Genomic DNA, 72,089 nt, shown 5'->3' on the forward strand with positions numbered 1-72,089 from the left:
CAAACGCGTTGTCAAACTCTTCCGCTTTCGGTCTACGAGGGTACGTGGACACACTCTCCCCCTCTCGTTGTTATGCATCTCCTAGATAGATCTTGCGTGAGCGTAGGAATTTTTTTGAAATTGCATGCTATGTTTCCCAACATCAACCCCTTCTCTTTCCTTTTCCCCAATCCCAATCGGATCCACCACGTCACCGTTGGTTGAATTTTGAATCTTGAAGGGCAAGGGAAGAAGCCTAGAAAGCTTTGAAGATACTCCCTCCGTTCCTAAATATTTGTCATTCTACAGATTTCAACAAGTGACTACATATGGAGCAAAATGAGTGAATCTACACTCTAAAATATGTCTATATACATCCGTATGTGGTAGTCCATTTGAAATCTCTAAAAATTCAAATATTTAGGAATGGAGGGAGTAGTTATGTAGCCATAATGCAACATATATTGCATGTTTCCTTTTGACTGATGCAAAAAATGCTGGTTGCAGAATGTGCCATTGATAAATGTCTGAATGTTGATTCATTTCTCGGTGAAGTTGGTGCATATTATTAGGTTTATTTTGTTAGTGAACTTCAAAATATGTCGTAATACAAACTTCAGAATATGCACCTCAAGTTCTTATATTACACATCTCTGATTATTCTTATGTTTACTTATTTTTAGTAATCCACCACTTCTGGTATCCTGTCAGTGAGTCTTCTTTTGGCTTGCAAACTATCTATATTGTAACTTTGCTCCAGTTTGCCAATGTATAGCTGAGTATGAGCCATCTACTATGGGGTAACTAGCTTTGAAGGGTGAAGTAATGATACTGACATTTATATTACTGAAAGTACAGTACATGCTTTGTGTTATTTTGCATGCTCTCTCTGTGTTCTGGTCTTGGCAGGGGATGCTTGGTGATGACCCCTTAGATGCTCTGAGTAATAATTGATAATAAATGGACAATGTCAAGTTGAAGCATGATATTTGTATGTCATATTTACTCAACTAAAAAAATTATGTGTTTTTCTCATTCTTTTTACATAAGTGAGAACATATGTCTGCAATTCTGCATACATCATCACGCTATTTCTTCTAATTTATATGAAGATTAAGTGTTGGCTTTTTACCTGAAATTTATATGAATACTTAACTGAGAATTACTTCATTGTGTGTCATGCCCATCTTATTCCATCCACATGATCAATCAGAAAGTTCCCGTGATCAATGGGCCACAAATATAGTCCTCAATCCAAGGAGAGTCCCAAAACTAATAACTTGTGCCTCCAATAACCGAAGGTACTTTTTTTTGTCTAATCTTCAAATCTTTGCTAATATAATAATATTGGTGTCACTGTGGTCTTCTCTGCTGTAGTGACTACTACAATGTAACAGAAGCAAAAGCTTGGAAGGTGCAATAAGAAGGAATCACTTACCATTTAACTCTAAAGCTAGCCTCACTTCCATACATTCGACCATGAACTGTGCGTGCAGTGCAGTGGCTAGAGAATTTCAAAACTCAGACAGTTGCTGCTACCTCTACTCTGCTCTGCCATGGTAACTAATGGCCATGCAACAGCTGTGTGGTTTAACGTTTACAGAATCTCTATTGCAAGCACGCATATGAACCGATGTTCTTCAGCCCATCTGTTGCTCAATGATCAATTATGTGTGGTTGGTTAATTTACTAGGTAAACTACATAGATCGGTAGCATGCACACCCGAACGCTCAAGTTAATTACATGTTCCGCCAGCCATTCCCTGCCAGCCTATGGTTAGGCTTCCCAATAATTGTCGAGTGATACAGCCGCATGGACACTTCTGCTTCGGTACACCCCGCATGGATTGGGCAATATGTATTTTGGTTTGGGTTCAAAGGGGAAATCATTGAGCATTTGTATCAACTATCTCTGACCTCAAGTTCACATGAGTCGTGCTTCTTTACCTTCAAACGACATATGACACTCAGCAGATTAATTGGTGCCATCTCCAGATTCCTCTCATCATGTCGCTTCATTTATCTTAACAACTTTCACTAGGAGATGCATGCACGAAACATGGTATTTTTTTAGTTGGCATCAAACATAGTTAAGAACTTAGGATTGCTATCGTTGTAAAAAAGAAAAGTTATACTCTGAATCCTAGATCTCATGCTTGATTTTTTTTGCATAATTATTTTAGGCCTGATGAGTATCAATTACCATGAGAACTTCAAAATTTCATGGGAAGAATGATGACGGCTAGCAAGGTTGGGTTCTCCAAGGAATGCCCATAAGAACTGGCTATGGGGACGATGTCTCAAGGCATGGACATGGCGATCATGCTTACCCAGTTGGGCAGTCCGGAGTGGAGTTGTAACTTGGTCTTCGAAAGGTGCTTGCTACATTGCTTGATTGATTGAAGATTGCCTCTCTATGATGAAACTATGATTTTACTTAATCACATTGTTTCAGAGGACATTGAGTCTGTGGGGGACACAATATTTTTCTGCAAACGCCCTTACAAGTAATGCTTTTTGAAATATTACTATGTAGAAGAAATGCAGTTATTTTCTTACTATATAGAAGTAGAAATAGAAATATTATTATGTAGTTTCATGTTGAAGAAATACAATGATTTTACTGTGTAGAAGTAGAAATATTATTAGCACCTTGAGGATTCGTGACTGCAAGTAGTTGTATGTTTCATTTGCACCTTTTCATGGGGAAGAAAAACAAACAAGAGACCCTCCTTGGCAGGCTTCCGGTGGAAGTGTGGAGATGCTCTGCTTCAGAACCTTATTATAACATGAATTATTCAATGTTAAGCATTGTTTTAAATCAATTTATTGAGCTAGGACATAAAAAGGAATTGATTTTTTTCACCCGTTGCAACGCATGGGCACTTTTGCTAGTAAAAGATTTAAAGATAACAATGTGGTGCGCGTGTGACCGGGACCACAAAAGGTCCTGCCTGCCCTAGCTGCATCCACCCGGTTTACCCTCATCAGAGAAGTAACGTATGGAGTATAGTATATAAAAGCAAGGTAGCTAGTCACCAGTTACTGAATGCCCTCCACTCATTACGGACAAGCAAAACCGAGGCTTTGGTTACCGAGTGTGACACCGGCAGCGGAGATGGACAACGCCGCCTTGGGCTCCGGCGCCGGCGTGGGGATTAGGGTCCTCGTTGTGGATGAAGACCCCATCCACCTCGAGACCATGACCCAAACACTGAGGCGGTGCGGCTACCAAGGTACCTCGTCCGCTTTGTCATCGCTGCAGTTTCTTTTTTCTGGTTTTGCAATATCTATACCGGCGACCTCACATTGTTGGTGCGTGCAGTGACTACAAAAGCCTCGCCGGCCGAAGCACTGCGAGAGGTACAGGAGAACCCGGACGGGATTGACCTCGTCTTGACGGTGGCGCACATCCGGGGGGACGGAATCGATGGCTTCACCCTCCTCCAGCAGGCCAGGGATCATTACCCTGTCATATGTAAGTCCTCCACATGTAACATACAGAATAGATCGATCAATCCATGGACAGAGGGAGTTTAGAGTTTGAATGGATACAGGCTGTAGTTTTTCTTCTTTTGTTTTTGGCCAGCAGTAACGGCGGCAGTTACCAGCTTGGTTGGCGAACCTCCGGGTTAGAATTGACCTCTGCCGAGCTGAGCAGTGAGTACCCAGCTGGCCGCTTCCGGTAGCAACTTCTACACCACTGCCGAGGAGACTCCTCGATCACCCAGCAGGGTTTTCCTGAGTGCCTCTTCCTGCTTGCCTTCCATGCAAGCAGGATGAGTGCTGTGGTAATTTGCACTTTTCTCTTTCACAGCAGAAGAGTGCTGTGCTCAGTTGCCCCCAGCACCTACGTGCACGCTCTCGCAGAGTTAAGCCTCACTGCACACGGACACGGCTAAACTACTACTCCCTCCGTTCCTAAATATTTGTCTTTTTAGAGTTTTCAAATGGACTACCACATACAGATGTATATAGACATATTTTAGAGTGTAGATTCACTCATTTTGCTCCCTATATAGTCACTGCGTCATCATCAAGTCGATAGTTATCATCTTTCTTCCTGCATCTTTCTCTTTCGGGACGTACTAGTTTAGCCGTGTCCCTGTGCAGTAAGGTGACTCTGCGAGTGTGCACGTAGGTGATGGGGGCAACGGACCACAGCACTCTTCTGCTGTGAAAGAGAAAAGTGCAAATTACCACAGCACTCATCCTGCTTGCATGGAAGGCAAGCTGGAAAAGGCACTCAGAAAACCCTGTATTGCTCCGTGCGTCTAGGATTATTGGATGATGATATGACGTGATTGCCCTTGTAATTTTGGCATTGCCTCGATCCTATTGGGCGCGAAAATCCTAATCCTACGGAAGCTTTGCCTAGGGACTAACCTCCCACAATTTCAGAGAGGTCCCCTCCCTCTACTTGACACAGCCTGTAAAATAAATTCTGCAGAAGTCATCCGTAGATTTAGGATTGCTCCCAGCAGTTACTACTTTATTTTAGTGTGGGAGAAGTTACTAATGTACTTAATGTGCAATGCTAGACGTACGTAAATATATTTTGAGTGTTTAACTGGCAGACATATGTGGAAGATTAGGATTGGGCCTAAGGGGAGGAAGCCATGAAAGTTCTGCACGTACATACGGAGTTTAGAGTCTAGAACCAACGAGGCATGTACTCAGTGTTAGTGGTGTTCTTGAAGGTGCCGTGATACGTACGAGTCGGCTCCAACGTAGTCCCAGCAGTAACAGCTGTAGTCATTTTGTTTTTTTGCCAGCAGTAACGGCTGCACTGCAGTTACCTTACCAGGTTCTCGTTGGCGAGCATCCCGGTTTTTTGTTGCGTACCTCTTCCTGTTGCCATCCATGCAAGCAGGATGAGTGTTGTGGTAATTTTCACCTTTCCATCTTTGATGGCAGATGAGTGCTGTTGTCCCATGCTCCCATCACATACGTGCACGCTCGCGAGTCAAGCCTTGCTGCACACGACTAAACTAGATGTCCCAAAAGACAAAGATGCAGGAAAGATGATAGCTATGACTTGATGATGACGTGTTTGCCCTTGATGATGATCATATTGCGTAGGGACTAACCTCCCCTGAATTTCAGAGAGGTCCCTTCCCTCTCTAATGATGTATAATTGATACTTGACACAGCCTGTAAAATAATTCTGCAGCAGTCATCTGTAGATGTAGGATTGCTCCCAGCAATTACTACTTTTTTTAGCGAGGGAGAAATTACTATTGTACTTAATGAGCAATGCTAGATGTACATAATATATTTTGCATGTTTAACAGGCAGAAATATGTGGAAGATTAGGATTGGGCTGGGCTTAAGGGAGGAAGCCCCCCCCCCCCCCCCCCCTCCCCCGCGAAATTCAGGGGAGAGAAAATTAGTGAGAAGGATTACGTAAAACATTTTGTAAGTTTACCTAGGTGTGGGATTACTGGTACTTAATATACGGGTACAATGAAAGCGCTGGCCACACATATATTCATCAATCTAGCATGTTTGTACATACGTACTAATAGACTTGCATTTGTTGTACAGTGTTCTCTGGCGACGCGACCGCAGAGACGGTGAGGAGGGGGTTCATTGAAGGTGCATGTGACTTCCTGACCAAGCCCCTGCATGATGATGTTATGCGCAACATTTGTCATCATGTCAACCCGCGGAGGCTCAACACCGCCCCTACCGCTGTCCCCATGAACACCGGTTCTCACAGCAACCACATTGTCCATCGGGATGACAAATCAGGGAAAAGACCAATAGAACTGGACGACTCCAATGAGGGGGGCTATGAGGGCAGGATCACCAATGGGATCAAGTTCCACTGGAGTGCACATAAGCATGCACTATTCCACAGAGCCACCAACCGACTCAATGAAACAAAAGGTATGTGACTTTAATTAAAATGTATTGTTCAAATACCTCCATGTTGGCATATATATGGTAATCGTGTCATACATAATTTATTTCTACTTGTTCTACCCGCATACACATTTACTACATGCGAGCATGCATATTGATGTTAGCGAGTTCACCCTGGATGACGAATATATGAAAAGTCCAAGTTATGACTCTCAACCTACCACTCGGTTTAGGATTCAACCCTCAACTCCAATGCCCCGCCTACCAAATTGTGATGGAGTACCTGCTCTCTCTCTCTCTCTCTCTCTCTCTCTCTCTCTCTCTCTCTCTCTCTCTCTCTCTCTCTCTCTCATTGTCCTTCTGCTCCTCTTCTGCGTAGTCCTCCGCCTGTTCTCTGCTTTGCTGATATCCTCCTCCTCTCCTTCCTCCTTGGATCTGGACAATATACATGCCCATTGCTTGTTCCCTTGTTGGATCTGCAGTTTCATTCAATGGTGGAACCGAACGTTCATTCTTCCCCAGTTTTATCCACCCACTCCGGCTGCCCACGCAAACCAAAGAGAGAGTCAATGGTGAACCCAGTCAGGTTGCCGACAACATAGGCGGCGGGTCCTGGTGATCGTGGCGGTGATGTCCTTGTTATTTGTGATATATGCAGGGCAAGCAAGCACATGATGACCCTGCTGATAATATAGGGCGGCAATGTCCCCTGCATCAAACTGGTCGTGTTCTTGTTGGTGAACACATGTGTTCTTCCCCTTGGTGGGGAAGAACATGAGCATCTGTGGCATCGTGCATCTTCACCTCGGATTCGTGTAGATCTTCATGCACCTACTAGTGATCACGGGAGCAGGGAGGCTGATGGGGCTCGAGGATAAGCTATTGTTGGGTGTGTTCCACATGTAAATAGTTGCAAAACGCTAAGTCAGTGCACAACCCAATCAAAACAAGTGACCACCGAACAGGGAGATGATTCGTCAAACAATTGGCAAGCAAAGGGTGTGCATGAACCGGTTTTGGAGTTGAGTGTTGAATCCTAAATTGAGTGTTGCAATGTGGAGTTTCCTCATATATAAGATGATGCATACCATGGACGGAGGCAATTGATCTACACATTAGGTGAATATCTAGTAGTTGATATTCAAAATATATTATGAAATGAGTATTTATTTTGGTCTCATTTAGTTGAGACATATACTTGATATAGCACAAATAGGTCACATGTCTTTCTCTGCGAGTGCACTCTTTGTGGAAGCAATGCGAGATGAAAATTGTTGTGGAGGACATGGAGGAACCAATGACATACAGTGCACGAGATGCATATCACCACTTTGAGGCATTAGGTTTGAATATATGTTCGAGCTTGGTTGGATAAGCACAATTAGATTACTACTAGTTTGTAATGTGTGGTATCTTAGACTTGTATGTTTTTTGTTAGTCGATGTCTTGTTTATTTATATGAATTGCTTGACCCCTTTCGAAAACCTTCCAAAGTGTATAGGTGATGGGGTCATATACCCAAGGCCTAGAAGGCATCTTCATCATTCATAGCACATTGAGGGAACCACCCTATATGATGGATCTGGTGTTTTTCCTTATTCAACATTTGTCTCTAACTCACTCTATCATGTAACCACAGTATAGTCAAAATGATACTGTGACAATATGAACACTAACGTTTTGCTATGATTGTAATATTTAATTTTAGTAGAACAAAGTTCGATGCATGCCTTTAAAATAATATATACCTATTGCCCTTGCATGTTTTATCTTATTCTTTGCCCACTTCAGAATGTTGTGATGTTTTTATTATAATTAGCATGGATGTCAGTCAAGGCGCATGTTTACGAATAATTATGAATGTTAGGATGAAATAAGCAAATCACATGTATTGGTGCTATTGATCATTCCAAATTTCTAAGCTCGGCTCTCTTGGCATATTTTGCTTTCGACAATGCAGACTATACTCTGAGAAATATGAGAGAACTTATTACGGAGGACAATAGTGAAAATGCAACTACAGATCAAGACAGCATCCATCTGCAGGTACGTTTCAAGTTGATGTTCCTTCAATCTGAAACCTAGCTTCATCTATATGATCATGAAATTATGAGAAATTATACCACCACCCCCACTACCATACATATACTTTATTAATGTTTTCACTATATTTGAAATTTCAGAAAAACAAAGGTGACTGCTCAACTGATTGGCTTTCAACCATGCCCACAATCCCAACACACTATAACAATTCTTTGAATGACTATCCGAAATCTCAATATAGTGAGGGAACTTTCGAGTTCAATATAGGATCTGAGGGAGCTATAAATCTTAACCAAACAAGTCAGCTAAGTAATATTGCAACACCAGTTGGTTATGGTTTTCATGGAAATGACGGCAGCACGACTAGTCTTTGTGGAGGTGCTCTTAGGGAACCAGCATCTAATACTAATAATGGTCACGGTTATACTAATGGAAATGGTGCTCATGTTGGAGTTCTAACAAATGGAAGCATGGTTAGTGCATCACAACCGTCCAATCTTGCACGGACAGCACAGCAGCCAATGCCCACTTTGAATTTATTTCCAAGCAATACGATGCTTGCCATGGATAATCAAAACCATATAAGGCAACAGGAGGTTCTACCACAGTTATATCCACTCATCTATGATTGTAGCATTGGAGGGATAAGGATGTTGACTCCACCTCTAGATGATGGTGAAGACCTCCTCAGAAGCTACCTTGGTGAGAGCGAGGACATGCAAAACACCGCAACCACGGACATGGCCCATGGAATGAAGAATGCTGTAACCATGGCCATTACACTAGGAATAACGAATTCTGCAACTGTGGAGATGACCCAAGAAATTTCAGGAGATGGTGCTGCTGGTCAGACCGGTGCAATGCAGCTTCAAGGCCTCGGCAGTGAGTTTTTCAGCAAGGATAGTACTACTGTTGAAACAGCCGGCATATCAGGTGCAGGTGGACTAGGAACAGATGAGATGATGCACGGGATAAATATGGATGAATTTAACAAATTTCTGAGTGAGAAGGTATGTACTATTCTCAGTATTAGCATGCCTGCATTTTTCTATTTCATTGTCTTTCTAAAATTTGCGAGAACTTAAATTTTTGTCGCGGTAGTACTAAAATAAATATGCGAGCACTATTATTCCATTACGACATTTGAGAACTAAATTTTGTAAAATAATGATAAAAAAACTTTTAGCGTGTGGCTGCATACATTTTATCTGTTGTACGTACTTTGCATTGAATAATATTCAGTTGCAGCTCATGTCTTTGTGAAGATCATCATTTCTGATTAGTTTAGATATTACTTCACGGCTTACGGGAATATGAGTATTTAACGTATACTGTAAAAGTTTCGCTGTGCTCACCATCAGACATGTTTTCGTGCTCACCGTCAGTCATGTTAAAGGCAAAGCATCTTAGGGTACCTTATCATATGGTTCACATCACGATGTTCGAAACAAGTAAAATATTGTGTGACCGCGTATTCACTATATGTTCTCCTCACTTGGGATTATGTATCTACTCATAGAACACGTGTCCATGCTACAAGGAAGAAAACACTGAGACTAGAAATGTATCATGGTTCGATCTGTGCTCTCCCAAGCAATAAGCATTCTTTTGCAAAAACTGGCTGAAGCTACCTATTATATTACAGCCTTCCAATATAAAATGCAGGAAAATATTTGATAAAGGGATAGAATAATTAAGGTTCTTGCCAAAGTTGAACATTTATTCGCCTAGACTAATACTTTGGGTTATGTACTGTCATTACCTTTTCCTTGTGCCTGTCTTCTCTAACATTGCCTCTTTCTCATAATGATGCTAGCACTAGTGTGCTACTGTAGAACACACCAGAATTAATGGCACATGCACAAATGGGGTTTTACATAGGACCTTAGAATGGTCCTCGAGTGCCAACTCAGAATGTTCTTATCTTTATTGCACTTTGATAAGTTTTTGAAAATAATTGTAGGTCTGAAGGCATGGAGGAGCTCACAGGAGCAAAGTGAAATTAGAGGAAGGCACACATAGAACCAAGAAGAAGAAAAAAAATCTCAATTTTGCTCCTGTATAAATGCTGATCAGCTTCAGTACCTGTATAATCTGATTCTTTTGCCTTGGATGTGATTTTTTTATTGTGAACTGAGCTAAACCGATAATGTTGGACAGAACAAAATTGTGTTCTTCGTTATGCGATCCATTGTTATTATTCTTATTTATTTACTTGTCATGTAATTTATCCCACAGCTTTACTCCTAATTTTAGCAACCTCCACAGTGGCGGTACAACCGGCCGTGCTAGTTCTGCGGGAACAGAACATGTCGACCTGGAGCTAGACCATGTTACACTGCTGGTCGCCTTGGGTATGGCACTGGCATGAACTACCCTGATCCGTCACCGGAGACCTGAGGTGGCTTCCCCTGCTCGCCCCCATGGTGAACACACAACTGTATGATCTACGAGACATTTGATAACCACCTCATCAATGAAATGTCCCCCGACCATGGATACCTCCCTCCATCGTCTTCCACCTAAAATCACCCGTCTACCTATTAGCTACTGTTGTAAACATTTCCATCGCATTTTTTTGCATGCATTTAGAAATACTATTGTCGAGATAGACTGGCATGGCGAGTGGCCCTACAATATCGAGCCTCCAGACGACGAATGACCAAGTCATAGGGATCGTTTTCGGAGTTGTGGCTGGCATGTGGGATTTCTATACAAGCTGCTGCGAGCTAGATCATCGTCGCACTATGCCCTCGGCGTCATGGGAACAATTAGGCCAGTTAACCCATGGAGAAAAGCCTTGCCGACTAGCGTCCTTGGGGCCACCTGATTACCACAAGCCCCGGCGTGTATCTCCTGCAACAGCTGGCGACCTTCGCCCTTCGATACTCACCGCTGGAAGATTCTTGTAAGTCTTCCCTTGTGGAGCTCACCTGGATGATTTTGTAAACTTTTGACCTACAAAGTATGCATCGTGCTTCATTTCAGTCTTACGGGAGTGACCTATTGATGAGGTATGTGAGCAGCAGTTGATTCCATGCTGGTATGACTGCGAGACCTTCCTCCGAGCTGTGTTCTTCTACAATTTCATGTGTGTTTGCCACGGCCTTCGTACCATCATAGGTTGAGGTGTTTGTTGGGACCTCCTGGATTTTCGTTGATGGTTTGTGAAGTATCTCCAGGAAGTTGTCGTCTAGGATAGGTTTGCGAGCCGCGCCCATTTGGTCTAGAGTCTCTTCCGCCAAATTATGCTCTCGAGTTTTTCTTCCAGTTGGTGAGCCACTAAGTAGTAGGCCGTCATTTTTGCATTCTCTTGTGCCAAATGCTTTCATAACCTACTGGACGACGAGGTTGGAGTCGCTGTGGCAGATAAGCCGTTGAATTCCCATGAAAGTCGCGATATGGAACCCTTGTAGAAGGTCTTCATATTTGGCAACATTTTTTAAGTCGGCAAAGTGTATTTACAGGATGTAGCTCATTATATCTCCGTGAGGGTAGATTATGACTACTCCAGCTCCCGGTCCATTTACGATCATGAAGCCTTAAAAGTACAATAACCAGTACTCGAGGTCAACGTTTTTTGGTATCTGTTGAGCTTCTATCCACTGGACGGTGAAGACGGTGATTGCGTGAGATTTTTGATAGCCTAGCGGGTTTGTATGTGATCCCGAAAGATAGGAGCTCAATTGCCCATTTGGACACGGGCCGCTAGGCGTCTTTGTTGTTGATGATGTCCGATAACAAGGCGTGTGATGAGTGTTATTTTTATGCTCATCACACTATTCTTTAACCGGTTTATCTTAAAAAATATTAGATATTCCCTCCCATATTACCACTCATGACCAATGAATGCAAGAGGCTGCGAAATCTACTCTTTAGGTTGTTTCCATGGGTAAACAAGCCATACATGGATAAAACTCATCATTTATAAGGAAAGAAGAATAATGGAGAAAGGAGGAATTAAATGGGAGGCACAATAGTACAAACAGAGCAGAAGACGACGTCTGGTACGAGCGCACGTACCAGCGCTTGTAGAAGGTGCCAGCGGCGCCGTGGCATCCAACCCCACCACTTTTATAAGGGTCCAGCACCAGAATCGCGAAGGAGCATCAGCGAAACCCTTTATGTCTGCACGAGAAGCTATTCTCCAACCCTAGCCGCCGACATTTCTCATGTCAGCTCCATAGCCACACCATCGCCATCACCATTACTATCACTGCAGCAACCCACCTCCAAGATTGCCCTAATTTTAATCGTGCCTCCGACCAGGCAACCATTGTAAGACATATTATCAATAAAGCATTCATCTTTATGTCTTGTCCAATAATTTCTTCTTTCGATCCAATCGCCATGTATGAGTAATTCGGTAAGGTAATGGGTTGAGGCATAGCCTCGCAACTCGATGTATTTGTATGAGGGGCCAACAGAATGACTTTGAATGAACTTCATATATGTGTGAAATAACATTGCATCATAGTTGTCTCTTGTCTCTTTCCTGGTCATCGACCCTGTAGGTACCCATGATCACATAATGTAATCTTTTTTTCAAAGGAAGTGTCGGTGCTGAAATGGCAGATCTCGGGTAGGGGGTCCCGAGCTGGCAATCTTTGCTTGATGGTGAACAAAAAGTAAAGGGACATAGTTTTACCAAGGTTTGGACACTCTAAAAAGTAAAACCCTATTTAAATTGTATTGATTATGGATGGGGTACAAAGTACAGATGATCTACCTCAGGATGGTATGAATGAGTTCTAACCTCTAAGCCTTGAATGTGTATCTACCTCTCTCTCTCTCTCTCTCTCTCTCTCTCTCTCTCTCTCTCTCTCTCTCTCTCTCTCTCTCTCTCTCTCTCTCTCTGTGTGTGTGTGTGTGTGTGTGTGTCCTCTACACACTAAACCCCTTGGCTTATATTGGCACTGGGGGTATCTAGGGTTTACACATGGTCGGTTACAATCTAGGGATAAACATGTTGATCATTCAAATATGCCTTGAAATGTATGCCAAGGCTTTAGAGGTTTCCGTCTTGAGTATGCCGAGGGCCAAGGCTCATGAGGCCCATTCTTTAGTCGTGGACACGTTCTCGGCTTGGCCCATGGTCGGCGAGCTGACGTGATGTGCACCCCTAATCCAGGACACCGTCGGTAGCGCCTGAACTGGTCTTCAAGCCGAGGACTTGGTCTATCATCGGAACAACTTCAGTCTTGTGGTCTTCGGCTTCGTAGGCGAGTTTTATCTTCCACGCTGGCTTCCAGATACGAGGTCCTCCTTTTATGCTCGGTCGTCGGTCTTAAGTGTTCGGACATGGATCAGAGCAGCGAAATGCTTCGATAATCTAGGTGCCCTTTTGTAGGACCCTTTGCTTCAGGATATATCCTAGCTTGGCCCGAGGATGGCCAGTCGAAGTTGATTCCTTGCAAGTAAAGTTTTATTCTATGAGGACTCTCGACGACCTTTAGTAATTTTCACGGTCCTACAACTTATCATAACCACGAAAATGAATCATGATGGGCCCGGTGATCCACCTTTAATGGTAGTTTAATTTCTTTTCCTCAATCTGTGCTCCAGACAAGGCATAAAACCTGGGGAACACGTGATCTACCATTGGGGACTCAAGCATCCCATCGCAACCCGCCTCATCATGATAAGTATAAGGAAACAGGGGAGGTAACTTGTTCTCCACCCTGTCGGTTTTCTTCCTTTGCCCCAATGCAACTCGTCCTCTCATCCTTGCTTCTAGAGCTTCAGCAATGGCAAACGCCCCTGGCTCGTCAAAGTGACCCAATGGCCCCCTAGAAGGAGAATGGAAGAGACGCTCGGTTACCCGAATGTAGGTAAACAAGCTTGCTACTCAAGGGTATTTACCAGATCCAGATTTTACACCTACCCGCCATGGGCGGGTGACTATAGACAAGAAGGTGGTCAATGATCGATACCCAGCGCCTAATGGGTGGGAGTGAATTTGCTTCATTCCCTTCCTTCTCTGGGGCCTTTTTCCGATCCACCCTTTTCTCAGGGGCCTTCTAGAGAGTTTTACCGGATGCAACTCCACCATATCTCCCCAAATTCTATTATCCATATTTCGGGGTTCATTGCCCTTTGTGAGCTTTTCTTGTCTACGAGGCCCACTTTGGGGTTATGATGAAAGTATTTTTGCCTAATTCCTTTTTCAGGGATGGCTCAATTTTCTAGGTTGGAGGAACCGAAGTGTGTCGAATTGTCGGGGCAGGTTACCTGCCCGACACCCCGCGGGAGGACGTTGAGACACAGATAAGGGAGCCGGCCATCCAATGCTACCCATCCGATCCAAGAAAAATTTAAGTACGCACGTTCAAATAGCCGCATATATAGTCTAAAATAGTTCGAATGTCCAAATGTAGTACTAGTTCTAATTTAAAAAAGTTCAAATATTACACTTCGACATTGTCGTCCCCCTTAATCGCCCACAGAAGCTCAATCAGATCTACCTTTAGTTGCTCGTGAGTTGCTCGATGCCAAATTTGTTGATACCATTGAACAAACACTTCAAATGTGGCCAGATTCTGGTCTGGAAGTTCGATTGGATTACCCATGTTCTCAAATTCAAGACCCACGGCAGGATCCTCACCCTCATCCTCCAAGATCATGTTGTGCATGATCACACAACAGGTTATCACCTCTAACAAGGTCTCCAGATCCCATTGTTTAGCAAGTCCACAAACAACTGCAAAATATGTCTGCAAAACTTCAAATGCCCTCTCAACATCCTTTCTAACTGCTTCTCGTCATTGGGCAAAGTGAAACATTTTTTGGCAACCTGGGTTAGAGATGGTGTTCACAAAGGTAGCCCACGGGTGATAGATATCGTGAACCAGATAGTAGCCCATGTTGTACTCATGACCATTGATAGTATAGTGGCAACGAGAAGCGTTTTCTTCAGCCGGCCTAGCAAACAATGGTGATCGCTGCAGCACATTGATGTCATTGTGAGACCCATGCATGCCAAAGAAAACGTGCCAAATCCACAGAACATGTGATGCAAGTGCTTCAAGAATGATGGTGAGCTTCTTAACATGACCCTGATATTGCCCTTGTAAAGCTTTCGGGCCATTCTTCCATTTCCAATGCACGCAATCAAGAGATCCAAGCAAACCTGGCCACCCTCTTGCTTCCGAGAATGCCAAGATCTTGTCGATGTCTGTCATAGGTGGTTCTCTCAGGTACTAAGGTTCAAACATCTCGACCACGGCAGTTACAAACCTGACGTTGCATCTCTACATGTGCTCTCGGACATCCATAGGTACTCGTCCCACGAATCAGCGATCGTTCCATATGCAAGCATCCGCAGTGAGGCCATGCACTTCTAGTAACCAGAGAACCCAATCCTTCCAACGGCGTCCTTCTTCAAGATGACGTACTCATCAAAGGACCAGACGCCATGGTAGAGATTGAAGACATTTTTGCGCATCCGAATGATGGGGAACGTTGCAGAAAACAAAAAATTTCCTACGGTTTCACCAAGATCCATCTATGAGTTCATCTAGCAACGAGTCATCGGATGCATCTACATACCTTTGTAGATCGCGAGCGGAAGCGCTCAAAGAACGGGGATGAAGTAGTCGAACACGACGTGATCCAAATCACCGATGACCAAGCGCCGAACGGACGGCACCTCCGCGTTCAACACACGTACGGAGCGGATGACGTCTCCTCCTTTCTTGATCCAGCAAGGGGGAAGGAGAGGTTGATGAAGATCCAGCAGCACGACGGCGTGGTGGTGGATGCAGGGCGTCACAGTAGCAGGGCTTCGCCGTGTACTACGAGGGAGAGATGTAACAGGGGAGAGGGAAGCACCAAAGGCTGAGGTATGAAGTCCTCCCTCTCCTCAACTATATATAGGGGTGCCCAAGGGGTGTGGCCGGCCCTAGGAGATGGGATCTCCTAGGGGGGCGGCGGCCAAGGGGTGGGGGGCTTGCCCCCCAAGCAAGGGGGCGCCCCCCTTTAGGGTTTTCCCTAAACCCTAGGCGCATGGGCCCTTAGGGAGTGGCGCCCCAGCCCACTTTGGGCTGGGTTCCTTCCCACTTCAGCCCATGGGGCCCTTCGGGATAGGTGGCCCCACCCGGTGGACCCCCGGGACCCTTCCGGTGGTCCCGGTACAATACCGGTGACCCCGAAACTTGTCCCGATGGCCGAAACAGCACTTCCTATATATAATTCTTTACCTCCGGACCATTCCGGAACTCCTCGTGACGTCCGGGATCTCATCCGGGACTCCGAACAACATTAGGGTTACTGCATATACATATCTTCACAACCCTAGCGTCACCGAACCTTAAGTGTGTAGACCCTACGGGTTCGGGAGACATGCAGACATGACCGAGATGACTCTCCGGTCAATAACCAACAGCGGGATCTGGATACCCATGTTGGCTCCCACATACTCCACGATGATCTCATCGGATGAACCACGATGTCGAGGATTAAACAACCCCGTATATAATTCCCTTTGTCAATCGGTATGTTACTTGCCCGAGATTTGATCGTCGGTATCCCAATACCTTGTTCAATCTCATTACCGGCAAGACACTTTACTCGTACCGTAATGCATGATCCCGTGATCAACCTCTTGGTCACCTTGAGCTCATAATGATGATGCATTACCGAGTGGGCCCAGTGATACCTCTCCGTTATATGGAGTGACAAATCCCAGTCTCGATCCGTGTCAACCCAACAGACACTTTCGGAAATACCTGTAGTGCACCTTTATAGTCACCCAGTTACGTTGTGACGTTTGATACACCAAAAGCACTCTTACGGTATCCGGGAGTTACACGATCTCATGGTCAAAGGAAAAGATACTTGACATTGGAAAAGCTCTAGCAAACGAACTACACGATCTTGTGCTATGCTTAGGATTAGGTCTTGTCCATCACATCATTCTCCTAATGATGTGATCCCGTTATCAATGACATCCAATGTCCATAGCCAGGAAACCATGACTATCTGTTGATCAACGAGCTAGTCAACTAGAGGCTTACTAGGGACATATTATGGTCTATGTATTCACACGTGTATTACGATTTCCGGATAATACAGTTATAGCATGAATAAAGACAATTATCATGAACAAAGAAATATAATAATAATACTTTTATTATTGCCTCTAGGGCATATTTCCAACAGTCTCCCACTTGCACTAGAGTCAATAATCTAGTTACATATTGATGAATCGAACACCCATGGAATTCTGGTGTTGATCATGTTTTGCCCTAGGGAGAGGTTTAGTCAACTGATCTGCTATATTCAGGTCCGTATGTACTTTACAAATCTCTATGTCTCCATCTTGAACATTTTCACGAATGGAGTTGAAGCGACGCTTGATGTGCCTTGTCTTCTTGTGAAACCTGGGCTCCTTGGCAAGTGCAATAGCTCCAGTGTTGTCACAAAAGAGTTTGATTGGCCCCGACGCATTGGGTATGACTCCTAGGTCGGTGATGAACTCCTTCACCCATATTGCTTCATGTGCTGCCTCCGAGGCTGCCATGTACTCCGCTTCACATGTAGATCCCGACACGATGCTCTGCTTGCAGCTGCACCAGCTCACTGCTCCACCATTCAACATATACACGTATCCGGTTTGTGACTTAGAGTCATCCAGATCTGTGTCGAAGCTAGAGTCGACGTAACCCTTTACGATGACCTCTTCGTCACCTCCATAAACGAGAAACATTTCCTTAGTCCTTTTCAGGTACTTCAGGATATTCTTGACCGCTGTCCAGTGTTCCTTGCCAGGATTACTTTGGTACCTTCCTACCAAACTTACGGCAAGGTTTACATCAGGTCTGGGACACAGCATGGCATACATAATAGAACCTATGGCTGAGGCATAGGGGATGACACTCATCTCTTCTATATCTTCTGCCGTGGTCGGGCATTGAGCCGAGCTCAATTTCACACCTTGCAAAACAGGCAAGAACCCTTTCTTGGACTGATCCATTTTGAACTTCTTCAAAATCTTATCAAGGTATGTGCTTTGTGAAAGACCTATGAGGCGTCTCAATCTATCCCTATAGATCTTGATGCCTGATATATAAGCAGCTTCTCCAAGGTCCTTCATTGAAAAACTCTTATTCAAGTAGGCCTTGATGCTGTCCAAGAGTTCTATATCATTTCCCATCAAAAGTATGTCATCTACATATAGTATGAGAAATGCTACAGAGCTCCCACTCACTTTCTTGTAAACGTAGGCTTCTCCATAAGTCTGCGTAAACCCAAACGCTTTGATCATCTCATCAAAGCGAATGTTCCAACTCCGAGATGCTTGCACCAGCCCATAAATCGAGCGTTGGAGCTTGCACACCTTGTCAGCATTCTTAGGATCGACAAAACCTTCCGGCTGCATCATATACAATTCTTCCTTAAGGAAACCATTAAGGAATGCCGTTTTGACGTCCATTTGCCATATTTCATAATCGTAAAACGCGTCAATTGCTAACATGATTCGGACGGACTTCAGCTTCGCTACCGGTGAGAAAGTCTCATCGTAGTCAACCCCTTGAACTTGTCAATAACCCTTAGCGACAAGCTGAGCTTTATAGATGGTCACATTACCATCCGCGTCTGTCTTCTTCTTAAAGATCCATTTATTTTCTATGGCTCGCCGATCATCGGGCAAGTCAGTCAAAGTCCATACTTCGTTTTCATACATGGATCCTATCTCGGATTTCATGGCTTCTAGCCATTTGTCGGAATCCGGTCCCGCCATCGCTTCTTCATAGTTCGAAGGTTCACCGTTGTCTAACAACATGATTTCCAAGACAGGGTTGCCGTACCACTCTGGTGCGGAACGTGTCCTTGTGGACCTTCGAATTTCAGTAGGAGCTTGATCAGAAGTATCTTGATCATCATTAATAACTTCCTCTCTAGTCGGTGCAGGCACCTCAGGAACATTTTCTTGAGTTGCGCCATTTACCGGTTCAAGAGGCAATACTTCATCAAGTTCTACTTTCCTCCCACTTACTTCTTTCGAGAGAAACTCTTTTTCTAGAAAGGATCCATTCCTGGCAACAAAGATCTTGCCTTCGGATCTGAGGTAGAAGGTATACCCAGCGGTTTCTTTAGGGTATCCTATGAAGACGCATTTTTCCGACTTGGGTTCGAGCTTTTCAGGTTGAAGTTTCTTGACATAAGCATCGCATCCCAAACTTTTAGAAACGACAGCTTAGGTTTCTTCCCAAACCATAATTCATACGGTGTCGTCTCAACGGATTTCGACGGAGCCCTATTTAAAGTGAATGCGACAGTCTCTAAAGCATAGCCCCAAAAAGATAGCGGTAAATCGGTAAGAGACATCATAGATCACACCATATCTAATAGAGTGCGATTACGACGTTCGGACACACCATTACGCTGAGGTGTTCCAGGCGGCGTGAGTTGTGAAACTATTCCACATTTTCTTAAGTGTGTGCCAAATTCATGACTCAAGTATTCTCCTCCACGATCTGATCGTAGAAACTTGATTTTCCTGTCACGTTGATTCTCAACCTCACTTTGAAATTCCTTGAACTTTTCAAAGGTTTCAGACTTGTGTTTCATTAAGTAGATATACCCATATCTACTCAAGTCATCAGTGAGGGTGAGAACATAACGATAGCCACCGCGAGCCTCAACACTCATTGGACCGCACACATCAGTATGTATGATTTCCAATAAGTTGGTTGCTCGCTCCATTGTTCCTGAGAACGGAGTCTTGGTCATCTTACCCATGAGGCATGGTTCGCACGTGTCAAATGATTCATAATCAAGAGACTCTAAAAGTCCATCTGCATGGAGCTTCTTCATGCGTTTGACACCTGTGTGACCAAGGCGGCAGTGCCACAAGTATGTGGGACTATCATTATCAACCTTACATCTTTTGGTACTCACACTATGAATATGTGTAGCAATACGCTCGAGATTCATTAAGAATAAACCATTGACTATCGGAGCATGACCATAAAACATATCTCTCATATAAATAGAACAACCATTATTCTCGGATTTAAATGAGTAGCCATCTCGTATTAAACGAGATCATGATACAATGTTCATGCTCAAACATGGCACTAAATAACAATTATTGAGGTTTATAACTAATCCCGTAGGTAAATGCAGAGGTAGCGTGCCGACGGCGATCACATCGACCTTGGAACCATTCCCGACGCGCGTCGTCACCTCGTCCTTCGCCAGTCTCTGTTTATTCCGCAGCTCCTGCTGTGAGTTACAAATGTGAGCAACGGCACCGGTATCAAATACCCAGGAGTTACTACGAGTACTGGTAAGGTACACATCAATTACATGTATATCAAATATACCTTTGGTGTTGCCGGCCTTCTTGTCCGCTAAGTATTTGGGGCAGTTCCGCTTCCAGTGACCCTTCCCTTTGCAATAAAAGCACTCTGTCTCAGGCTTGGGTCCATTCTTTGACTTCTTCCCGGCAGCTTGCTTGCCAGGCGCGGCAACTTCCTTGCCGTCCTTCTTGAAGTTCTTTTTACCCTTGCCCTTCTTGAACTTAGTGGTTTTATTCACCATCAACACTTGATGTTCCTTCTTGTCTTCTACCTCTGCTGATTTCAGCATAGCAAATACTTCAGGAATGGTCTTTACCATCCCTTGCATATTGAAGTTCATCACAAAGCTCTTGTAGCTTGGTGGAAGCGATTGGAGGATTCTGTCAATGACCGCGTCATCCGGGAGATTAACTCCCAGCTGAGTCAAGTGGTTATGTAACCCAGACATAGTGAGTATGTGCTCACTGACAGAACTATTTTCCTGCATCTTACAGCTGAAGAACTTATCGGAGACTTCATATCTCTCGATCCGGGCATGAGCTTGAAAAACCATTTTCAGCTCTTCGAACATCTCATATGCTCCATGTCTCACAAAAAGCTTTTGGAGCCCCGACTCTAAGATGTAAAGCATGCCGCACTGAACGAGGGAGTAGTCATCAGTACGTGTCTGCCAAGCGTTCATAGCGTCTTGGTTCTGTGGGACGGGTGGATCACCTAGCAGTTCTTGTAGGACATAATCTTTCTTGGCAGCTATGAGGATGATCCTCAGGTTCCGGACCCAGTCCGTATAGTTGCTGCCATCGTCTTTCAGCTTGGTTTTCTCTAGGAACGCGTTGAAATTGAATACAACGTTGGCCATTTGATCTACAAGACATATTGTAAAGATTTTAGACTAAGTTCATGATAATTAAGTTCATCTAATCAAATTATTAAAGAACTCCCACTCAGATTAGACATCCCTCTAGTCATCTAAGTGTTACACGATCCGAATCGACTAGGCCGTGTCCGATCAACACGTGAGACGGACTAGTCATTGTCGGTGAACATCTTCATGTTGATCGTATCTTCCATACGACTCGTGTTCGACCTTTCGGTCTCTGTGTTCCGAGGCCATGTCTGTACATGCTAGGCTCGTCAAGTTAATCCTAAGTGTTTTTGCATGTGTAAAACTGTCTTACACCCGTTGTATGTGAACGTAAGGATCTATCACACCCGATTAACACGTGGTGCTTCGAAACGACGAACTGTAGCAACGGTGCACAGTTAGGGGAGAACACTTCTTGAAATTGTTATAAGGGATCATCTTATTTACTACCGTCGTTCTAAGTAAACAAGATGCAAAACATGACAAACATCACATGCAATCAAATAATAACAGTGACATGATATGGCCAATATCACACAGCTCCTTTGATCTCCATCTTGGGGCTCCATGATCATCCTGTCACCAGCTTGACACCATGATCTCTATCATCATGATCTCCATCATCGTGTCCCCATGAAGTTGCTCGCCAACTATTACTTCTACTACTATGGCTAACGCGTTTAGCAATAAAATAAAGTAATTTACATGGCGTTTCTCAATGACACGTAGGTCATACAAAAATAAAGACAACTCCTATGGCTCCTGCCGGTTGTCATACTCATCGACATGCAAGTCGTGATTCCTATTACAATAGCATGAACAACTCATACATCACATATATGTCATTCATCATTCATCACAACTTTGGCCATATCATATCACAAAGCACTTGCTGCAAAAACAAGTTAGACGTCCTCTAATTGTTGTTGCAAGTTTTACGTGGCTGCAATAGGGTTCTAGCAAGAACGTTTTCTTACCTACGTGAAAACCACAACGTGATTTGTCAACTTCTATTTACCATTCATAAGGACCCTTTTTATCGAATCCGCTCCAACTAAAGTAGGAGAGACAGACACCCGCCAGCCACCTTATGCAACTAGTGCATGTTAGTCGGTGGAACCGGTCTCACGTAAGTGTACGTGTAAGGTTGGTCCGGGCCGCTTCATCCCACAATACCGCTGAAGCAAGATAAGACTAGTAACGGCAAGAAAGTTGACAACATCTACGCCCACAACGAATTGTGTTCTACTCGCGCAAGAAGAACTACGCATAGACCTAGCTCATGATGCCACTGATGGGGAACGTTGCAGAAAACAAAAAATTTCCTACGGTTTCACCAAGATCCATCTATGAGTTCATCTAGCAACGAGTCATCGGATGCATCTACATACCTTTGTAGATCGCGAGCGGAAGCGTTCAAAGAGCGGGGATGAAGTAGTCGAACACGACGTGATCCAAATCACCGATGACCAAGCGCCGAACGGACGGCACCTCCGCGTTCAACACACGTACGGAGCGGATGACGTCTCCTCCTTTCTTGATCCAGCAAGGGGGAAGGAGAGGTTGATGAAGATCCAGCAGCACGACGGCGTGGTGGTGGATGCAGGGCGTCACAGTAGCAGGGATTCGCCGTGTACTACGAGGGAGAGATGTAACAGGGGAGAGGGAAGCACCAAAGGCTGAGGTATGAAGTCCTCCCTCTCCTAAACTATATATAGGGGTGCCCAAGGGGTGTGGCCGGCCCTAGGAGATGGGATCTCCTAGGGGGGCCGGCGGCCAAGGGGTGGGGGGCTTGCCCCCCAAGCAAGGGGGCGCCCCCCTTTAGGGTTTTCCCTAAACCCTAGGCGCATGGGCCCTTAGGGAGTGGCGCCCCAGCCCACTTTGGGCTGGGTTCCTTCCCACTTCAGCCCATGGGGCCCTCCGGGATAGGTGGCCCCACCCAGTGGACCCCCGGGACCCTTCCGGTGGTCCCGGTACAATACCGGTGACCCCGAAACTTGTCCCGATGGCCGAAACAGCACTTCCTATATATAATTCTTTACCTCCGGACCATTCCGGAACTCCTCGTGACGTCCGGGATCTCATCCGGGACTCCGAACAACATTCGGGTTACTGCATATACATATCTTCACAACCCTAGCGTCACCGAACCTTAAGTGTGTAGACCCTACGGGTTCGGGAGACATGCAGACATGACCGAGACGACTCTCCGGTCAATAACCAACAACGGGATCTGGATACCCAAGTTGGCTCCCACATACTCCACGATGATCTCATCGAATGAACCACGATGTCGAGGATTAAACAACCCCGTATACAATTCCCTTTGTCAATCGGTATGTTACTTGCCCGAGATTCGATCGTCGGTATCCCAATACCTTGTTCAATCTCGTTACCGGCAAGTCACTTTACTCGTACCGTAATGCATGATCCCGTGATAAACCTCTTGGTCACCTTGAGCTCATAATGATGATGCATTACCGAGTGGGCCCAGTGATACCTCTCCGTTATATGGAGTGACAAATCCCAGTCTCGATCCGTGTCAACCCAACAGACACTTTAGGAAATACCTGTAGTGCACCTTTATAGTCACCCAGTTACGTTGTGACGTTTGATACACCCAAAGCACTCTTACGGTATCCGGGAGTTACACGATCTCATGGTCAAAGGAAAAGATACTTGACATTGGAAAAGCTCTAGCAAACGAACTACACGATCTTGTGCTATGCTTAGGATTAGGTCTTGTCCATCACATCATTCTCCTAATGATGTGATCCCGTTATCAATGACATCCAATGTCCATAGCCAGGAAACCATGACTATCTGTTGATCAACGAGCTAGTCAACTAGAGGCTTACTAGGGACATATTATGGTCTATGTATTCACACGTGTATTACGATTTCCGGATAATACAGTTATAGCATGAATAAAGACAATTATCATGAACAAAGAAATATAATAATAATACTTTTATTATTGCCTCTAGGGCATATTTCCAACAAATCGCCGGCAGAAATTGTTAGCAAAGAAGGGCATCGGTGGCAAAGTAGTCGTCCATCAGCGTCAGGTGGTCGCACGCCCGGTTGCGTTTGAGCACTCAATGACCCTTGATCTATTCCTTGAAATTGAGAACATGCTCATCCGCACGCTCTGCATCTACAAGCACCACTTGCATCATCGCCGTCTCATCTGTGTAGTCCTCCTCGTCGGACGAGCCGGACAACTCAACATAATGCGCGTATACATACTCCATATCCGAATCCATTGCTTCAAAGAAGAAGGGGCCCAAAAAATTATCTTGGGCAATTTACCAAACACTTGTCGGGCTTGGGAGCATCGTAGGAGCAGATGATACCTGCGCGGCGGTCGGAGTACGTGTGTGGAATGACGGCGAAGGAGAAGCTTCGTGGAGCTTGGGTGTACCGTTGGATGTGACAGACTCATCGAGTTCCGGCAGGGGTATGGCATGGCGGCTGGGGTGTGGACCGGCGACGAAGGCAAGAGAGAAAAACTGAAGGAGAGAAAATGGGAGGATGGAGGTGTGGGCTCCTAGAGGGGTTTGGGTGGGATGGGGACGTCGGAGTCCTACATGGCTGATGTCGGGAAAAGGTACATCCGGACCTCTCAGTGGACCGATACAGATTTGCGTTGAATGGCTAAATACATTCGGACAGCATAGTCCAGAAGGTAATGGGCGGTTTGAGGATCCTCTTTGAATATGACCTAATATGGCGTATTCTCCTTATACAATACTTTAGATGTTACATGTGTCCAACTAAACGCGTCGCTAGGTGATCATAAAACCTTCTTCGTGGTTCAAAGCCTCCATCAACATGTAGGATAGCACCAACTATTCTAACCACGAGAAAAATCTTTGTCAATTCTCCCCATGTTTGTATGGTCATAACCTTTACTCCTCTCAAATGATAATTGCCATAAGTCATGTCCAGGGCACTCCGGTCCTGACATTGTTTATGCAATTCCAGTCATGTAAAGATGACAAATTCCAGTGACACACGACAAGTTTCTGTCAAAAATAAACTAAAGCATGAAAGTTGGCATGCTTAACTAAAGTTGCCACCCTTGTGTCACTAAACTTGCCATATAAAGCATTCGGAGTTACCATGTGCTCGTGCCACACGCCAGGTCATTACTCTTTCAAATGGGGCCGCGCTGGCAAAGCGGTATGCTGAACAGGAAGGCAAAAATGTGTGCCTCCTAGATTCGCCCAGAGTAAAGGCTTGACGTATGCAAAAATGGCACCCTTCGATCCAAAACTCATCTACCTGATTATATTGGTCCCGCTCAGCAAGCTTTTATTAAGGATCATAGAATTTGTGATAACGTTATTATTTCCCAAGAAATCACTCACTCCTTTGCTCCTAAGTCTTGGAATCACAATGCTTTTATGATTAAAATTGATCTTGCAAAAGCTTTTGATCGTATTGAATGGAATATCATTAACTTATGCATGCATCTCCTCGCCTTCGTTCGCAGTCATTATCAATGGTTAGCCAACTCATTGATTTAAAAGTAATAGGGGTATTAGACAAGGATGTCCTATGTCCCCCTATCTTTTTGTGTTGGGCGTTAATGTACTTTCTCTCGCTCTCAATGATTATATGGATGCTAACCACCTTCAAGGTATTTTGCTTGGGCCAAATTGCCCCATGTCCACTCTTTGCTCTTTGCAGATGATCTTCTCGTATGTGGCCAAGCTAATTTGCAAGAAGTTCATACGATCGCTCACATCATTCAACATTTTTGTGCTCTCTCATGTCAAACTCCGAATTGGTCCAAGTCAGCCGTCTTGTTTAGTGCTCATGTTAATCAAACGGTCACTGCAGATATTAAGAGAATTTTCCCTGTTCCTTCCATGGACGACAATTTTATTCATTTGGGCCACCCTTTAATTCTTCCTGCCAAAAATAGAGTTGTTGCTTACAACTTTGTCCTTGATAGATTCATGGCCAAGCTTCCTACCTATAAGGCTAATATGCTTTCTCATGCAGCTAGTGAAGGAAATATGCCCTAGAGGCAATAATAAAGTTATTATTTATTTCCTTATAATCATGATAAATGTTTATTATTCATGCTAGAAGTGTATTTACCGGAAACATAATACATGTGTGAATATATAGACAAACAAAGTGTCACTAGTATGCCTCTACTTGACTAGCTCGTTAATCAAAGATGGTTATGTTTCCTAACCATGAACAATGAGTTGTTATTTGATTAACGAGGACACATCATTAGCAGAATGATCTGATTGACATGACCCATTCCATTAGCTTAGCACCCGATCGTTTAGTATGTTGCTATTGCTTTCTTCATGACTTATACATGTTCCTATGACTATGAGATTATGCAACTCCCGTTTACCGAAGGAACACTTTGGGTACTACCAAACGTCACAACGTAACTGGGTGATTATAAAGGAGTACTACAGGTGTCTCCAATGGTCGATGTTGGGTTGGCGTATTTCGAGATTAGGATTTGTCACTCCGATTGTCGGAGAGGTATCTCTGGGCCCTCTCGGTAATACACATCACATAAGCCTTGCAAGCATTACAACTAATATGTTAGTTGTGAGATGATGTATTACGGAACGAGTAAAGAGACTTGCCGGTAACGAGATTGAACTAGGTATTGGATACCGACGATCGAATCTCGGGCAAGTAACATACCGATGACAAAGGGAACAACGTATGTTGTTATGCGGTCTGACCGATAAAGATCTTCGTAGAATATGTAGGAGCCAATATGGGCATCCAGGTCCCGCTATTGGTTATTGACCGGAGACGTGTCTCGGTCATGTCTACATTGTTCTCGAACCCGTAGGGTCCGCACGCTTAAGGTTACGATGACAGTTATATTATGAGTTTATGCATTTTGATGTACCGAAGGTTGTTCGGAGTCCCGGATGTGATCACGGACATGACGAGGAGTCTCGAAATGGTCGAGACATAAAGATTGATATATTGGAAGCCTATGTTTGGACATCGGAAGTGTTCCGGGTGAAATCGGGATTTTACCGGGTTACCGGGAGGTTACCGGAACCCCCCCGGGAACCATATGGGCCATCATGGACCTTAGTGGAAAGGAGAAAGGGGCAGCCCAAGGGGGCTGCGCGCCTCCCCCCTTCCCCTAGTCCTATTAGGACTAGGAGAGGTGGCCGGCCACCCCTCTCCCTCTTTCCCCCTTGGGAATCCTAGTTGGAATAGGATTGGGGGGGGGAGTCCTACTCCCGGTAGGAGTAGGACTCCTCCTGCGCCTCTCTCTCTTGGCCGGCGCCCCCTCCCCCCTTGGCTCCTTTATATACTGAGGTAGAGGCACCCCAAAGACACACAAGTTGACACAAGTTGATCCACGTGATCTATTCCTTAGCCGTGTGCGGTGCCCCCTGCCACCATATTCCTCGATAATACTGTAGCGGAGTTTAGGCGAAGCCCTGCTGCTGTAGTTCATCAAGATCGTCACCACGCCGTCGTGCTGACGAAACTCTTCCCTGACACTTTGCTGGATCGGAGTCCGGGGATCGTCATCGAGCTGAACGTGTGCTCGAACTCGGAGGTGCCGTAGTTTCGGTACTTGATCGGTTGGATCGAGAAGACGTACGACTACTTCCTCTGCGTCGTGTCATCGCTTCCGCAGTCGGTCTGCGTTGGGTACGTAGACAATACTCTCCCCTCATTGCTATGCATCACATGATTTTGCGTGTGCGTAGGAAATTTTTTGAAATTACTACGAAACCCAACAGTGGTATCAGAGCCTAGGTTACTTATGTTGATGTTATATGCACGAGTAGAACACAAGTGAGTTGTGGACGATACAAGTCATACTGCCTACCAGCATGTCATACTTTGGTTCGGCGGTATTGTTGGACGAGACGACCCGGACCAACCTTACGCGTACGCTTACGCGAGACCGGTTCCCTCGACGTGCTTTGCACAGAGATGGCTTGCGGGCGACTGTCTCTCCAACTTTAGTTGAACCAAGTATGGCTACGCCCGGTCCTTGTGAAGGTTAAAACGGAGTCTATTTGACAAACTATCGTTGTGGTTTTGATGCGTAGGTGAGATTGGTTCTTACTTAAGCCCGTAGCAGCCACGTAAAACATGCAACAACAAAGTAGAGGACGTCTAACTTGTTTTTGCAGGGCATGTTGTGATGTGATATGGTCAAAGCATGATGCTGAATTTTATTGTATGAGATGATCATGTTTTGTAACCGAGTTATCGGCAACTGGCAGGAGCCATATGGTTGTCGCTTTATTGTATGCAATGCAATCGCGATGTAATGCTTTACTTTATTACTAAACGGTAGTGATAGTCGTGGAAGCATAAGATTGGCGAGACGACAATGATGCTACGATGGAGATCAAGGTGTCGCGCCGGTGACGATGGTCATCATGACGGTGCTTTGGAGATGGAGATCACAAGCACAAGATGATGATGACCATATCATATCACTTATATTGATTGCATGTGATGTTTATCTTTTTATGCATCTTATCTTGCTTTGATTGTCGGTAGCATTATAAGATGATCTCTCACTAAATTATCAAGAAGTGTTCTCCCTGAGTATGCACCGTTGCCAAAGTTCGTCGTGCCCAGACACCACGTGATGATCGGGTGTGATAAGCTCTACGTCCATCTACAACGGGTGCAAGCCAGTTTTGCACACGCAGAATACTCAGGTTAAAGTTGACGAGCCTAGCATATGCAGATATGGCCTCGGAACACGGAGACCGAAAGGTCGAGCGTGAATCATATAGTAGATATGATCAACATAACGATGTTCACCATTGAAAACTACTCCATCTCACGTGATGATCGGTCATGGTTTAGTTGATTTGGATCACGTAATCACTTAGAGGATTAGAGGGATGTCTATCTAAGTGGGAGTTCTTAAATAATATGATTAATTGAACTTAAATTTATCATGAACTTAGTACCTGATAGTATCTTGCTTGTTTTATGTTGATTGTAGATAGATGGCTCGTGCTGTTGTTCCGTTGAATTTTAATGCGTTCCTTGAGAAAGCAAAGTTGAAAGATGATGGTAGCAATTACACGGACTGGGTCCGTAACTTGAGGATTATCCTCATTGCTGCACAGAAAAATTACATCCTGGAAGCACCACTGGGTGCCAGGCCTGCTGCTGGAGCAACACCAGATGTTATGAACGTCTGGCAGAGCAGAGCTGATGACTACTCGATAGTTCAGTGTGCCATGCTTTACGGCTTAGAATCGGGACTTCAACGACGTTTTGAACGTCATGGAGCATATGAGATGTTCCAGGAGTTGAAGTTAATATTTCAAGCAAATGCCCGAATTGAGAGATATGAAGTCTCCAATAAGTTCTATAGCTGCAAGATGGAGGAGAACAGTTCTGTCAGTGAGCATATACTCAAAATGTCTGGGTATAATAATCACTTGATTCAATTGGGAGTTAATCTTCCGGATGATTGCGTTATTGACAGAATTCTCCAATCACTGCCACCAAGCTACAAGAGCTTCGTGATGAACTATAATATGCAAGGGATGAACAAGACTATTCCCGAGCTCTTCGCAATGCTGAAAGCTGCGGAGGTAGAAATCAAGAAGGAGCATCAAGTGTTGATGGTTAACAAGACCACTAGTTTCAAGAAAAAGGGCAAAGGGAAGAAAAAGGGGAACTTCAAGAAGAACGGCAAGCAAGTTGCTGCTCAAGAGAAGAAACCCAAGTCTGGACCTAAGCCTGAAACTGAGTGCTTCTACTGCAAGCAGACTGGTCACTGGAAGCGGAACTGCCCCAAGTATTTGGCGGATAAGAAGGATGGCAAGGTGAACAAAGGTATATGTGATATACATGTTATTGATGTATACCTTACTAGAGCTCGCAGTAGCACCTGGGTATTTGATACTGGTTCTGTTGCTAATATTTGCAACTCGAAACAGGGACTACGGAATAAGCGGGCACTGGCAAAGGACGAGGTGACGATGCGCGTGGGAAACGGTTCCAAAGTCGATGTGATCGCGGTCGGCACGCTACCTCTACATCTACCTTCGGGATTAATATTAGACCTAAGTAATTGTTATTTGGTGCCAGCGTTGAGCATGAACATTATATCTGGATCTTGTTTAATGCGAGACGGTTATTCATTTAAATCAGAGAATAATGGTTGTTCTATTTATATGAGTAATATCTTTTATGGTCATGCACCCTTGAAGAGTGGTCTATTCTTATTGAATCTCGATAGTAGTAATACACATATTCATAATGTTGAAGCCAAAAGATGCAGAGTTGATAATAAAAGTGCAACTTATTTGTGGCACTGTCGTTTAGGTCATATCGGTATAAAGCGCATGAAGAAACTCCGTGCCGATGGACTTTTGGAACCACTTGATTATGAATCACTTGGTACTTGCGAACCATGCCTCATGGGCAAGATGACTAAAACACCGTTCTCCGGTACTATGGAGAGAGCAACAGATTTGTTGGAAATCATACATACCGATGTATGTGGCCCGATGAATATTGAGGCTCGTGGCGGATATCGTTATTTTCTCACCTTCACAGATGATTTAAGCAGATATGGGTATATCTACTTAATGAAACATAAGTCTGAAACATTTGAAAAGTTCAAAGAATTTCAGAGTGAAGTTGAAAATCATCGTAACAAGAAAATAAAGTTTCTACGATCTGATCGTGGAGGAGAATATTTGAGTTACGAGTTTGGAGTACATTTGAAAAACTGTGGAATAGTTTCGCAACTCACGCCACCCGGAACACCACAGCGTAATGGTGTGTCCGAACGTCGTAATCGTACTTTACTAGATATGGTGCGATCTATGATGTCTCTTACTGATTTACCGCTATCATTTTGGGGATATGCTTTAGAGACGGCCGCATTCACGTTAAATAGGGCACCATCAAAATCCGTTGAGACGACGCCTTATGAACTGTGGTTTGGCAAGAAACCAAAGTTGTCGTTTCTTAAAGTTTGGGGCTGCGATGCTTATGTGAAAAAGCTTCAACCTGATAAGCTCGAACCCAAATCGGAGAAATGTGTCTTCATAGGATACCCAAAGGAAACTGTTGGGTACACCTTCTATCACAGATCCGAAGGCAAGACATTCGTTGCTAAGAATGGATCATTTCTAGAGAAGGAGTTTCTCTCGAAAGAAGTGAGTGGGAGGAAAGTAGAACTTGACGAGGTAACTGTACCTGCTCCCTTACTGGAAAGTAGTTCATCACAGAAAACTGTTTCAGTGACACCTACACCAGTTAGTGAGGAAGCCAATGATAATGATCATGAAACTTCAGATCAAGATACTACTGAACCTCGTAGATCAACCAGAGTAAGATCCGCGCCAGAGTGGTACGGTAATCCTGTTCTGGAAGTCATGCTACTAGATCATGATGAACCTACGAACTATGAAGAAGCGATGGTGAGCCCAGATTCCGCAAAGTGGCTTGAAGCCATGAAATCTGAGATGGGATCCATGTATGAGAACAAAGTATGGACTTTGGTTGACTTGCCCGATGATCGGCAAGCAATTGAGAATAAATGGATCTTTAAGAAGAAGACTGACGCTGATGGTAATGTTACTGTCTACAAAGCTCGACTTGTCGCAAAAGGTTTTCGGCAAGTTCAAGGGATTGACTACGATGAGACCTTCTCACCCGTAGTGATGCTTAAGTCCGTCCGAATCATGTTAGCGATTGCCGCATTTTGTGATTATGAAATTTGGCAGATGGATGTCAAAACTGCATTCCTGAATGGATTTCTGGAAGAAGAGTTGTATATGATGCAACCGGAAGGTTTTGTCGATCCAAAGGGAGCTAGCAAAGTGTGCAAGCTCCAGCGATCCATTTATGGACTGGTGCAAGCCTCTCGGAGTTGGAATAAACGTTTTGATAGTGTGATCAAAGCATTTGGTTTTATACAGACTTTCGGAGAAGCCTGTATTTACAAGAAAGTGAGTGGGAGCTCTGTAGCATTTCTGATATTATATGTGGATGACATATTACTGATTGGAAATGATATAGAATTTCTGGATAGCATAAAGGGATACTTGAATAAAAGTTTTTCAATGAAAGACCTCGGTGAAGCTGCTTACATATTAGGCATTAAGATCTATAGAGATAGATCAAGACGCTTAATTGGACTTTCACAAAGCACATACCTTGACAAAATTTTGAAGAAGTTCAAAATGGATCAAGCGAAGAAAGGGTTCTTGCCTGTGTTACAAGGTGTGAAATTGAGTAAGACTCAATGCCCGACCACTGCAGAAGATAGAGAGAATATGAAAGATGTTCCCTATGCATCAGCCATAGGATCTATCATGTATGCAATGCTGTGTACCAGACCTGATGTGTGCCTTGCTATAAGTTTAGAAGGGAGGTACCAAAGTAATCCAGGAGTGGATCACTGGACAGCGGTCAACAACATCCTGAAATACCTGAAAAGGACTAAGGATATGTTTCTCGTATTTGGAGGTGACAAAGAGCTCATCGTAAAAGGTTACGTTGATGCAAGCTTTGACACTGATCCGGACGATTCTAAATCGCAAACCGGATACGTGTTTACATTAAACGGTGGAGCTGTCAGTTGGTGCAGTTCTAAACAAAGCGTTGTAGCGGGATCTACATGTGAAGCGGAATACATAGCTGCTTCGGAAGCAGCAAATGAAGGAGTCTGGATGAAGGAGTTCATATCCGATCTAGGTGTCATACCTAGTGCATCGGGTCCAATGAAAATCTTTTGTGACAATACTGGTGCAATTGCCTTGGCAAAGGAATCCAGATTTCACAAAAGGACCAAACACATCAAGAGACGCTTCAACTCCATCCGGGATCTAGTCCAGGTGGGAGACATAGAGATTTGCAAGATACATACGGATCTGAATGTTGCAGACCCATTGACTAAGCCTCTTCCACGAGCAAAACATGATCAGCACCAAGGCTCCATGGGTGTTAGAATCATTACAGTGTAATCTAGATTATTGACTCTAGTGCAAGTGGGAGAATGAAGGAAATATGCCCTAGAGGCAATAATAAAGTTATTATTTATTTCCTTATAATCATGATAAATGTTTATTATTCATGCTAGAAGTGTATTTACCGGAAACATAATACATGTGTGAATACATAGACAAACAAAGTGTCACTAGTATGCCTCTACTTGACTAGCTCGTTAATCAAAGATGGTTATGTTTCCTAACCATGAACAATGAGTTGTTATTTGATTAACGAGGACACATCATTAGCAGAATGATCTGATTGACATGACCCATTCCATTAGCTTAGCACCCGATCGTTTAGTATGTTGCTATTTCTTTCTTCATGACTTATACATGTTCCTATGACTATGAGATTATGCAACTCCCGTTTACCGAAGGAACACTTTGGGTACTACCAAACGTCACAACGTAACTGGGTGATTATAAAGGAGTACTACAGGTGTCTCCAATGGTCGATGTTGGGTTGGCGTATTTCGAGATTAGGATTTGTCACTCCGATTGTCGGAGAGGTATCTCTGGGCCCTCTCGGTAATACACATCACATAAGCCTTGCAAGCATTACAACTAATATGTTAGTTGTGAGATGATGTATTACGGAACGAGTAAAGAGACTTGCCGGTAACGAGATTGAACTAGGTATTGGATACCGACGATCGAATCTCGGGCAAGTAACATACCGATGACAAAGGGAACAACGTATGTTGTTATGCGGTCTGACCGATAAAGATCTTCGTAGAATATGTAGGAGCCAATATGGGCATCCAGGTCCCGCTATTGGTTATTGACCGGAGACGTGTCTCGGTCATGTCTACATTGTTCTCGAACCCGTAGGGTCCGCACGCTTAAGGTTACGATGACAGTTATATTATGAGTTTATGCATTTTGATGTACCGAAGGTTGTTCGGAGTCCCGGATGTGATCACGGACATGACGAGGAGTCTCGAAATGGTCGAGACATAAAGATTGATATATTGGAAGCCTATGTTTGGACATCGGAAGTGTTCCGGGTGAAATCGGGATTTTACCGGGTTACCGGGAGGTTACCGGAACCCCCCGGGAACCATATGGGCCATCATGGACCTTAGTGGAAAGGAGAAAGGGGCAGCCCAAGGGGGCTGCGCGCCTCCCCCCTTCCCCTAGTCCTATTAGGACTAGGAGAGGTGGCCGGCCACCCCTCTCCCTCTTTCCCCCTTGGGAATCCTAGTTGGAATAGGATTGGGGGGGGGGGAGTCCTACTCCCGGTAGGAGTAGGACTCCTCCTGCGCCTCTCTCTCTTGGCCGGCGCCCCCTCCCCCCTTGGCTCCTTTATATACTGAGGTAGAGGCACCCCAAAGACACACAAGTTGACACAAGTTGATCCACGTGATCTATTCCTTAGCCGTGTGCGGTGCCCCCTGCCACCATATTCCTCGATAATACTGTAGCGGAGTTTAGGCGAAGCCCTGCTGCTGTAGTTCATCAAGATCGTCACCACGCCGTCGTGCTGACGAAACTCTTCCCCGACACTTTGCTGGATCGGAGTCCGGGGATCGTCATCGAGCTGAACGTGTGCTCGAACTCGGAGGTGCCGTAGTTTCGGTACTTGATCGGTTGGATCGAGAAGACGTACGACTACTTCCTCTACGTCGTGTCATCGCTTCCGCAGTCGGTCTGCGTTGGGTACATAGACAATACTCTCCCCTCGTTGCTATGCATCACATGATTTTGCGTGTGCGTAGGAAAATTTTTGAAATTACTACGAAACCCAACAGCTAGGTTAGAGCTTATTCGGTCTGTTTTTTCTTCCATTCTGGTCTATTACATGTCAAATATTTTTGTCACAAAAAAGTTTATTTCCAAACTCACTTCTATTATCAGAACGTTTTGGTGGACAAGCATTGAAGAGGACAATTCTTCGAGAGGTCTTTGCCTTAGGGCATGGAAGGGTATATGTACTTCTAAGGAGGGAGGTTTCGGAATAAGAAATCTTCAAGCCATGAACCAAGGTCTTATTCTTGCCTCTGCATGGAGACCTGTTAATTCTCCCAACTCACATTTCTCTCGTGCTCAAATCTAAGTATTTTTCCGATACTTCCATATGGACTGCTACTTCTAGCCCTCGGAAATCAGCTTTCTAGTCATCCATTCTTAGAACGCTCCCTAAACTCAAAGCTCATTGCTTATAACACATCAACCAATGTAACATTTCCATTTGGAGTACCCCTTGGTGCTCGGCCTGGACCAATACTCATAATCACCTTATTATCCAACCTCCTAGTTTCATCTATCCTGCTCAAGTTAGTGACCTTTGGCTGCCGGGGCAAAAGGCATGGAACAATGATCTTATCTATTCTCTTTTTGAGGAGCCCACGGCGTCAACAATCATTCACACTACCATCATCCAGGACAATTGCCGAGATATTCTTGTTTGGGATCTTGCTCCTAATGGGAAGTCTGGCTTAAAGTCTACTAATAAGTTATGTTTGCAAGATATTCAAGCACAACCGAGAAATCGGCCTTTTCTGGTTTCTCGTCAGGTTAAAGCTCTTCTAAAGCAAGTTTGGAAACAAAAACTGATGGCCCCAAAGGTCCAAACTTTTGCCTGAAGGTTGCCTCGGAAAGCCCTTCCAACAGGTTTGAGAGCTAGTCGTATCTCCATCCATATTTCGATACAGTGTTGTCGTTGTGCACAAGACAAAAAGTCAAACACATATTTTATTTTCTCTTTTCCTTTGTGACTTTGCTAGAGCAGCATGGTTTGCTCATCCTTGATACTTTAAAAGTGATCTTTTAACAAAAAAATCATCTTTCTATGCAAAGTGTTGTTTCTAGCATTTTCTGTGGTGCATATGGAAGCCCAAATGTGATTGTCTTTTTGATAGGAGGTGATCACTCCCACATCAGCTACACATGCCTGCCTTAGCTTTGGACGACCAGCAAAAGTTTAAGTGGCTCCCTCTTTAGATGATCGCAATGTCGTTACTACTACTAGTTCCCCTGATGGTGCTATTATGTTGCCACCACAGGAAAGCACTCTTAAAACTGATCTTGTCGATGGTGCTAAGATCTATTCTGATGCTCCTTTTAGGTGCTCAAAAGTTCCAGGTTTACCAAATGGCATTGGTGTCATTCACAAATTCATGCAAGACCAAGAATGTCGACGTACAGCTCAACCTCAGCCCTGATCACTACTTCGCCCCTTCAAGCAGAAGCGCTCGCTCTCGATAAATGGAGTTGCTCACAATGATGCTCGCCAGGTTCTTAGTAGTGCTACTGAACCTGTCTTCAGCTGCTTTGGTTCAGCTCACAGGAGCATGCTATGCCCTGTAACTTCTATCCTCTCTACCTTGCCTCTATAGGGCTTTGTACTTCATGCTGTATTCTGCTACTGAGCTGGATATATTGGCGCTTTGAGCGCCTTTTCTTCTTCAAAATAAAAAAGGCTTTGAGCTTTCTCAAGCTGAAAACTCAAACAATTCAAGTGAAAATTTGCAAGGCAACATAGCCCAAATTTTCAGGGCAGACGATCATTAGGCAGCGTGAATGACAGGCACCTAGTGAAGAATCAAACTACTACTCTGCTGTCAAATATTCGGTACCCACATGCACATCCGTAAGGTTAAATAAACTATCTACACGCACGCTTCGCTTCAGTCGCTTTCCTGAGAGTAGAACATCTGCTTCAGAGCACGGGGCAGCTCCAGGACAATCTCCGCGTATGCTGAAACATAGAAAAAAAATTGGGGAGCAAAAGTACATATAGATCAGAACAAGCTCAGCACAGAGTTGTATGCCTTGACTACGAAGAGAGAGGCAATGGTTAAGATAGGAGGAACCTTCTGGCAAACTCAAGGTCTTCAACGCGCTCTCGGCATAGGAGAGTCGAGATGGTACAGGCTGAGCACGACGGTCTGCTGCGGATATTCTCTTTGCAGAGCGAAGCGGCCACGCCAAGACCCTCGCCTGACTAGGCAGGGTCAAGATTAGATCTGAATATCGGATACTCACTGTAACCTTGCTGCTCAAGTCATACAGGAGAAGAAACTTCAGTCTCTAGAGTGTACAGTACGCAGTTTCAGTATATAAATGCTACAGATAATATAAAGGAGAGCACTGTGTGGATTAGTATATTTTAGTATGAGCATGGTTGTACTAAAGCAAAATCTAACAGTAGAGTGTGGCCTTACCATTCAAAATCTTCCAATGTAAACTCTATCAAGGTATATGGAAGACTGTAGAACAATTCCCCAATTTGGTTGCCATAGAGCTCCTTGATAAGACGAACCTTGAACATGAATTCAATGGAAAGCATTCGAATTATAAACTTCACTGTGACCGACGCAAAGGTTATGAAGGCCAATATAGCTGTTTCAAATTTCGAAGTAGAATCACGGGTAATAAATATATTTTATTCACCTAATTTTCAATTCAAAGTTCATTATTACAGGTTATCAGCTAGAACCTGTGGTTTCAACCAGGATGTTCTCTCTTCTCTAGTCTAGCGGTGAAGCAAAAGTTGTGTGCCCGAAACACTTAAGAGCGGAAGGTACTTAAGAATTACATGTATACGTCATGTGTAGGTAAATTAGCTCGATGAGGTGTAACTATGGAAATAATACCACCAAAGCAGTAGGGGAGGTTAGTTGGACTGTAGTGGGCCCCGGCCCAAAATAATCTTAGTTAACCCACAGTATATATCCCCCTATAATCTTAGTCCATGGCCCAATTGGTTTCTCTTCTTCAGCTCTTCTCCAGCCCCAGGAAGAAGGCAATCTTCGGCCATTTTGCTCGGCTAGATCCCTTACTCAGCCCAACGGCCACATCCCACAAAACGACAAGCCAAACAACAAGGGTCACTCATCACCGGACTAATTAACGCTCTCCTCTCACACCCCTAGCCCAGTGACAGGGGCCCCTTCCCCTTGGCGGTATGCAGGCTACCCTAGCCCATCAAGATCTGTCTCTTGGGCCCAAGCCCATGAGAGGTGCTGACCTAGAAGAGGAGCCCCTCTCCCCTGTCCCGAGTGAGCCGCCATAGCTGAGACACACACTCACGCAGGCAACAAGACAGGAAGGGAGGCACTGTCTGAAGGTACCCATCTCCCGATTCAACATGGTATCGAGCCAGGCGACGACGGTGGCGGCGTAGTCCCTCGCCGGAGAGGCGGAATGGGGCCCAGCGGGGTCAGGCGAGAAAGGAGGCTGCGTGCGCGAGGCGGCGGGTCTGCTGTGGTGCGTGCGGCGAAGGCGCGGCTGGGCTCGAGGAGCTACGACGCGGCCGGGAGGGAGCTGCTTCCTCTTGTCCTGCTTCGTGTCCCTGGGGTGGGTAGCTGCGAAGGGGGCGGCCGAGGAGGGCTGCTGCGGGCTGTGCAGGCGGCTGCGGCGGGAAGAAAAGGAGGAGGAAGAAGGCGGTGGCGGATTTGGGCTGTGTGCAAGTCAGGCTGCGGCGGGGAGCTGCTGCTGTTGGTGCTGCTGAACAGAGGAGGAACTGCAGCTGCTGCTGCTGCCTTGTGCTGTTCCTGGAAGCTTGCTGAGCTGCTGGTGCTTGTGCGGCTGGTTCTTGGTGCTGCGGCAGAGGAAGAAAGAGGTGCAGCCTGCTGGACTGCTCGTTCTGGAACAGGAAGAGCCTGGGCTGGACCGCTTGTGTGCTTTACAGAGTTTTTTTTTTCTCTGTGGACTTGCTGTTGTGAGCTTGGTGTTGTGGTGGTGGTGGTGCTGCTGCTTGGGAAAGAAGACTCTCTGAGGCTGAGTTTTGTTGTTGCTGCTTATCCCGCCAAACGATGGCTGAACCAACTGGTCTTGCCGAGGCTTTGGAGAAGCTCGCTAAGATCCTCGCGGAGTCCAACTCTGGGGCCATCGTTCCTCGACAGGAAGTGGCTCAAAAGCTTGAAATGTCGCCTTTGGACATGAAGCTAGAGGGGGCAACAAATTATTTGAGCTGGTCCAGGAGGGCTTTGTGGGCTGTGGAGCAGAAGGAGCTTGATGGATATTTGTTTGGCACCGTTGTAGAACCAGGGGACAAGAGTAGTGCAGAGGGCAAGAGGTGGAAGGTCATCCACTCTATACTTATGGTGTGGTTGTTGAACTCCGTGGTGCCCTCCATTGGACGCTCTGTGGAGGGGCTATCCTCACCTGCTAAGATATGGAAGATTCTGTCCACTCAATACTCTGCAAGGGCAATGTCATGCTCATTGCTCAGACTGAGGACAAGATTAGGTTGCTGCGCCAAGATGATGGCATGTCAGTGATGACATACGTGGAAGAACTGCAGGCTTTGTGGGCTGACCAGGATAACTGTGATCCCCTGGAACTCTATGACGCGGCTTCAATCGAGTCAGGGCATAAGTGGATGGCACGCAGGCGTGTGCTGAAATTTTTGGCTGGCCTCAAAGGTTGCTTTGATGGCAGGAAGGCTTCCCTGTTGCACCAACCTAGTCTGCCTACCATTCCCGAGGCTATTGCAGCGATGACTCAAGAGGAGGTGCGCCTATCCCTTGAGCATGCAAACGTGAAGGTTATGCCAGCTTCGACATTTGCAATCACTGAGCGCATGGAGTGGGGAGATCCCACCAAATGTCATATCTGTGGGGAGGTAGGTCACTGGAAGAGAGAATGTCCAATTCGTGGCAGAGGCAGGGGATATAACAGAGGGGGAACAGGCAGAGGTATAAGTGCTAGAGGCAGAGGTGGATACTCAGAGACCTCATGGGGCCAGGCTTCTAGAGGCAGAGGTGGCTACTCAGGACACTCAGGGGGTCAGAGGGCTCACATGGCCGTTGCAGGAGACACTGGGACGTCCAAAGGCAAAGATGTAGATGATGTTGTCTATGGAGACTTTGCTCACTGGGCTTCCACTAATGAAGGTAATCCGGAAAGAGCATCTCTTGCTACTAATGAGAATGCTCCAAAGTGGGTTCTTGACTCTGGAGCATCTAAGCATGTTGCTAGTAACTCCTCTGTGTTCGAGTCTTACACTAAGCATCCTCCCTCTCACACGGGCACTATACAAACGACTGATGGCACAAAACAACCAGTCATAGGGGTTGGTACAGTAAAGTGTACTCCGACAATTTCCCTATCGTCAGTTTTACATGTGCCAGCCTTTCCTGTCAATTTGGTCTCTTTTAGTGCGCTCATTGATCAAATGGACTGTCGGGTGATCCTTGACAAGTTCAGTTGCTTGATTCAGGTGCGCCAGACGAGCCAGACGGTTGGGACTGGCACCAGGCGTAGGGGGCTCTGGTACATGGATCAGGAGGTGCAGCCGGACTTGGTGTGTGCTGCGACCATGGAGGATAAGGAGAAGCAGGCGATGATCCATCACTGTAGGATGGGGCATGTATCTTTTGATAAGATGAGTAGAATATTTCCGGATGTTATGTGTGGAATAGGCAAAGGCAAGCTAACATGTGATGCTTGTGAATATGCAAAACACACACGTGCCTCATATGTGAGTAAGGGGCTCAGGAGCATATCTCCTTTTATGCTTATTCATTCGGATGTATGGACTAGCCCAGTGGTGTCATTGAATGGGAAGAAGTATTTTGCTACCTTTATTGACTGCTATTCTCGCATGACTTGGATTTACTTGATGCGTCACAGGGATGAGGTGTTTAGCTGTTTTTAGAACTTCCATGCTCTTGTAAAGAACCAGTTTCAGGTACAGGTCAAGGTGCTCAGGACGAAAAATGGAACGGAGTATGTGAACAACATTTTTGGGGCTTTCATGGCTGACCATGGGATTCTTCATCAAACTTCATGTCCGGACCCCCCCCCCCCCCTCAGAATGGAGTGGCCGAACGGAAGAATCGTCATGTTCTTGAGGTTGCTCGGTCGTTCATGTTTACCATGAATGTGCCTAAGTTCTTGTGGGGTGATGTAGTTATGACAGCCACATACTTGATCAACCGGACACCTTCCAAAATACTTGGCATGAAATCTCCGTCTGAGTTGCTCGTTGGAGATAATAAGTTTGTTGTTCCCCCAAAGTTGTTTGGCAGTACCTGCTTTGTTCGTGATCACCAACCATCAGTTGGGAAGCTTGATCCTCGGGCAGTGAAGTGTGTCTTTCTGGGATACTCGTCTAGTCAGCAGGGGTATAAATGTTGGTGTCCCTCTGAAAAACGCAGGTTTGTAAGTATGGACGTTACGTTCAGGGAGTTTGAGCCATTCTATGGTGAGCCGACTGATCTCAGTCTGCTGTTTGCAGAGCTTGACCACCTACACACCCTGTGCGTGATGGTCAAGAGGGGGAGAAGGATGTGTCTCATACTCACGGTGATTCTGTGGACATTAACACTGATAATGATGTGTGCAGGCTCAGGTTCAACTAATAGTGGGTACAATTCCGGTTAGTACCACCACTGATGATGACGTGCAGGCTCATGTCGAGCCAACTGTCGATACACTTAAGATTGGTGCTCTCCAGGTTCCTGTTCGGGATCGATGGCAGACGAATACCCTGGTGTACTCTCGACGGCAACCACAAGTGCAGGGGGGTAGCAAGGCAGGGGGCAAGAGTGCAGGGGGAGCAGCAAGGCAGTGAGGCAAGAGTGCAGGGGGAGCAGCAAGGCAGTGAGGCAAGCTCATCTGACACAGTGGAGCTGCCCATTGCGTTGCGAAAACCTACACGTGAAGCGGCAAGGAAGGGTGAGGTAGCAAGGAAGGCTCTGCCAAAAATGATGCTTGTGATGACCTTGATATTGGCAATTTTGTGTCTTACAAGGGTTTGTCACCTTCATACAAGGCGTTTGTTGCCTCTCTGTAGACTGTGTCTATCCCTAAGGATTGGAAGGCTGCAAAGCAAGATCCGAAGTGGCGTGAATCGATGATAGAGGAGTTAGAAGCATTGAAAAAAACAAGACATGGGTGCTAACCACATTGCCGGCAGGAAAGAAAGCAGTGAGTTGTAAGTGGATTTTTACTATGAAACAGAATCCTGAGGGCAAGGTGGAACAGTATAAGGCTAGATTGGTCGCCAGAGGATATAGGCAAGCTCCGGTTGCAAAGATGAACACAATACGGGTATTGGTCTCGTGTGCTGCAAACTTTGGATGGAAATTGCACCAGTTAGATGTCAAGAATGCCTTCTTACATGGTGACTTGAAAGAAGAGGTATACATGGAGATACCTCCAGGTTTTGGCACAGAACAGACTACGGGGAAGGTATGCAGGCTGAAGAAATCCTTGTATGGTCTGAAGCAATCGCCGAGGGCATGGTTTGATAGGTTCAGACGAGTTGTTTGGAATATGGGGTATGGCCAATGTAATGGTGATCACACGGTGTTCTATAAACACACTGATAAGAAGATCACCACTGTTGCAGTGTATGTTGATGATATCATCATCACCGGAGATGATGAGGAGGAAATAAAGAGAGTGAAGGGGTGTCTGAGCAAGGAGTTTGAGGTAAAAGACTTGGGAAATCTAAAGTACTTCCTTGGCATAGAAGTGGCTTGAACAGAGAAGGGAATATCTTTGTGCCAACGAAAATACACCTTGGATCTTTTGAGTGACATGGGCATGATGGGATGTCGTGCAGCCCCTACTCCGATTGAACAAAATCATCAAGTAACAGCATAATCAGGTGAGCAACTGAATAAGGAAGATTATCAGAAGCTGGTTGGGAGGTTATTGTACTTGTGTCATACCAGGCCTGACATTACGTATGCCGTGGGGGTGGTGAGCAGATACATGCATGAACCAAGGAGTGGGCATCTTGATATTGTTCACAGAATCCTGACATACTTAAAGGGACTCCGGGTAAAGGGTTGTGGTTTGCGAAGAGTGGACATCTTGAGGTGGATGGCTATAGTGACTCTGATTGGGCTAGCTGTCAAGATGATAGACGATCAACTTTAGGCTACTGTGTGTTTGTGGGAGGAAATTTGGTGTCATGGAGAAGCAAGAAACAGACTGTTGTGTCTAGATCAACAACAGAAGCTGAATATAGAGCATTATCTCAAGGGTTGTGTGATATGCTCTGGGTGAAGCACCTACTATGCGAGTTGAAACTTTTGAGAAAGGGACCCTTAAGGGTGTGGTGTGACAATCAGTCAGCTATAGCCATTGCTAATAACCCAGTTCAACATGATAGGACGAAGCATATGGAAATTGATCGCTTCTTCATTAAAGAGAAACTTGATGCTGGGATCATCAGCCTTACTCATGTCAGCTCTGGGCAGCAGTTTGCAGATTGCTTGACAAAGGGACTGGGAACAAAGGACTGTAACTTGGCGTGTGACAAGATGGGGATGATAGATATCTGCCACCCATCTTGAGGGGGAGTGTTGAACCGGTATGGGCCCTAGCCCATCAAGATCTGTCTCTTGGGCCCAAGCCCATGAGAGGTGCTGACCTAGAAGAGGAGCCCCTCTTCCCCTGTCCCGAGTGAGCCACCACATCTGAGACACACACTCACGCAGGCAACAAGACAGGAAGGGAGGCGCTGTCTGAAGGTACCCATCTCCCGATTCAACAGGAAGCATTGTGTTGCAAGCGACTGAAGCGAGGGTCTGTGTGAGAAGCTAGTCTTGGAGAGGGTCACCTTAGCCAAAGTGCAGAGTTGCCATGGTCATTTTGGATTTTGGATGGGAAAACAGCGATGAGTTGTTATTCCCAACATATAGAAAGATTAAAGGTCACATAGCAGTGGGCGTCTTTCAAGTACATGGAAATTTCCATCTCTAATAGAAGGAATATGGATACGGCATAAGTTTGCTTCACAGCTCACATAACGCAATGATGTCCAAGATCTGTTTTTAAACAACATGAGTACATCATAACTACAACCCTATAATTCAAGCATAAGCATACAAGGTTTTATCACCTGATTTCTTGCATTTCACAATGGATAATATAATAAAAAGGAGGTAGTGTGTACAGGCAATTTACATTTGGGAGAAATTCCTAAATCTGATACTGACCTGTTCTCTCCTGTCAATATACGACTGCAAAATTTCTTCAAGATGATCAATAAACTTCTGCAAGGAAAAAGGAGCCATGTAAGTAGATATAACTATTTGAATAATTGAAAAGAAAATGCAAGGGGCCCATGAGGAAACTTTACGATGGCGTTAGATGACAGGTGATCAGTTTCTACTTCTCGAATCGGCAGAAAGAAAGGTAAGGTGTGTTCAGTCACAGTCATCTTTTCAAGGAATGACTTGCTCTCCAAAACACAATGATAAATTTCACAAGGCTCTCCTGCAAAATATGATGTGCATGTTATTTAGTGCAGCAAACCATGTGTCTAGAGTTTCTATGTTCTTATCTTCGTAATTTTTGATAACTTATCAAGTTATCATGCTTATGTTGTAATAGCATTATTCAGAATGTCAGGGTTTGCACAGTGAAATAAGCATGTTCTGATCTGAAACAAACTAATTCTATGAAATAACATACTGGTGTTTACATACTGACTGATTTGCAAAACATTGCCTGCGCATATCTTACACAAAGCTTTGCATGGTACAATTCAGACATTTCATGAAAAAAATATGATACTGAAAACGTTAAGCATAATCACCAGCGAAGAATGTCTCATACTGTATACCAATTCTGGCACCATCCAAACAATAGATAACCTACAAAATAGAAAATAATTAGTCAGATTAACTGACAAAATAATAGAAGTAATGGAATAGGTGCATTAGTTCAATATAACATGCCAAGTCATGAACATAATTTCATTACAAGGAAGACAACAACATAATGCCATGTTACAAGGTAGATGAAACATGATCTGAATGCTAAATTTAGTTTTGGTGGTCACTTGTATGGTTGTAGCAATCCTAGGAAGAGAACAAGAATGAGAAATTGTGACACAGTGCACCCTGGCCCTCACCGACACTATTGGTCTGTCATTCATGTTGTAGCAAAAAGAGTTAGGTGAACTGGAATGAACTGATCACAGAACACTATAATATACCAACTACATCTCAGATCCAGATTAACTAACCATTTTGGAATAACATCAACCCTGGTCCCCCCACCCACACACAAGCCATTGGCAGCAGATGAAAAATATCAACCACCCAATGATAAACTACAGTATAAAGAGTAGTCTTTATGGTAGCCAAAGCTGAAATCTAGAGAATAATAAGGTTACCTTATTTCTGATTCTATAAGTCGTCCTTGATTGAAATTGAGAGTCTGTTGGAACATTTGCCAGGTTGATCATCGCCTTCCTTTCAGCCTCTATATGGACCTGGTCTATGAGATAAAAGCAAACTTGTTATAAACTCAAAATGCACAGAGTGAACGGTACGTTTCATGTGGAATCAATATGAGAACAATATGGTACTTCAGATTAAGTACCTTCTCACGGATAGTTGCCAGCAAGCCATCATTCCACTGCTCATCATCTATTGAAATCTCTACAAAAATGCAAAAGCCTAAGTTTGAGAAATGAAGCTGTAGGATAAAAACTGATTAAAATTATACTACTATCACTCTATCAGACTGTATGAGAAGACTAAATATGTGTCATACTGGCTGTAACGACACAATACAAGAATATGAAAATACCTCCAAGAAATACAAGATAGTAAATAAAGGATCTGCCATTTTATCCTCAAGAAAAGAGGCAGCAATGTGCAAAGCAGCATACCACACATACGTAAGTGTGAAACAATCAGTCAGATAAATATTTCCAACTAATTACAGATGAGTACTTTATAACTAAGTGTGGAATGAAAGGTTTTGGTTCATGTTAACCCAAATATGGTTTTAGATTTTTCCAGCAAAGTAGATCTATGAATTTCAGTACATATATCGTCAAAGAAAAGAGGCAGCAATTTCAGAGAATCAAAGTACTACTAACATAGTACTCCCTCCGTCCCAAAATAAGTGTCTTGAGCTTAGTATAAATTTATACTAGAACTAGTACAAAGTTGAGACACTTATTTTGGGACGGAGGGAGTATTAATTATGCTATGCATTTAGTAAATAGCTAAGGCTGCTTAAGTTCCTACATAATGAACGCTAGTTCTGGTCAAATGGAACTGGAAATAATCATTAAAGATCTGTGAGTGTTTTCGCAAAAATGGTGGAGACTTTGTGTGGGTTAACAAGTTATCAATTTGATGCTAAAGCCGCATATAATTTTTTAAATGACAACTAGTTCGTCTAAGCATGGAAAGTAAACAAAGGCTCCTGAGTTCCCGAATAATTGCAGAAGGAGATAATATAACAAATAAGTTCCACATACTATTTGGTACTGGAAGTTGCTGACAATCGTATTTTTCTAGAAGGTAAACACCAAAGGTGCTGAAGCAAACTGTACCTTCGGTTTGTGCAACTCGTGCAGCCTCAAACTCTTTCTGTAGACGCTCAAAAATCAGCTTATCAGAATCCCTAAAATAGTAGTGAAAATGTAAAAAAAAAATGTTCTATTAATCATGCGTCCACATATTTGAAGATAACATCTGCATATAACAGTATGAGACAACCAGTAATGGGGAGAGGGGGGGGGGGGGGGGGGGGGGGATGCAGATGTATGCCACTATACTTCAGGAAAAATCATCTCAGATATGACCCGAATATGCTAGGGATAAGATGATAGAATATATGTGTTTTTAAACTTGCAGACTAACATATCTGAAAACACATTTCATTGCTTATATAGAATATATGTGTTTTTAAAAATCTGGTAGAATCATTATTCTGCAATTTTGCAGCAGATGCGCATGAATATTGCATTAGAAAACAGGCTCATTATGGAACTTAGCAATCAGCAGTACTGTCCTTCCTTAACCTTTTGGTACTTTTAGATCGTAACTTCACTTTAACTTCTTTGAAACATAATCTCTTTAGTATCGCGATAATGGTACTATAGTTCAGAAAAATGAAAAAATGCATTTGCACATGTCGAATTTAGATAAACTTGAGCTCCTCCCCCCTTTCTTTTGCATGTATCATTTTTCGACCACTATTATTTGCTTCAAGTTGAGCACATCCATAGGAAGTTAAACAGTAAGGATCATTCAGAGAATTCAATGCAGTTGCAAAGATATTGGGAGCATAAAATTTTGCCAACGAAAAGGGCCAAGGAAATTGTAACTGTTCTAGTTTAAATGAAAGCTACACAAGGATGACGTCGCAGTTTCCCACATTGGAAACTGTTGACAGGCTTAATGCTCTGATCAAGTATCATAAAAGAGGAATCATAAGTGTGCAAGCAATCAGCTAGCAGTTTGAACAGAGTTGTTGAAATTTTGATTATGCAAAATGTCACATGCTAAGGAATCTGTACAGTATTTATCGTAAATCGATAAACACTCAGTTGGCCAGCTGAGTCGACATCCGACAAGCTATTAGAATCCAAACGCTTGGACAGAAAAAAAAAAGAGCAGAGAAAGGAGTACCGCGAGAGGCGCTCTTTCAGATCTTCATGCCTTTTGAGAACATTTAACACTGCAAAAATAAAAGGGCAACTATGGGTAAGATAGTAGGGCAAGATGCTTCGTACAATCGATAACATGTGGGGAAGGGGTACAAGGTTCCTTGAGAGTAGAGATAATAATAGTTACAACTACTGAAGAGAAAGGTTATTACGCCGTGCACGCGTGGTCTCAAGTTTTGTTGCGTCTTCATCTCTTGCATAACTCTGCAGTTTGTGGAAAGAAAGGCAATTAACACCAGCCAAAACATATACAACGAAGATTTACAAAACCAAACCATATATGTAAATGATAGTATACCAGCTCTGATAATGAGTGCTGGCGCCTCCTCAGCTGCTCCCCATGCTGCAAAATATGACGAATCGTGAAATTTGAAGTTCATGATGCATTAATTCAGCAAGATTAGACACGGTGAATGCAGCAACACGCGGTGTTGAATAGCGGGAGGCAGGTAGGTTTCCGGCCGGCCGTACCTCCGTGGGGGAGTTCAGGGCCAGCGTGACGGAGAGGTCCATCCGGTCCGAGGCCAGACAGGGGCGGCGGATCTAGATGGCCGGGGCGGAGGCGGCAGGGGCGCGGCGGGGCGGAACGGGGACGGGCGACGGCGGCCACGCGCGCGAGGCGCGGAGGGAATGAGCCGTCGGCGGCGACGCGGAGCTGCGGCGCGGCGGCACAGCGGTGGCGGACCTGCAGCTGCAGGGGAGATTTTAGGACGGCAATTTGTGGGATTAGGGGTTGGAGGCCGCGTTGTGCTCCACATACCAGTCGGGCGCGGCGGGAGAGATGTACGGCCGCCGGGGTGAAGACGGTGGACGGGGGCTGAGGTGGGGAACCGGCCGTCGGGGCGTCGCCGGTGGCCGCCGGTTAGGGATGAGCGCCGCCGCCGCCGGTTAGGGGTGAGGGGGACGCCGATTCAGCTACAGAGAGATTCAGTGTTATGATACGAGATGGGCCAAGTCGGGAGCTCCTCCTCCTAATGGGCCTAACTCGGAAAGAAAATTGCATCGGCCCAGTAATCCCGCTCGCTCGGCCCAGTAATCCTCCTCCTAATGTTTCTCGCTCGTCTTTTGCTGCGCCATCCGTCCAAGGAAAATCCGGATGGCATTTGCTGTTTCTGGGTTCATAATTTCCCTGTTGATGTAACCCGTGTTGTAACCGGCGATTCTGCCGTGCCTTAGATGGAATACAAGTGTTCCATTTGGAAAAAAATAAAAAATCCGGATGGCATTTTCTGTTTGTTTCGTGCGAAATTGGCAGGCCTTTTCTGTTGATTTTGGGGGAAATTGGAGAAACAAAAAAAAATATTCATGGACTTTAAAAGGCTTGTGGGCTTGAAAATTCCCAGGAGTTCTGAAATTGTTTGCAAACTTGAAAAAAAAATCTGTGAAATCGAACAGATGTTTCTAAATTTGCAAAAAGTTTGAGAGTTTAAGCAATTATGACTTTGAGAACAAAAATATTAGGAGGGGGCTGCTACGCATCGGTCGGCGGATTTTTTAAAAGCCGTCGAACCTAACGCAATCTAATGGGTGAACGTATTTCCCTATTTCGCAACAGAGATCTTGTTGCAGAAGCATTTGCAACATCAGTTGTGTTGCGTATTTTTTTGCAACACATGCCTTGTTGCAGATTTTTTTTTTGCAATAGATGTCTTGTTGCAGAATTTTTTTTTGCAACAGAGTTTTGTTGTAGATTTTTTTTTGCAACATAAGTGATGTTGCAAAATTTCTGCTTGTAGTCTTCACTTTTGCAACATAGGTATTGTTGCGGAAAGAACTTTTGAAACATATGTGATGCCATAGAAAAACTTTCTGACAACGCTGCAATCCAAATTCCTACCTGCACTGCCCAACATAAAAGATGTGATCAGTGTCATCGCACGGCACAGCGCGTGATGGGCGCATATGTAAAATCAGTCGGTTGTTTGGAAGCTTTTCCCAATTTTTAAGGCATGACAACATTGTTGGTACATGATGGCCAGGGCCAGTCCTGCGAGGGGGAGGGGGGGCCGGCCGCCCCGGCTCTTGAAATCCAAGGCCCGCGCCAGGTGGTATGCCCTATGCAGCAGCTAGCCCGTGACCCTGGCCAATACATAGCCTGGTGGTAACAGGCTAAGCAGCCTTGATTTTGTCTATGAAAAACAGTACGTACTTAGTGAATAGTGACAGAGGGAGTAGTAATTTACAAGACTGTGCAACCTTTCGATGCACAAAAATCCTAGCGCTTCTGTCATGTGTCATCATGTCATCTACAAAGTATGCTTCTAGTAGAAAAAAAAAATAAAGGGAAGGGAACAACATGTGGATCATTGGTGCTTCGAAGAACATGTATATACATCAGTGATAAAAAAATTACCGGTAACATCGTATACATAGATTTTGCTTATTGTTGTTATATGACATTTATACTAGGGGCCCCAAGGTTTGGGTTTGCCCCGGGCCCCTGAAATCACAGGACCGGCCCCGATGATGGCCCTCGTGCAAGAAGGCATGGGTCACAAACAAAATGATTGCACACAAAACGTTGTGCAGTTCGTTTGCAAACCGATGGAAAATTGTTGTGCTCGTGCTTCATTTGAAAATTCTTACACAAAAAGAGATGTATAGTCTTCTTTGGGATATCCTAACTACTCCCCCTGTCCCAAAATAAGTGACTCAACTTTGTACTAAAATTAGTACAAAGTCGAGTCACTTATCTTGGGATGGAGGGAGTACATGCAAACGGCCAAAAAGTGATGGATGATTGTTTTGTTGTATCTGTTGGGTCTTATTCAGTGTACAAACCAAGAACAATCAATTACATGAACTATTAGAGGATAAAAAAAAGCACCTACTAGTGCCAACTACTAAGAAAATACATGGTCAACATCACTTATTCATAGAGCCCACTACATACTATGATGACAACACCATCTGCTTGTCATCTAAGAGTGCTCAACCTGTAGTTTCCTCGTCATTTATCATGCCCCAAGTAACAACCACAAACACATATGCATTGTCATACAACTTGTCGAAGAGTCGAAAACAGGCAACTCTCCATGCTTTGTTGAATAGTAGAGTGCAAAATACGACCCAGAGGCCAACCACAAACCCAGACCCAAGTCCAAAGTAAAAGAATAACACCGGGTCGTAGACCTTCTCACTGTTTTGCTGATTGACATGCTCAACGCCATTGTTTCCTGAGAAATTCCTTTCGAGAGGAGGGCCACACAGGCCAATGTTACCAGTATATATGGACGGGTTCTCGGAGTAGATTGTGTCAAGTTGACTGCCTGGGGGAATTCTTCCAGCAAGCTTGTTATATGACAAGTCCAATGAACTTAAATATGTCAAATTTGACAAGCTTGTCGGGATCTCATCACAAAGGTTGTTCCTTGAGAGGTCCAGTGACTCAATTGACTCCATAGCCCCAATCCTTGAAGGAATTTGACCAGCCAAGTGATTCCATGATAAGTTTAAATTCAACAGTCCATTAAGGGAAGTTAACTCGTTTGGAATTCCACCAACTAATTTGTTGAGCGATAGGTCAATACTAAGCACATCAAAAAATCCAATGCCATACTTAAGTTCTTGGCGCTTCATTACAACAAGCCAAACTTCTTTTGTCATACCTCCGTAGTTGTTGGACCTACAAGACTTGTCGGTCCCATGTTTCTTTGAGTTTGCTTGTGTCATAGCAGTTAATTTTGACAAAGAGGATGGTATAACTCCAGATATACTATTTCTGGCTAAATTCAAATGACGAAGGCAATATAGATTGGTGATATTCGGTAGAATATCTCCATGCAGCAAGTTGTGGCTTAGTTGCAGATATCTTAAATTTACCAAGTCTCCAATCCACGACGGCAGTGTACCATAGAAATTATTCCTTGAAAGATCCATGAAATTCAATCTCGAGTAGTTTCGGAGTGATGATGGAAGCTTGCCGGAAAAGTTGTTGTTACTCAAGAGGAGGAAAACCAAGCTAGGCGCATGAGAACATTGAGGGAGTTCTCCGTCTAGAAAGTTGTATGATAGTTCCAACACAAATAGGAACTTTAACTAACAAATATATTTAGGAATATGGACATTGAAGTAATTGAAAGACAAAGTCAGTTCTCGTAACCATCGAGATCCAAAACGTAATGGTAGAGGTCCCGAGAAAGAGTTGTGTGATAAATCCATGTACTCTAAGTTCTTTAGAGCTAACACGTGTTCTTCTGTGATCATGCCATCAAGATTATTGTTGCTAAGGTCGAGATCGCACAAATGACTGAGCATACCAATCATGGATGACACGTGCCCAGTAAGATGGTTACTTGAAAGATAAAGTTGCTCTAAACTAGTGCAATTCCCCAACCCCGTGGGTATAGCTCTAGTGAGCTGGTTGTTGGAAAGCGAAAGATAACACAATCTAGTGCAGTTCCCCAACCACGACGGTATAGCTCCAGTAAGATGGTTGTAAGAAAGGTCAAAGTGACATAAATAAGAGCACTTATCAATGCCTAGCGGTATTGCTCCTGTAATGTTATTGTAAGAAAGGTCAAGCATAGGTAAGTTGTTTAATTGTCCCATCCTATTCATCAGCTTTCCAACCATAGTGTTGCTCTTCAACGTCAATTGTTGCAATCTGTTGGACGAACACTTTGGCAATTTCTCCAGAAAATCTGTTATGTTTCCACAGGAGAGACTCCGGTCTAGCCGTAGTGTGGTTTCCCAACCCCACTATCATTGTTGCTCTGTTACCCATGTTGCTCAAATCTAACCATTGGAGGGAGGTCATATTTCCCAGTGCATCAGGAAATGGACCATATAGAGTGGTATTTTTGTTTTGAGGATATATAGAGTGGTATTTGAGAGGTCGAGGTACTCGGCGCTTGTTATGTTCCAAAACCAACAAGATGCAACCGGATGGCCAAAGTAGTTACGGGAGAGGTCAAGGTGCTTAAGATTTGTGGTGTTTAGGTGTGGGAGGGATCGGGCCGCACTTGGAAGTGAGCAGTTAGAAATGGTCGAGGTACTCCAAGGAGGGGATCATGCTCACCACAAGAGGCCAATCAACAACTGAGCTGAGGTCCAAATAGCTCAAGTCAAGATATGACAAGAGGGGTAGACGGGTTAACCATGAGATATCTTTTAGGTCCCTCTCTTGGCCAAAAGCGGGGCCGGAGAGGACGAGATGCTCCAGTTTCGACAGGTTGCCGAGGTGAGGAGGCGCTTCGCCATGACAAAGCATGCCGAAGAGAGTGAGATGTGTCAAATTCTTGAATGAACCCAAGAACTCTGGAAGATGATGTGCATCGTCGCACAGTCCCGCGTACTGGAGGCTGAGGCTCTCCAAGTGCTCAAGAGAAAGTAAGGAAGGACTTATGTGGTCGGCCGAGAAAGAAGTCCAGACCCCCAGGTCAAGCTCGATGACATGGCCGGTCGCGTTGTCGCATGTGATGCCTTCCCATCGGCAGCAATCTTGATTCCCTTCCTGCCACGACACGAGGTCGTCCTCGGTGTCGCTGATGCCCTGCTTGAAGGCCAGCAGGGCGTCCCGCTCGCGCGGTGTGCAACCCGCGGCGACTGCATGAGCCGACCGCCCGTCGGCGACGGGGAAGACACTGATCCAGGTTGCCGCTGCCGCCATGAGGAGCAAGACGAACTTGGCGGGCGAGTGATCCATGGCGTTGGTGGTAATGGTCTGATCACACAGATCGGTGTGGCTTTCAAGGACACTGTTGTTTCAGTTGCTACGATTTGGAGTAGCACGATCGATGGTGTGGTGCACTTAAGAAGGCATGGACAGGAGCTTACGTGACGGTGCACTTAGGGCATCTCCAGCCGTTGCCCCCCCCCCCCCCTCCCTCCCGGACGCATAAAAATCGCCCCCTGGGGGCGAGCCGGCGATGCACTCGGCGCTGGGGGCGGTTTTGCGCCCAGTCGTCGCCCCCAGGCGCCGAAATTGGCCCACTTTGCAGCCCAATTTCGACGAATAAACGGCCCATATGGGCGAGAATAGGCCCATATTCGGCGTGGTTTCGCCGTGTCTCGGCGTTCAATTATCAACACAATTATTTCTTATCACATATTTCATCACAGAAAAATCAAATACTTCAACAAAATACTACAACAACAAATAATTCAATACAAATTATATTGTTCAACAAATAAAAACTCGTATTTCATCACGAGGCGTCCCCCTTGAGCCTCCATAGGTGCTCAATCAGATCTTTCTGCAGTTGATGATGCACCTGTGGGTCTCGAATCTCCTGACGCATACTGAGATAGGCAGTCCAAGTTGCCGGTAGCTGGTGATCAACTTCGGCTAGAGGACCCTGCCTGTAGTATGGTTCAGTGTCAATCACTGGGTCTTCATGCTCGCTCTCGATGATCATGTTGTGCAAGATGACACAACAAGTCATGATCTCCCACATTTGATCTTTCGACCAGGTCTGAGCGGGGTACCGAACAACAGCGAATCGAGATTGGAGCACACCAAATGCCCGCTCGACATCCTTCCGGCAAGCCTCCTGAACTTTCGCAAACCAGGCATTCTTGCCTCCTAGCACAGGGTTTGAGATCGTCTTCACAAATGTCGACCATCTCGGATAGATGCCGTCAGCTAGATAGTACCCCTTGTTGTATTGGTGCCCATTGATCTTGAAGTTCACCGGAGGAGAATGGCCCTCAACGAGCTTGGCAAAAACAGGAGAGCACTGCAGCACGTTGATGTCATTGTGAGTTCCTTGCATACCAAAGAAGGAGTGCCAAATCCAGAGGTCCTGTGTGGCTACCGCCTCAAGCACTACACTGCAACCGCCTTTGGCGCCTTTGTACATCCCCTGCCAACCAAATGGGCAGTTCTTCCATTTCCAATGCATGCAGTCGATGCTTCCAAGCATCCCAGGAAATCCTCTTGCTGCATTCTAGGCTAGGATCCAAGCAGTGTCTTCCGCATTGGGTGTTCTCAAGTATTGTGGCCCAAACACTGCCACCACTGCCCGACAGAACTTGTAGAAACATTCTATGCTGGTGGACTCGGCCATGCTCCCAAAGTCGTCGAGTGAATCACTTGGAGCTCCATATGCAAGCATCCTCATCGTTGTCGTGCACTTCTGGATGGAGGTGAATCCAAGAGCGCCAGTGCAATCCATCTTGCACTTGAAGTAGTTGTCGAACTCCCGGATGGAATTCACAATCCTGAGGAAGAGCTTTCGGCTCATCCGATAACGGCGCCGAAATGTTCTCTCACCATGAAGTGGAGCATCGGCGAAGTAGTCGGAGTAGAGCATGCAGTAGCCTTGCAGACGATGCCGGTTCTTTGCTTTCACCCGCCCCGATGCCGAGCCACCTCGCCACGGCTTTTCACAGCTCGCCAGCAGTTGGGCGAGGGCGGCGAGCACCATGAGATGCTCTTCTTCCTGGACGTCGGCCGCGGCTTCCTCCTCCAGCAGCGCGGCGAGCTCTTCCTCCTCATCCGAGTCCATCGCCGAGGCAGGCAAAACGCCGAACACCTTGCGCTCGGTGGGCGTGTACCCGCCGTTAAACCGCGCCTCCGCGGCCGGAAACGCCCAGCTGCTGTGGGAGGGGCTGCCGCGGCGAAGTGCTGCTATTTTTCGGCGGGGAATGGCTATCTAGCGGAGTAGGGCGGCGGCCGTCGCCGGGATATAGCTAGTGGTGGCCGAGGGCGCGGGGGGTGCGAGGCGAGTCGGGGAAAGAAAACCTTGACTTTTCCCCTGTCGGTGTGGGCCAGGCGTGCTTTTCGCTAGCGCCGGAGCCCCCAACAGCTCCCCAGCGCGCCGGGTTCGGCCTGTGACCGCCGGGCGGAAAAAAGGTCCGAACCGGCAATTTTCGGCGTCCTGGGGGCGCGACTGGGCCGTTTTTTCGGCGCCGGCACCGAAAAAGTGGCCTGGGGGGCCTATTGGGGGCGCGGCTGGAGATGCCCTTAGGCACTTAGCTACTGTACTAGTTAAGTGCGGTTGGTCCGGCTATAATTTTCCTGTAGCCAAGTGCGGTTGGTCCTTCTTTAATTTTCATGTAGCTAGCAGTTAAGTGCGGTTAGGCTTGGGTGCACCTTCGATTCTTTTTTTTCTTTTTTTTGACATCAGGGTGCACCTTCGAATTAGTTAACCGGCACTGCGGCAATTCAGAACTTGGAGTCGTCGTTCAATCGCGGGACTTCCTTTAGAGACAATAGGGATGTGTTGTTCGTCCTCTGATCAGCCGTGTCTGCTTGTTTTGGAAGACCATCATGATTATTATTAACATTTATTTTGTAAAGATATAGCATGTATTCCGTTTAAATTTGTTTTCCGGTGTAACATCTCAAATTTTCAATTTGGAATGTTATGCATTAGATCATCATTGCATATCATATTTTATTGCATTTTGATTGATCCTAAAATTCTAAGCAACTCAAGGACCCACGGAGAGAGTTGGGGATTTCGTTATTTTCATATTTGAGTTTTTCTCGAATTATGAAAAGAGGATCGTTTGATTTTAATTTTATTTCTCTGAAATATTTCTTTTATTAAAAATAAAAGAGAGGATAAAATGACTTCCTCAAAATAAAGAAATATCAGAGATTTAATATTAAAATCAAATAAGATTTTATTCGGAGTTTTATCGCTATTTTATTTGAATTAGGAAAAATATGTGTTTTTCAAAATTGCATTTTAGGCCCAAATAAATGTTCATCTTGTCCGGCTTATTTTGAGAGGACGGAAAAAATTTATTTCGGGCTTTTTGGAGTCCGTTTAGTATTTCTTTTCTTTCTTTTGCTGCACGTCCGAATTATTTAAAAAAAGCGCAACCGACTTAGGGCCGGTTTCAGCCAGGACTCTTTTGGGCCGGACTTTATAAGCCCGCGACCCCGAGCCCCAGTGCCACCAGTCACCCGACCCCTAACCCTAGCCGCACCGCCGCCCGTGCCGCCGCCAGCCGTCGCCGCCGCCTCGCCTCGCGCGCCGCGCCGCCGCCCTGCCGCCGCCCTGCCGCATCGCCCCGTCTCCTGCGCCGCGCCACCGCCGCCCCTCGCCGGAGCCCGCTGCCGCCGCCGACCCGCCGGATCCGAGGTAGCCGCCTCGATTTTTCGTGAGAAAACCGTTTGGTTTTTTTCGAAAACCCTAGATCTGTTTTTTTATTAGATCCGGTTCGGTTTTTTTGGTTTAGTTATTTAGCGGACGTTCATCTGTACGTTCGTTTTTACGAACGGTTTTCACCTTTACTCGCAGACAGCGAACGTTCGTTCGTTAGCATGTTCATCAGTTTTTCTTTTTCTCGGATTTTCCGCGATTATTTTTTTTCGCGATTTCTGATCTGATTTTCGTTTTAGTATAACTTTTTGCTCGTTTATCGGAATCAGGCGATTCAATCGCCTAGAGTTTTGTCTCGAAACCCTCTTTCCGTTTAACCAACTTAAACAAGTTTTTGTTACTGTAAAATTTGACTTTAGCCCAGAATAGTAAACGAAGCTTGTTTCTTTCGCCGTTTGAGTTTTGTTGCTTCGTTTGTTTTGATTCTTTTTGCAAACCGGAGTTCTTAAGTTGAACTTTCTGGTTAGAACTCTTATTTGAGCTTTACCCGTGCCCTTGCTTGATTGCTTATTGTATGCTTGTTTGTTTGCGATAGAGTACCCGGAGTGCGAAGCGTGCTACTACGAGTCTCTAGGTTTCGCGGATCATCAGCAAGGCAAGTAACACTTTGATCATATCTCTAACTACCCAGTTTTATCGCATTAGATCAATCCTCAAAAAATTGCATGGTTAGGATCTAAATTAAATTGTGGGTTTGGGAAGTAGTTGAGGTAGTACCTATTCACCTGTTTATTATCAAACCCTGGGAGTTACTTCTACGTTATGCTTATATTGTTATGCTATGCTCGTAGACGTGGATTGGGTTTGAGTGTATTCCATGACAGATGTGAGATTGTTAATTAATGGTTAACTTAAGGTGACAACTTTAATACACATCTGGGTGGATTGAGGCACCTGGGTTTTCCAGTGATTGCCTGTATTTTTGGAAATCCCGGGGTACCGTGTGATTCTCCTATGGACCGCCACCCAGGCTCAAAGGGATCATAAGATTATTCATACTGGAAACTTCCGTGTGCAGCCACAAGCTATTATGTGCTCTAGCATAGTTGATTAAGTCGTGTGAACTCTTATAATGGTAGACTAGCAGATGTAGGGGATGTATGTGGTACTGTCTACCCATCGTAAGGTGCTAATGCTTCTGAAAGACTGTGTCTCGGTCATCCATTTCTCAAACATCATGTAGTGCGAGAAATCAAGCGGAGGAGATCGAGTCTTGTGGGGAAAAGTGCACAAACCTCTGTAGAGTGTACAAACTAATCATGGTTAGCCGTGTCCCCGGTTATGGACAATTTGAGTATCTAGTCCTTGGATTATCATGTGGATCTCATCACTACTTAATTTAATTTGATGGGTTATTGTTAATTACTTTTAATTGGGATTGAGTTGGGTGAACCTTCTCAATGTTTATCAACCACCATGATAGTTAAATAAAACATATTCCTTTGCAGTAGGGAAAAATTGGCTTTTCGCAAAACATATTAACCATACAGCCTCCACCAGCCATATATGCATGTAGTAATAGCATTATTCTGTTCATTATTCTTTTGGTGTTACATTGACAGCATATTCCATGTGCTGACCCGTTTTCGGGCTGCAACGTATTGATAACCCGCAAGTATAGGGGATCGCAACAGTTTTCGAGGGTAGAGTATTCAATCCAAATTTATTGATTCGACACAAGGGGAGCCAAAGAATATTCTCAAGTATTAGCAGCTGAGTTGTCAATTCAACCACACCTGGATAACTTAATATCTGCAGCAAGGTATTTAGTAGCACAGTAATATGATAGTAGTGGTAACGGTAAGAAAAGTGTAATGAAAGCAAAAGTAATATTTTTGGTATTTTGTAGTGATTGTAACAGTAGCAACGGAAAAGTAAATAAGCGTAAACCAGTATAGGAAAAGCTCGTAGGCATTGGATCGGTGATGGACAATTATGCCGGATGCGGTTCATCATGTAACAGTCATAATATAGAGTGACACAGAACTAGCTCCAATTCATCAATGTAATGTAGGCATGTATTCCATATATAGTCATACGTGCTTATGGAAAAGAACTTGCATGACATCTTTTGTCCTACCCTCACGTGGCAGCGGGGTCCTAATGGAAACTAAGGGATATTAAGGCCTCCTTTTAATAGAGAACGGAACAAAGCATTAGCACATAGTGAATACATGAACTCCTCAAACTATGGTCATCACCGGGAGTGGTCCCGATTATTGTCACTTCAGGGTTGCCGGATCATAACACATAGTAGGTGACTATAGACTTGCAAGATAGGATCAAGAACACACATATATTCATGAGAACATAATAGGTTCAGATCTGAAATCATGGCACTCGGGCCCTAGTGACAAGCATTAAGCATAGCAAAGTCATAGCAACATCAATCTCAGAACATAGCGGATACTAGGGATCAAACCCTAACAAAACTAACTCGATTACATGATAGATCTCATCCAACCCATCACCGTCCAGCAAGCCTATGATGGAATTACTCACGCACGGCGGTGAGCATCATGAAATTGGTGATGGAGGATGGTTGATGATGACGATGACGACGAATCCCCCTCTCCGGAGCCCCGAACGGACTCCAGATCAGCCCTCCCAAGAGGTTTTAGGGCTTGGCGGCAGCTCCATATCGTAAAACGCGATGATTTCTTCTTCCTTTATTTTTTCTCCCCGAAAGCAAATATATAGAGTTGGAGTTGGCGTAGGAAGGTCTCCAGGGGGCCCACGAGGTAGGGGGCGCCCCCACCCTCGTGGACAGGGTGTGGGCCCCCTGGTCTTCATCTTTGGCGAGTATTTTTTATTATTTTTTATAAGATGTTCCATGGAGTTTCAGGTCATTCCGAGAACTTTTGTTTTCTGCACATAAAACAACATCATGGCAATTCTACTGAAAACAGTGTCAGTCCGGGTTAGTTCCATTCAAATCATGTAAGTTAGAGTCCAAAACAAGGGCAAAAGTGTTTGGAAAAGTGGATACGACGGAGACGTATCACGTATCATGTTGCATACTTTTCAGACGACGAGTAAGGAGCCTTAGGTCGTGGTCTTTCACTCAGTGATGCCGTTGGAGTTGATAGACTCACTTTGTCTTCCAAGCCTTCCGCTGTTATCGTATTAGATGGTCTTAAGCCATATTTATTGTAATAAGTTCTCTTTTGAGATATTCGATGTAATAAGTGTGTGATTGCTACTCTGTTATAAATCCTTCAAGTACTGTGTGTCAGCATTACCGATCAAGGGATGACACTTATGCATAGAGATCAGACTGTTTGAGGTCTGGTCGCTACAAAGATGGTATCAGAGCACACGCTAACTGTAGGACACGACCACTAAGCTAAATCCCTAGATCACTACTCTCTTCTCATTTCTGACTCCTCTCCATTTTCTACTCTTTAGGATGGCGGATGCAAGGATAAAGTTCATGCAACCGGATGAAGACACCCCTTTGGACGCCACTTGAAGGAAGTTACTAGGTACCTGAACATTGGAATACCAAACTTCACCGGGACCTACAATGCCACCTTACCAGAAGAGGAGCGTTGGATGATTCAAGTTCAAGTTCCAGGAAGGACATTCACGCCAGTCACTGAGCCCATAGAGTTTACTTTCGATGCACCCACCTGGAGTCTAGGAAAGAGTATGGCAGTGTTGGGGAACGTAGCAATAATTCAAAATTTTCCTACGTGTCACCAAGATCAATCTATGGAGTCATCTAGAAACGAGGGAGGAGTGGATGTACATACCCTTGTAGATCGCGCGCGGAAGCGTTCAAGAGAACGAGTTGATGGAGTCATACTCGTCGTGATCCAAATCACCGATGATCCTAGCGCCGAACGGACGGCACCTCCGCGTTCAACACACGTACGGAGCAGCGACGTCTCCTCCTTATTGATCCAGCAAGGGGGAAGGAGAGGTTGATGGAGATCCAGCAGCACGACGGCGTGGTGGTGGAAGTAGCGGGATTCCAACAGGGCTTCGCCAAGCGCTTCGGGAGGAGGGAGATGTGTCACGGGAGGGAGAGGGAGGCGCCAGGGCTTAGGTGTGGCTGCCCTCCCTTCCCCCCACTATATATAGGGCCAAGGGAGAGGGGGGGCGCAGCCTTGGCCCTTCCTCCAAGGAAGGGTGCGGCTAGGGAGGAGTCCCTCCTCCCCCCTTTAGGACTCTTCCTTTCCTTATCTCTTGGCGCATGGGCCTCTTGGGGCTGGTGCCCTTGGCCCATATGGGCCAAGGCACATACCCCTACAGCCCATGTGGCCCCTCGGGGCAGGTGGCCCCACCCGGTGGACCCCCGGGACCCTTCCGGTGGTCCCGGTACAATACCGGTGACCCCGAAACTTGTCCCGGTGTCCAAAATAGCACTTCCTATATATAATTCTTTACCTCCGGACCATTCCGGAACTCCTCGTGACGTCCGAGATCTCATCCGGGACTCCGAACAACATTCGGGTTACCGCATACTAATATCTCTGTAACCCTAGCGTCACCGAACCTTAAGTGTGTAGACCCTACGGGTTCGGGAAGCATGCAGACATGACCGAGACGTTCTCCGGTCAATAACCAACAGCGGGATCTGGATACCCATGTTGGCTCCCACATGTTCCACGATGATCTCATCGGATGAACCACGATGTCGAGGATTCGATCAATCCCGTATGCAATTCCCTTTGTCTAGCGGTACGATACTTGCCCGAGATTCGATTGTCGGTATCCCGATACCTTGTTCAATCTCGTTACCGGCAAGTCTCTTTACTCGTTCCGTAACACATCATCCCGTGATCAACTCCTTGATCACATTGTGCACATTATGATGATGTCCTACCGAGTGGGTCCAGAGATACCTCTCCGTCACACGGAGTGACAAATCCCAGTCTCGATTCGTGCCAACCCAACAGACACTTTTAGAGATACCCATAGTGCACCTTTATAGCCACCCAGTTACGTTGTGACGTTTGGCACACCCAAAGTATTCCTACGGTATCCGGGAGTTGCACAATCTCATGGTCTAAGGAAATGATACTTGACATTAGAAAAGCTTTAGCATACGAACTATACGATCTTGTGCTATGCTTAGGATGGGGTCTTGTCCATCACATCATTCTCCTAATGATGTGATCCCGTTATCAATGACATCCAATGTCCATGGTCAGGAAACCGTAACCATCTATTGATCAACGAGCTAGTCAACTAGAGGCTTACTAGGGACATGGTGTTGTTTATGTATCCACACATGTATCTGAGTTTCCTATCAATACAATTCTAGCATGGATAATAAACAATTATCATGAACAAGGAAATATAATAATAATCAATTTATTATTGCCTCTAGGGCATATTTCCAACAGTCTCCCACTTGCACTAGAGTCAATAATCTAGTTCACATCGCCATGTGATTAACACTCAATGAGTTCTGGGTTTGATCATGTTATGCTTGTGAGAGAGGTTTTAGTCAACGGGTTTGCAACATTCAGATCCGTATGTACTTCGCAAATCTCTATGTCATCTCCTAGATGCAGCTACCACGCTCTATTTGGAGCTATTCCAAATAACTGTTCTACTATACGAATCCAGTTTACTACTCAGAATAATCTGGATTAGTGTTAAAGTTTGCATCGGCGTAACCCTTTACGACGAACTCTTTTACCACCTCCATAATCGAGAAAATTCCTTAGTCCACTAGTTACTAAGGATAACTTTGACCGCTGTCCTGTGATCCATTCCTGGATCACTCTTGTACCCCTTGACTGACTCATGGCAAGGCACACTTCAGGTGCGGTACACAGCATAGCATACGGTAGAGCCTATGTCTTAAGCATAGGGGACGACCTTCGTCCTTTCCCTCTATTCTGCCGTGGTCGAGCTTTAAGTCTTAACTTCATACCTTACAACTCAGGCAAGAACTCCTTCTTTGACTGATCCATCTTGAACACCTTCAAAATCATGTCAAGGTATGTGCTCATTTGAAAGTACTATTAAGCGTTTTGATCTATCCTTATAGATCTTGATGCTCAATGTTCAAGTAGCTTAATCCAGGCTTTCCATTGAAAAACACTTTCCAAATAACCCTATATGCTTTCCAGAAATTCTACGTCATTTCTGATCAACAATATGTCAACAACATATACTCATCAGAAATTCTATAGTGCTCCCACTCACTTCTTTGGAAATACAAGTTTCTCATAAACTTCGCATACACCCAAAAACTTTGATCATCTCATCAAAGCATACATTCCAACTCCGAGATGCTTACTCCAGTCCTTAGAAGGATTGCTGGAGCTTTGCATACTTATTAGCATCTTTCAGGATTGACAAAACCTTCCGGTTTGTATCACATACATCCTTTCCTCAAGAAAATCATCGAGGAAACAATGTTTTGACATCCTATCTGCAAGATTTCATAAATAATGCAGTAATCGCTAACATAATTCCAACAGACTCTTAGCATCGCTACGAGTGAGAAAGTCTCATCGCAGTCAACTCCTTGAACTTGTCGGAAAACATCTTAACGACAAGTCGAGCTTACTTAATGGTGATACTTACCATCATTATCCGTCTTCCTTTTAAAATCCATATGTACCTAACAGCCTTACGACCATCAAGTAGTTCTGCCAAAGTCTACACTTTGTTTTCATATATGGATCCTTTCTCGGATTATATGGCCTCGAGCCATTTATCGGAATCCAGGCCCACCATCGCTTCTCCATAGCTCGTAGGTTCATTGTTGTCTAGCAACATGACTTCTAAGATAGGATTACGTACCACTCTGAAGTAGTACGCATCCTTGTCATCCTACGAGGTTTGATAGTGACTTGATCTGAAGTTTCATGATCACCATCATAAGCTTCCACTTCAATTGGTGTAGACGCCACAGGAACAACTCCATGTGCCCTGCCACACACTAGTTGAAGAGACGGTTCAATAACCTCATCAAGCCTCCACCATCCTCCCACTCAATTCTTTCGAGAGAAACTTTTCCTCGAGAAAGGACCCGATTCTAGAAACAATCCTTTATTGCTTTCGGATCTGAGACAGGAGATATACCCAACTGTTTTGGGTGTCCTATGAAGATGCATTTATCCGCTTTGGGTTCGAGCTTATCAGCCTGAAACTTTTTCACATAAGCGTCGCAGCCCCAAACTTTTTAAGAAATGACAGCTTAGGTTTCTCTAAACCATAGTTCATATGGTGTCATCTCCTCGGAATTACGTGGTGCCCTATTTAAACTGAATGTGGTTGTCTCTAATGCCTAACCCATAAACTATCGTGGTAATTCGATAAGAGACATCATGGTATGCATCATATCCAATAGGGTGCAATTATGATGTTCGGACACACCATCACACTATGGTGTTCCAGGCTGTATTAGTTGTGAAACAATTTCCACAATGTCTTAATTTTGTGCCAAACTTGTAATTCAGATATTCATCTCTATGATCATATCATAGATAGTTTATCCTCTTGTCACGACGATCTTTCAACTTCACCCTGAAATTACTTGAACCTTTCAATAATTCAGACTCGTGATTCATCAAGTAAATATACTCAACATCTACTCAAGTCATCTGTGAAGCAAGAACATAACGATATCCACTACATGCCTCAGCACTCATTGGACTGCACACATCAAAATGTATTACTTCCAACAAGTTGCTTTCTGGTTCCATTTTACTAAAAACGAGGCTTCCAGTCATCTTGCCCATGTGGTATGATTTGCATGTATCAAGTGATTCAAAATCAAGTGAGTCCAAACGGTCCATTTGCATGGAGTTTCTTCATGCATATACACCAATAGACATGGTTCGCATGTCTCAAACTTTTCAAAAATGAGTGAGTCCAAAGATCCATCAACATGGAGCTTCTTCATGTGTTTTATACCGATATGACTTAAGTGGCAGTGCCACAAGTAGGTGGTACTATCATTACTATCTTATATCTTTTGGCATGAACATGTGTATCACTACGATCGAGATTCAATAAACCATTCATTTTAGGTGCAAGACCATTGAAGGTATTATTCAAATAAACAGAGTAACCATTATTCTCCTTAAATGAATAACCGTATTGCGATAGACATAATCCAATCACGTCTATGCTCAACGCAAACACCAAATAACAATTATTTAGGTTTAACACCAATCTCGATGGTAGAGGGAGCGTGTGATGCTTGATCATATCAACATTGGAAACACTTCCAACACATATCGTCAACTCACCTTTAGCTAGTCTCCGTTTATTCCGTAGCTTTTATTTCGAGTTACTAACACTTAGCAACCGAACCGGTATCTAATACCCTGGTGCTACTAGGAGTACTAGTAAAGTACACATCAACACAATGTATATCCAATATACTTCTATCGACCTTGCCAGCCTTCTCATCTACCAAGTATCTAGGGTAATTCTGCTCCAGTGGTTGTTCCCCTTATTACAGAAGCACTTAGTCTCGGGTTTGGGTTCAACCTTGGGTTTCTTCACTAGAGCAGCAGCTAAATTGCCGTTTCATGAAGTATCCCTTCTTGCCCTTGCCCTTCTTGAAACTAGTGGTTTCACCAACCATCAACAATTGATGCTCCTTCTTGATTTATACTTTTGTGGTGTCAAACATCGCAAATATCTCAAGGATCATCATATATGTCCCTGATATATTATAGTTCATCACGAAGCTCTAGCAGCTTGGTGGTAATGACTTCGGAGAAACATCACTATCTTATCTGGAAGATAAACTCCCACTTGATTCAAATGATTGTTGTACTCAGACAATCTGAGCACAAGCTCAACAATTGAGCTTTTCTCCCTTAGTTTGCAGGCTAAGAAAATCGTCGGAGGTCTTATACCTCTTGACGTGGGCACGAGCCTGAAATCCCAATTTCAGCCCTCAAAACATCTCATATGTTTCGCGACGTTTCAAAACGTCTTCGGTGCCTCAATTCTAAACCGTTTAACTTAACTATCACGTAGTTATCAAAATCTGTATGTCAGATGTTCGCAACATCCACAGACGACGTTCGAGGTTCAGCACATTGAGCGGTGCATTAAGGACATAAGCCTTCTATGAAGCAATGAGGACAATCCTCAGTTTACGGACCTAGTCCGCATAATTGCTACTATCAACTTTCAACTAAATTTTCTCTAGGAACATATCTAAACAGTAGAACTGAAGCGCGAGCTACGACATAATTTGCGAAGACCTTTTGACTATGTTCAGGATAATTAAGTTCATCTTATGAACTCCCACTCAGATAGACATCCCTCTAGTCATCTAAGTGATTACATGATCCGAGTCAACTAGGCCGTGTCCGATCATCACGTGAGACGGACTAGTCAACATCGGTGAACATCTTCATGTTGATCGTATCTACCATACGACTCATGCTCGACCTTTCGGTCTCTTGTGTTCCGAGGCCATGTCTGTACATGCTAGGCTCGTCAAGTCAACCTAAGTGTTTTGCATGTGTTCCGAGGCCATGTCTGTACATGCTAGGCTCGTCAACACCCGTTGTATTCGAACGTAAGAATCTATCACACCCGATCATCACGTGGTGCTTCGAAACGACGAACTTTCGCAATGGTGCACAGTTAGGGGGAACACTTTCTTGAAATTTTAATGAGGGGTCATCTTATTTACTACCGTCGTTCTAAGCAAATAAGATGTATAAACATGATAAACATCACATGCAATCAAATAGTGACATGATATGGCCAATATCATATTGCTCCTTTTGATCTCCATCTTCGGGGCTCCATGATCATCATCGTCACCGGCATGACACCATGATCTCCATCATCATGATCTCCATCATCGTGTCTTCATGAAGTTGTCTCGCCAACTATTACTTCTACTACTATAGCTAACGGTTAGCAATAAAGTAAAGTAATTACATGACGTTTATGTTGACACGCAGGTCATAAATAAATTAAGACAACTCATATGGCTCCTTCCGGTTGTCATACTCATCGACATGCAAGTCGTGATTCCTATTACAAGAACATGATCATCTCATACATCACATATATCATTCATCACATACTTTTGGCCATATCACATCACACGGCATATGCTGCAAAAACAAGTTAGACGTCCTCGAATTGTTGTTGCAAGTTTTTATGTGGCTGCTATAGGTTGCTAGCAAGAACGTTTCTTACCTACGCCAAAACCACAACGTGAATTGCCAATTTCTATTTACCCTTCATAAGGACCCTGTTCATTGAATCTGATCCGACTAAAGTGGGAGAGACAGACACCCGCCAGCCACCTTATGCAACTAGTGCATGTCAGTCGGTGGAACCGGTCTCACGTAAGCGTACGTGTAAGGTTGGTCCGGGCCGCTTCATCCCACAATGCCACCGAATCAAGATAAGACTAGTAACGGCAAGTAAATTGACAAAATCGACGCCCACAACTACTTTGTGTTCTACTCATGCATAGAAACTACGCATAGACCTAGCTCATGATGCCACTGTTGGGGAACGTAGCAGAAATTCAAAATTTTCTACGCATCACCAAGATCAATCTATGGAGTAATCTAGCAACGAGGGAAGGAGAGTGCATCTACATACCCTTGTAGATCGCTAAGCGGAAGCGTTCAAGTGAACGGGGTTGATGGAGTCGTACTCGCCGTGATCCAAATCACCGATGATCCTAGTGCCGAACGGACGGCACCTCCGTGTTCAACACACATGCAGCCCGGTGGCGTCTCCCACGCCTTGATCCAGCAAGGGGAGAAGGAGAGGTTGGGGAAGACTCCGTCCAGCAGCAGCACGACGGCGTGGTGGTATCACATCACATAGCATACCCTGCAAAAACAAGTTAGACGTCCTCTAATTGTTGTTTGCATGTTTTACGTGGCTACTATGGGTTTCTAGCAAGAACGTTTCTTACCTACGCAAAACCACAACGTGATATGCCAATTGCTATTTACCATTCATAAGGACCCTTTTCATCGAATCCGATCCGACTAAAGTGGGAGAGACAGACACCCGCCAGCCACCTTATGCAACTAGTGCATGTCAGTCGGTGGAACCAGTCTCACGTAAGAGTACGTGTAAGGTCGGTCCGGGCCGCTTCATCCCATAATACCGTCGAAACAAGATTGGACTAGTGACGGTAAGCATATTGAACAAAATCAACGCCCACAACTACTTTGTGTTCTGCTCGTGCATAGAATCTACGCAATAGACCTAGCTCATGATGCCACTGTTGGGGAACGTAGCAATAATTCAAAATTTTCCGACGTGTCACCAAGATCAATCTATGGAGTCATCTAGCAACGAGGGAGGAGTGGATCTACATACCCTTGTAGATCGCGCGCGGAAGCTTTCAAGAGAACGGGTTGATGGAGTCGTACTCGTCGTGATCCAAATCACCAATGATCCTAGCGCCGAACGGACGGCACCTCCGCGTTCAACACACGTACGGAGCAGCGACGTCTCCTCCTTCTTGATCCAGCAAGTGGGAAGGAGAGGTTGATGGAGATCCAGAAGCACGACGGCGTGGTGGTGGAAGTAGCGGGATTCCAACAGGGCTTCGCCAAGCGCTGCGGGAGGAGGGAGATGTGTCACGGGAGGGAGAGGGAGGCGCCAGGGCTTAGGTGCGGCTGCCCTCCCTTCCCCCCACTATATATAGGGCCAAGGGAGAGGGGGGCGCAGCCTTGGCCCTTCCTCCAAGGAAGGGTGCGGCTAGGGAGGAGTCCCTCCTCCCCAAGGCACCTAGGAGGTGCCTTCCCCCTTTAGGACTCTTCCTTTCCTTATCTCTTGGCGCATGGGCCTCTTGGGGCTGGTGCCCTTGGCCCATATAGGCCAAGGCGCACACCCCTACAGCCCATGTGGCCCCTCGGGGCAGGTGGCCCCACCCGGTGGACCCCCGGGACCCTTCCGGTGGTCCCGGTACAATACCGGTGACCCCGAAACTTGTCCCGATGGTCGAAATAGCACTTCCTATATATAATTCTTTACCTTCGGACCATTCCGGAACTCCTCTGACGTCCGGGATCTCATCCGGGACTCCGAACAACATTCGGGTTACCGCATACTAATATCTCTATAACCCTAGCGTCACCGAACCTTAAGTGTGTAGACCCTACGGGTTCGGGAAGCATGCAGACATGACCGAGACGTTCTCCGGTCAATAACCAACAGCGGGATCTAGATACCCATGTTGGCTCCCACATGTTCCACGATGATCTCATCGGATGAACCACGATGTCGAGGATTCGATCAATCCCGTATGCAATTCCCTTTGTCTAGCGGTACGATACTTGCCCGAGATTCGATCGTCGGTATCCCGATACCTTGTTCAATCTCGTTACCGGCAAGTCTCTTTACTCGTTCCGTAACACATCATCCCGTGATCAACTCCTTGATCACATTGTGCACATTATGATGATGTCCTACCGAGTGGGCCCAGAGATACCTCTCCGTCACATGGAGTGACAAATCCCAGTCTTGATTCGTGCCAACCCAATAGACACTTTCGGAGATACCCGTAGTGCACCTTTATAGCCACCCAGTTACGTTGTGACGTTTGGCACACCCAAAGTATTCCTACGGTATCCAGGAGTTGCACAATCTCATGGTCTAAGGAAATGATACTTGACATTAGAAAAGCTTTAGCATACGAACTACATGATCTTGTGCTATGCTTAGGATGGGGTCTTGTCCATCACATCATTCTCCTAATGATGTGATCCCGTTATCAATGACATCCAATGTCCATGGTCAGGCAACCGTAACCATCTATTGATCAACGAGCTAGTCAACTAGAGGCTTACTAGGGACATGGTGTTGTTTGTGTATCCACACATGTATCTGAGTTTCCTATCAATACAATTCTAGCATGGATAATAAACGATTATCATGAACAAGGAAATATAATAATAATCAATTTATTATTGCCTCTAGGGCATATTTCCAACAGGCAGCTCACATCACCATGGGACGCATTGGAGAAGTCTACCACAATGATCTCAAGGACACTATCTACCAGATTTGTGGGCGCCGAGACGAGCAATGGGAGATGATCAGCACCAGAAAGGATAGATCGATTGCCTCTTTCATCCAGGAGTTAAACCAGCACATTCGTTGCCAGGTGAACCAGATGTGCGCGGGCATGATGGATTTGAAGAAAGCAATGACAAGAATTACGGAACTGGAGGAAGAACTCAAGGCTACACGCGAAGATTATGAGGAAGAAATCGTCGTTCTAGTGGAGAAGAATGACGACCTGACTAGGAAGCTAGGAGTTTTCATGGGAGACCCTGCGCCAGGAGGAGAAGATGACAGTTCCACTTGCCCGAAGAACTACATCATCATCGACGACACCGACTCGGACCCTGACGATAGTGATGATGATTATGTTGATGAAGCTGGAGCAGATATCATGGAGTCTTTGACCGATCAATTTTTCTAGCAGACCACCAAATCAGTCGTAGTATTCCACCATATATATAGCATAGTCCAAGCACTTTTGTAACGATAGTTCTAAACCGATTGTATGCTTTGTTTGATTGATTGAGTGATATGTTTGTGTTTGTATCATGTGCATATGGGTAGTGTTTTCCCCCTAGACCTCATTCTATTCTGTTTTCTCCTCTTTTCTAAACCCAGCAGATGCCTCCGAGACGCGACAATGGATTTGCTTTCCCATCGGAGCTCACTTAGTTGATCCAGCAGCAGAATGCATTGATGCAGATACTAGTCCAGAATCAGAACCAGGGGAACAACAACAACAACAACCCACCACCACCACCAGTTGACCACTTAGCCCATTTTATTAGGCTGAATCCGCCGGTGTTCTCCAGTAGCACCGAGCCGATTGTTGCAGATGATTGGCTATGCAAGATTGAGAGGGAGTTGACTACTGCAGGATGCACATATGCGGAGAGAGTGCGTTTTGCCGCACATCATCTTGATGGACCCGCAGCATCTTGGTGGGAGAATTTCATAGTCACTTACCCTATAGACACTGTGACATGGGACCAGTTTCAGCAGGCTTTTCGCACTGCCCATGTTTCAGTAGGAGCTATGGCCATGAAGAAGCGTGAGTTTCGCAACTTACGCCAAGGACGGCGCACTGTTGGCCAATATGTGGATGAGTTTAGCAAGTTAGCACGTTATGCCCCAGATGACGTTGCTACAGATGCTACTAAGAAGGAGAAGTTTTTGGAGGGACTGAATGATGAGCTGAGCATGCAGTTGATGGTGGAAAATTTCAATAACTACCAGGAGTTGGTAGATAGAGCTCTCATGCTTGAAGGGAAGCAGCAGCAGATTGACAACCGCAAGAGGAAGTATGGACAAGGGAAGTATAATTCTGGAGCCCAGCAGAGACCCCGTTATACCCCAAACTCGGGAGGACTTGTTCATAACCATGGAGGCCACACTCGTAATGGAGGAAGTTCGCACAACCATAATGGCCCCAAGAATGGTAATGGTAATGGAGGAAGTACTGGACAGGCCCGTTCCAACCTGGCAACACCCGCCAAGAAGGATCTAAGCCACATTACTTGCTACAAGTGCCAGAAAACCGGACATTACGCCAATGAATGTCCCGAATCCAAGAATGGAAATGGCAATGGAAGCTCTGGAAAGAAGCCCAACCCTTTTAACAAGGGACAAGTGAACCACGTTAATGTGGAGGAGGTTGAAGCCCAGCCCAATGCAGTAATAGCTAAGTTTTTGGTTAAGTCATTTACTGCAATCGTACTGTTTGATACAGGTGCATCGCATTCATACATATCAAGGGGATTTGTGGATAAGTTTAAACTACCAACCCAAGCCCTTAGGTCACCCATGTTAGTAACCTCGCCAGGAGCAGAGTATATGGCTAGCCTATGGTGTGATCGGTTACCATTAAGGATTGGTAACTACTTGTTCCCCTCAGACCTAATAGTATTGGAGTCACAAGGATTGGATGTGATATTAGGCATGGATTGGCTATCAAAGTATGGAGGGAACATTGATTGCGCCAGTAAGTCGATTTTGCTCACCACCCCAGAGGGAAGAAGGATCAAGTATGTATCCCGGCATGTGCCGAATAGGACTCAAGTAAATTCCTTATCAGGAGTTGTACAGGAGGAAGTACCGGTCGTAAAGGATTTTCCGGATGTATTTCCAGAAGAGTTGCTAGGCATGCCACCGGATAGATACATCGAGTTTTTGATTGAGCTTTTGCCAGGCACAGGGCCAATATCTAAGAGACCGTACAGAATGCCCGCAAAGGATTTGGAGGAGATTAAGAAGCAGATTAAGGAGTTACAGGATAAGGGATATATTCGCCCAAATTCGTCACCTTGGGGATCACCAGTACTTCTAGTGGAAAATAAGGATGGATCGTTAAGGATGGTTGTTGATTATCGAGGATTGAATGAGGTGACGATCAAGAATAAGTACCAACTGCCGATGATCAATGATTTGTTTGATCAATTGCAAGGAGCTAAGGTGTTTTCCAAGATCGATTTGCGATCAGGGTATCACCAGTTGAAGATTCGAGAGCAGGACATACCTAAGACAGCTTTTACCACAAGGTATGGGCTATATGAGTATACCGTTATGCCATTTGGTCTGACTAACGCA

General features: G+C 44.9%; 1 protein-coding gene and 2 pseudogenes across 4 annotated transcripts; 1 reads left to right on the top strand and 2 right to left on the bottom strand.

The window, feature by feature from the left end:
* Positions 1 to 3,097: 3,097 nt before the first annotated feature.
* Positions 3,098 to 8,975, top strand: LOC123131499 (two-component response regulator ORR24-like; annotated as a pseudogene).
* Positions 8,976 to 36,526: 27,551 nt separating this feature from the next.
* On the bottom strand, positions 36,527 to 48,395 carry LOC123131610 (uncharacterized). Of its 4 annotated transcripts, none has more exons than XM_044551268.1 (14): positions 48,215 to 48,395; positions 47,926 to 48,145; positions 47,753 to 47,797; positions 47,607 to 47,658; positions 47,417 to 47,465; positions 46,336 to 46,406; positions 45,369 to 45,427; positions 45,160 to 45,258; positions 44,578 to 44,635; positions 44,119 to 44,255; positions 43,976 to 44,032; positions 37,238 to 37,335; positions 36,887 to 37,068; positions 36,527 to 36,771 (listed from the first exon to the last, which is right to left on the bottom strand). In XM_044551268.1, exons 2-14 carry the CDS (start codon positions 47,965 to 47,967, stop codon positions 36,701 to 36,703), a joined length of 1,020 nt encoding a protein of 339 aa, XP_044407203.1. In that variant the 5' UTR covers positions 47,968 to 48,145; positions 48,215 to 48,395; the 3' UTR covers positions 36,527 to 36,700. The 4 variants fall into 4 exon arrangements, with proteins under 4 accessions (XP_044407203.1, XP_044407204.1, XP_044407206.1 ...); XM_044551269.1 differs by having other exon boundaries at positions 47,926 to 48,139; positions 48,215 to 48,372; XM_044551271.1 differs by lacking the exon at positions 48,215 to 48,395 and having other exon boundaries at positions 45,160 to 45,263.
* A 1,990-nt stretch (positions 48,396 to 50,385) lies between these two features.
* LOC123129268 (receptor-like protein EIX2) lies at positions 50,386 to 53,101 on the bottom strand (annotated as a pseudogene).
* Between the last annotated feature and the right edge of the window lie 18,988 nt (positions 53,102 to 72,089).

Source organism: Triticum aestivum, chromosome 6A (assembly GCF_018294505.1).
Source record: "Triticum aestivum cultivar Chinese Spring chromosome 6A, IWGSC CS RefSeq v2.1, whole genome shotgun sequence".
NCBI classification, from domain to species: domain Eukaryota; kingdom Viridiplantae; phylum Streptophyta; class Magnoliopsida; order Poales; family Poaceae; genus Triticum; species Triticum aestivum.

Coding starts and splice junctions, on each gene's coding strand:
- LOC123131610 (XM_044551268.1), bottom strand. CDS start 47,967: ATGGACCTCTCCGTCACGCTGGCCCTGAACTCCCCCACGGAG. Junction 47,798..47,925: donor CCCTGAACTCCCCCACGGAG/GTACGGCCGGCC, acceptor CATATTTTGCAG/CATGGGGAGCAGCTGAGGAG. Junction 44,256..44,577: donor GTATGAGACATTCTTCGCTG/GTGATTATGCTT, acceptor CATATTTTGCAG/GAGAGCCTTGTGAAATTTAT.